The sequence below is a fragment of the Blennius ocellaris genome (genome assembly GCF_963422515.1).
Source record: "Blennius ocellaris genome assembly, chromosome: 14".
In the NCBI taxonomy this organism is placed as follows: domain Eukaryota; kingdom Metazoa; phylum Chordata; class Actinopteri; order Blenniiformes; family Blenniidae; genus Blennius; species Blennius ocellaris.
In genome coordinates this window covers 22,470,022-22,541,155 of record NC_137663.1, presented here as the reverse complement: position 1 = coordinate 22,541,155, position 71,134 = coordinate 22,470,022, and the positions used below count along the sequence as shown (strand labels likewise).

Here is a 71,134-nt window from a genome sequence, read left to right as displayed (position 1 = left end):
GATGCGCATTATTTCTCGTTTTCTATCCTAAATTACGTGAGGAACCAATAATAATGCTGATTTCGGTGTGTGTGTGTGTGTGTGTGTGTGTGTGTGTGTGTGTGTGTGTGTGTGTGTGTGTGTGTGTGTGTGTGTGTGTGTGTGTGTGTGTGTGTGTGTGTGTGTGTGTGTGTGTGTGTGTGTGTGTGAGTCCTCGGTGGAGTATATCACACTTTAGCTGATTAAAAGAAACTTTGTGGATCTCTGTGCCGTGGGGAAGAATGCACCGCTCAAAGCAATATACTGTATGCAGCAGACATTTGTCAAAGAAATGATTCCTTAGAAAACGAGGGTGTCTTTTCTCTGTCTGCCTGTGTGTGTGTGTGTGTGTGTGTGTGTGTGTGTGTGTGTGTGTGTGTGTGTGTGTGTGTGTGTGTGTGTGTGTGTGTTGGGAGTGAGTGGGAGAGAATCTGGCAGATGCACAAAAGCAACTAATAATCAACCATTCATTTTAATTCTTTGCTTCTAATTATCTTTTTTTTTTCCCGCATGTAAATGCGTCACTGTCTGTTAAACTGCATGAAGAAACGAGAAAGGCACAGCTAATGTCATACAATTTCAGTTGGATTTAAAGCTGAATTATTTATGCAGTGGGGGCGGTGCTTCAGTGGGGTCACACGAGGGACACCCACCCATGATTAGGAAATATTGCTACCTGTCATTGTAATAAAGAATAATAGTGTCTTTTTTTTTCTGTCTATGTGGAAATGATCAATGATAGTTTTGCTCTTATTTTGCCCCAATAAACCTGCCCAGTGCTCTGTTGAATATCTCAATATAGGTAATAAAAGAGTAGATATTGAAGAGAATAATACAGCTAAGAGAATATGTCCAACCGGATAAATGTATCGAAAAAAGAAAGGTTTGATTAGCCATAAATAATCAAGATGAAATAACTCCACTATATCAACAATCAGAACGTCTTCACCCACTTGCTTGTTCAGTTCAGTTTATGTCGTCCTCAGAAATTTCAACTGTATATACAAGTATTTCAAACATAAAACGTCTTTCTATAACCATTCGTTACCAAAACTGTCAATTTCTAACATCAACATGTAAATGGTTCCAGTCTCACCCCAATGGCAGAAACACAACCCCTTTCCATTTCTTCCTTGGCTTTTTGGAGTCTCAATATAAATGTTTATTACTTTGAAGTGCCGCTTAAGTTTACCTCTCATACCGCCCTTTGCCCCCACATAAATAATCATAGAGCTCTGCCTGTGTTGTGCAGCAGTAATGTTTCTTGCTTTGTCCGCCACTTTCCTCGCCCGGCTCAGTGACGAGGACAGCCTAAGTGCTCCAGACCTCTCAGACTTTTACAAGATTACAGGGCCCAGAATTGAATCGAGCCATGTGCAGAGGTTGGGGAGGAGTCAGGCAGGCCCGAGGTAATGTCACTGTCGTTGTGATGTTTATTGGGAAGGGCACCGGGAGAACCTCCCTCCCTCCCTCGAAAGATCACACAAACACACACACACACACACATGATCACACAAACATGCACATTTCCCTGTATTGATTTGTCGGGAGGGGGAGAAAGAAAAAAAAAAGAGTTGAGGTCAGCAGGCATATGTCTGAATTCCTTTCTCTCCGTCTCTCACACTCCATTTGTCTCTGTCTGATCCAATACTCTCCGTCCCCCATCAGGGGGCCACGCTTCATCCATATATCTGCGGCTCCCCTCCCCTGACCCGCTCTCACACTCGGCGGTTTCTTTTGTGTCCGTCTCTTTGCCCTTCACTTGACATACATAAATCAATCAGTCAGTCCAATTTCATCCAGAGCGAGGCCTGATGGATTTGCTTCTGCGCCACCGTCCTGATAAAGTAACAGTATCCACTGTGTAATTACGTTGGGAATCAGATGATGTGCTTATGTGACCGTGGATTTCATTTCCCTTCATTTTCAGTCATCATGCGCGGGAAGAGAACAAAAAAAAGAAAAAAAAAAGTGGGACAAGAACAACAGCAACAACAAAAAAAAAGCATCAAAAGAAACAAACATGTCAAATTTAGAGAAACTCGCAGCTCGGCTCTGAAATGGGGTAAACAGGGGTGTTCGTCTTGAAAATGCTTGATTGGTGCTGAGAAATACAAATAAAGCACATTTAACTGTCATCTCAGTATTTATTATACATCTGACTGTTTTCACAGGTAACATCTACTTGTTTTAACTTGGTCAAAAAAACACCAAAGTCTGTTTTCACGGCTCTGAATTACGTTCAGCTGATCAATATTTAATCCAAAACTAAAGTGATTACACCTACTGGTAGGCAGTAGATACAGATGGAGATCATGCGATCAAAGACTACTTTCCCAAAACTCCTGATGTTCGCTTTGGCTTGATATGGCTTGAAAAGTTTTTATTTATTGTGCTTAATTCTTTTTTTTTAATCGTAGTCTGTATTAATATTGAGCTTTATTCCATTAAACCGTTTTCTGCCACTCTCACATGTGTCAATGGAAAGGCCAAATAGCTTTCCTCGGTATAAATCAGTGCAAAACCCAAGTAAAACTGCATATCATTACAATATCGACCGTGCAGCAGCGATATTATCCGCGTCTGTAAGGGAGGGGAAAAGCAGTACTGGATTATTTAATGGTGTGTGATAAGTGGTGCAAGTAATTAAACATAAATGAATGCAAACCAAATGTATGTATTTGATCATTTCCACTTGAAATGCCTTTACTTACAGGAATTAATGCGATTTATGTTGGTTTCAACCGTTGTTAATTGCATAACTATTTTTGGAATATATTGTATTTTGCGGGCCACAAAGAACACAAAAGAGGGGGTGGGGGGTGAAAGTGGGCTGCTTGACACTACTCGTCTATGTTTGCAATAAATGATCACATCTTCCGCTTTGTGCACAGATGCAAAACAAATGAAAGAACTTTTTTTCTTTTAAACCAAAAAACAAATATTCAATCTTTTTTTATTCCTCTAGCCCACACAGTGTGACTGCAGGCTGATTGTATTGGAGAATTTGGCATCACAGTGAGACGATCCCCAGTTCGATTCTGGGCTTCAGGGTGTTTTTGTGCTGTGTACTCTAGCCTGGAGAGGTGCATGAGATAAACTGTTGTTTTTCTAAATAGCTGTGAATGTGAGTGCATGTCTGTGGTTCCGCGTTGGACCTGTGAGGGACTGTCCAGGCTGTAACCCGCCTTCACCCATACTCAACTGTGATTGGCTGCAGCGCCGTGAAACACTAAGTTGGACGCAGCTGTGTACACGACGTCTATGATGTGTTGACTTTCAGTGCTAATAATACTCCATTTACATCATGACTTTTTTTTTTTTTAAGTGAGAACATAAAACTTACGCTTTGTTTTGGGTGTCTGTACTGAAAGCGGGACTTTTTGAAAACAGCTCCCAAGGTGGAACTTTTCGAAAACACTCCGAACTCTGTAGAAACAGAACTTTTCTGAAACGCTGCTACTGTGCATGCACACCGTGGCCTTAATAAATTGATTTTCTGCACATCCAACAGGAGATGGACAATAACAACAACGCTGTCCTCCAGAATGGCACGACTCACAACACGCTACCTATTTTAGGATTCTTATGCTTCTACTTATTTTTTATTATTACAGTACATATTTTTATTACAGTAAATATCTTTCTGCTTATATTTGTATGTTTATATCTGTATTTAAAGAGGAGAAAGGAAGGGCAAATTTATTATGACAATAAAATGATTCAATTCAATTTTACTTTATTTATACAGTGCCAAATACAACACATTCTTTTCAGGCACAAAACTATTCTCCCAGTTCTTTTTCTCCTGGGACTTTGTAGTTTTATAGTTGACAGTCACCCATAATAGTAATCCAGCTCCATAGTCAGTCCACGTAAATGTTTGTGTATCTTCCATTGCAGGTGTTTATGGTTCTCTGCCTACGTGTGTGTGTTCATTACAAAAAATACTAACAGCACCCATTGGTGGCCCAACGTGCTAATTACATTGTTTTCAGCATTTCTGTCATAAATAGACATCATTTTTAAAACGATCGTGACATTTTTCTGAAACGTAAATTCACAAAACGGTGCATTTTTACTTGTGACGTTGTGTAAGAATGTCCCCGGCTCGACTGGTGGTTCTGTGGATCTCAGGCTAATTTGCAACATTAGATTCAACAACATCATGAAATGATTTCCAAGGAGCACAAGACATCATCTGTCAACTATTGATGGAATCACAAATAAACGCCCACCATGCCTCGACCCAGTCACCCACACACTCCCACCACCACCGTTCAAATGTGATTTACATCGGAAGAGTAATCATATGTTGTTTATTTGGACATATTGCCCATAAAATACTCTGAATTCAAGCAAGACATCAGTATTAAACACATTGTTGTTGACGCCATCTGATTTACACATCTAGACACGTCGAGAACATCGAGAGAAATAAAAAATAACAACAAAAGGTGCAAGACATTTGTTGCAAGGCGGTCCCATGACCAGCGAAACATCTCGACTTCTCAGGCTGTGTGACAAGATCTCCGCAGTGATTTTTTTTCCTCCTCCGCTGTGTGACAGATGCGAAACCCTCGCGCCAACTCCACTTGAATTAAACGCAGCATGATCTCAAAAGTGTGAGTGCAGCACCACCTCCTACAGTCACTGAGGCGCGGCGGAGGCGATCCGTTGAACGAGCCGCGCCCGAATCGTAACGCTCACCCTCTCAGATGGAGCTGATAGCTGATCAATAATCGCCAGACTCAATCAATCACTGTCACCCGGCTAACCTCGCTGTGGTTGTTTCAGGCCCCCAGCTGCATCAGCTCCAGGGCTGATTTGTCCTCCAGCGCCTCTGTCATTTGTCTTTAAATTTCCCTTCCATCTGATAGCCCCGCTCTTTTCCGATGCCCTCTCCGAGCGCCCTTGGCCCTTGTCAGTGATTTATACTCGTCTCCGGTCATCACCGAGGACGCCACAAGTCCACGCTCATTTGCACAAAGCAATTTAGCCTCATTTTCATATTTTTCTTGACCGGAATGAAGCCGTTTGTCTCTGGGGACAAGATGATTCCTCACATATACAACATAGTTTAATCACTGAAGTGGATTGTATTTAAGTCGAGACTGAATTCCTCCATTTTTTTTTTTTTTTTACTGGTCAACTTTAATGAAACAATTAGGGCAACTCGTTCAATATATAAATGATATTTCTTGTAATATTTCCCATACATCGAGTATCTTGAGTATCTCGTGACAAACCCTGTGGATGTACAGCACATCACCCTCTCCCCCTTTTTGCACTCCTCAAGACTGCGTTTGTTCTTTTGATTTTTTTTTTTTTTTCATTTTCCCATTTCTCTCTCAACGCTTCCCTCTGCAGGCAATTCACATGTGCAGTGAACTGTGAAGGAAACAATTTGTAGCCCCATTCTCAGACACATCCATGGCCATTTAGACACACAAGCCCACATGCATACAGTGAAGACAAAAAGTCATTGCTATGCATGAGCGGGCCGCGCGTCGATGTCATCGCCGTGCGTTCAAAAGTGCTCTTCAGGCCTCAATTTAGAGCCATCATGGCCGCCGACGTGTGAGACGTGAGGTCCCGGGCAACTTTTTAAAGCAACAGCTCTGAATTATTGCTGCGTCTGTCAGGAATGGTCAAGTCATGTAGCAGCCCCCCCCCCGCCATCTCTTTCCTCCCATTTTCCATTTTCCCCTTTGTGACATTTGGCAGGAAGTTGCAGGATGTTGCTCGTTAACGCTGCGGCGCCAGATCGCAGGAAGACGCATCATTTGGCTGCAATCAAACCATCCCAGTGAGCCCGACATCTGTTATTCGGTGCCGTTCGCTTCATTCACAAATAAACTAACTTTGACTTTTAATGAAGTCACTGCAGGAACTCGCGAGCTTGATGGCAGACCCACAGAGTCATCGACAATCCCCTTAAAAGATCCTCGCGCACCAAGGGGATCAATAATGTAACATTTTGTGGGCTGGCTTGCTGAAGAAAGGTTAATATCTTGATCTGCGAGGACGGAGCTGATTTGTGATTGATTGAAGAAAGCATTCTGTGGAAGATGTGCCTCAGGGCAATATTATCAAAGCAAAAATATATCAATGCTTGCCAAAATAAAAAATAAAAAAAGGGAGGGAGGGGGGAGGTCAGTGTTTCTTCAGAAAGCAAGGAGCATTTTAGTGTCAAATTAAATTTCAATCAATTTCCTAATAAAAAAATTTTCATTTCAGTGATGGCACAATTTAAGGATACGGATGTCTGTTGTTATGAAATTGGTTTTGGAAGAATTTATGGCTTTTTGTGTAATGACACAATGTGAAGAAAACAAATAACACTAGATACTGAGTCATTAAAAGCCGCATCCATTATCATGATTAGTAGAGAAAATGAGACATAATGGAGAATTTGTACCTCGAAGTAACCAGATGTGGGAGAAACACATAAATACTTCCTGCCATTAAGTAGCCACTATTAGACTATATTCAACTATAGAATGTCATGCACACTTAAAGCGTCTGTGAACATACACAAGAAGCTGTTTTACCCTTTTCCAGATCATTTTCCAGTTGATCTATTAAAGCTCCCTCCTGCTCACTTCCTGAACAAAAAGTAGAATGATTCATCTTGCACTGTGTCATTTACCAAGATGTTCTACTCTTTACTGAGCACACCCACAATTTCAAGTCATATTCAAAGTTTTTGATTAACATTTTTGTCATATCTAAATTCAACATTTTAAAAGAGAAAGTCCCTGCTGTTGTATCTTTACATTTTTCTTTACAAAAAAAAATAAAAGTGCTACAGTGTGATTTTTATGTAACTTATTGTATGGAAAATATGCTTTAAATCTAATTGTTATATTAACCTGTATAAAACTAATCCAAGCCGCGGCAGAATTGCCAAAACTCCTCATATTCGTATGTCAAGCCTGAGGAGGAGATAATCACTGCACCACCATGTCGCACAGATTTGATCCAGATGTTGACGATTCTCTGTTTGTGGACCTGATGTGTTGCTCAGAGCCATCAGACACTCTCCGATGTTACAAAACACAAAGATGTACACGGATCAAGGTTACGTGTTGTCCGGTGTGACGAGTCGGCGGCTTGATGGGATCAGTGGATCCAGCTGTGCTCACTGTCACTTCACACGATGGAGGCAGGATCTGAACCCCAACACCTCCTCGGTGTTGGGGCTCTGGTAGGCTCCAGCAGACCTTGTGTGAATCCTCTGGAGCCTTCATCCAGATGGTAGGAGAGCAGAAAGATGGCGAGAGGGGTGATAGGGTCAGACATTATTCTGGAGGCCTTTCTAACCTGTCGGTATTTGTGTCTGTCAGCGATTTTTAGTGTGACAATCCCCTTCAGGGACTTCAGGTTGGCAAGCACTACAGTGATATTGTGTATAGAACGTAAAGACAATTAAAGATAGACAATCTGGTAAAGCCATTTTGATATGCATCCTTGCTCCATTTTTGGTGGCATGAATCACCGGTTTCCATACTGTTTTCTTTCCCCTATTCAAATCTCTGCTTTACTAAAACATTACAATGGAGCCATATGCTGATGGATGCAGAGCTCAAAATGAAAGCGATGTGCAGTTATTCTTGTCTTCTATTCCCTCCAGAAAATATATTATTGTGGTTTTCTTTAACAACCTCAGAGCAGTCAAATCCTCAGGCCTCCCTCCTGATCTCTTTTAGAAAGTCACATAATGTCAGTGGTGAAATCCACAGTTGTTGTTTTTTTTCATTTGGTTTGAGGCAGCTGGCCAGAATAAAGCCAGCTTTTGAGAGGCAACATTTCTAAACTGTAATTCACATCATTGTTACCACACGGACAAAGGTGGATTACTGCAATGGGCTGTATGTGAGGGCGAGTGGGTTCGCTGTCGCTCGTCTCCAGCTGGTGCAAAACGAATTTCATCTTTTAACTGGTAAACTGAAACATGAGCACATTTCACCTGTTTTAGTCTCACTCCACTGGCTGCCTTTTCATTTACCGGTTCTTTTTTTTCTTTCTTTCTTTCTTTCTTTACTCTTAAATCCCTTCATGGTCTTGCCCTTATCTGCCTCTCTGAGCTGCTACGCCCATACAGCTCTGCATGCTCCCTTTAGGTCGTCGCTCATCAAAAACCAGGTTGAAGATCAGAGGGGACGGTGCATTTCATGTCTCAAGCTCCCAGACTGTGGACCAATCTCCCACTGCACATTATAATCTTAAGACCCAATTCTACGTCTTTGCTTTTAATACCGTCTAAGATGCTGATTTTATGTGTAAACTGTGAATTGTAAAGCTTTATTTGCTGTTGTTTTTCAAATTATTTTATACTATCATTTATTTTATGTGCATCACTATGGCTATCTGTGGCTGTTTGAAACAAACCCACGATTGAGAACCACTAACAGAGATTATACAACCATCCACTGAGCCATCCATTTTTTTTTCATACCATATCTGGACAGAAATTATAAAAGCATCACCACACAGATAGCACTGACTCTGAATTTCACATAGAAAAGCTTTTAATTAACTTAGTGATTTACATTGTATTGTGTTTTGTTTTGTATTATTGTGAAGTAATTTGTTTTATGTGATTGTCATGCTTATCTGCAAAAAGTACTATAGGAAATATCATGTGCTTAGCGCTTTACCTATGAATTTCATAAGAAGCGGAGCACGTGATGTTCACAATTCAACTGCTTTGTTTTTTTCTTCCCTGTTTTCCATTTATTTTTGTGTATAAGGGTTGTACTTGTGGGAAGTATTACAGCTAGTCAAGACCACCTAACCTGAGACCGAGTCAAGACCAAGACCATAAAATAAGACATAAAATAAGATACCAGTGCTAATTTAATGACGTCTGGAAGATCTTGATTTTATCTTTCTTTTTCTTTTTTTTATGGTGAACAGATGTGTCAAAATTAATTTCCCAACGAATTTGTTCTTTAATGTTACATGACACAGTATCTCCTCCAGCCCGACAGGGGGCAGATCATCCCGGAGCGCCATTGGGAGGAACAAGGAAGAAGTGACGGAGGCGGAAGAGACGTGGCACATAAACAGAGGAAGCAGCCAGCTGATGAAGCTTCTGGAGACTCGATGACACAATATTACCTGAAACCAGCGGGGATTCATTAAAGTCTGTGTGACAGGTAACGTTGACATGTGTTGATTGGTGGGGGACCTCCTCTTCGGGTCCGGTGGCGAGCCCGCTTACGACAGATAACTTCCAGCTAAGCTAATGGCTAACATGCGTTAGCTCCGGTAAAAGTCAGGATGTGTCGAAACTCACTGACTCTTTGTTAAAAAAAGGACAACAAGCTGACTCGAGAGGCAATTTCCTTTCAATCGTGAACTCAAAAGGTGTATGGTACCAATAATAATATCACCTGGAATCACTTCAACAAACAGTATGCCTACTATAGCTATATATGTATGTAAATCTAGAGAAGGATCTCTTATTCACTTTAATTCGAATCATTGTGTATTCTTATAACAATGACATGCCATCCTGATACTAATAGCTGTATAAAGATGACAAAGGATGAGCTTAATCGCCTAATCAGTATAAGATCTGTTCTTTTTCTTTCAACATGTCAACATAGTAATTTCGGTAGTGTGTAGAGAAATCCTGTTAGTGATTATTAATTATGTACACTGTCACAGTCGAATGTGATCTAGTACAAGAGCCCTGTAGGTGTGTCAATTTTATAATGGACCAAATTGCATTAAAACAAGTGTAACTAATGAATTGGCTTCTAGCGAATAGTTTGTTGAATCTAAAAGTTAAAGAATCAACCTTTCAGACACACCAACACAAACAAAAAGAAAAGAAGCACAAACAGATCAATAAATTCAATCAATTATTGTCCTTCCATCAGTCTTTTAGTCCACTTCAGGGTCATGGGGATCAGTTGTATTATATTTGAAGGATTTATGTAAAACAGCATGAATAGCAATATTAAATGGCGAAAACAACAGTTTCCCCCCTGAATAGTAAGCCTCTAAGTTTAGAAAGATTTGCAGGTTGCAATGCCCTGTTATCAGAATCTAATATCACATTAGTGTCTTGCAATGAACTCTTTCTCCCACCTCTTGTGTAATTGTTGGAGCACCCAAGCGAATATGTATGAGTTTTGCTTAAGTGTGTCATTGGATAAAAACCACAAACACAGATTAATGTTGCATGAAAGAAAACAACAGTTTCCGTTTAACTCTCTCACTGTTAAACGGACCTCCAGTCTGGCTTTAAGGCAACATGGCATTGATTGATTTGTTTGGCGGGAGACAATCCCTATTTACTTTTTCACAACAATTTTTTTCATTTGATGTTTGATCCAAACATTGATCCATGTCTTTGTGGGGGTGCATTGCTATTGTGAAAGAAATCTCTTTCATTCAGATATAAATATTGCCGGTGGTTACTCAGAAACATGTCGTATTGATCAAGAGGGACCCTTTTCTCACCAAATGGATGCAAACTCTGTTGTAATTATGCTCCCTGCTGCATATCAGAACCACCTCTTACTTTAGGAGAACAGCATTCAGTCTTTTTCTTTGATTTGTTCATCTTTGATAGATTATCACATCACTTCACATCATACATAAGCATGGGTGTCCAGGTTGTAAAATAAATTAGTAAATATTAGTAGTGACTTCTGCTTTCCCATCTACACGGTGAATTCTCACGGCCATCTCACAACTAGTTTCAGCTTACTTTCAAACCCTTTCTGATACATTTTTCTCACAATATGAAGTAAATTGTGAAGCTCGCTGCACTTAAATGGTTATAAGTCAACATCGAGTGTCTCTGGGGAAATCTCTAGCTGTCAGGAAATGTAGAAGAGATAAAGTTATGTCAATCTTTGCCTCTTGGCTGCATTAAAGGAAGATTGGCCTCGGGATAAATAGATTGAGCGCAATGCTTTTTATTTGCCGGTAAATAAAGACACTTCACATGTTTGATGCATCTGCCAGCAGTAAACAGCAAGACTGCCTTTAAGTAAAAGATAATGGAGACATTGATTCTCCGTCTGAAGACTTTGGTTTCTGTTCATGGGAGAACTGCGTTTGTGTGTCTCGCCGCGAACACAGTGCAGGCGGCGATGGGTCTCTGCAAGTGTCCGAAGAGAAAAGTGACCAATTTATTCTGCTTCGAGCATCGCGTGAACGTGTGCGAGCATTGCCTCGTCTCCAACCACAACAAGGTGAGTCGTCCGTGAACAACTTGCCGTACGTCCGCGTTGCACCTCGTAGCGTCACGTTAACGTTCTGCGCTTTCGCTTGCAGTGCATCGTGCAGTCGTATCTGCAATGGCTTCAGGACAGCGACTACAATCCCAACTGTTCCCTGTGCAATAATTCACTGGCTTCACAAGACACAGTCCGGCTGGTCTGCTATGGTAAGATGATCGACTCGACTCGGTGTGTGTGTGAATGTAAAATAGTGTTTCTGTGATGTAAAGGTTTTTTGGGGTTTTTTTTTTTCACCCGTCCTTCCACAGATGTGTTTCACTGGTCGTGTCTTAACGACCTGGCCTCTCGGCTGCCGCTCCATACGGCGCCAGCAGGATACCAGTGTCCCACCTGCCAGGGCCCGGTCTTCCCTCCTTCCAACATGGCCAACCTAGTTGCTGATGTGCTAAAAGAGCAGCTGTCGTCCGTTAACTGGGCCAGAGCCGGCTTAGGGCTGCCGCTGGTAAGACTGCCCCTTTTATTATTGTTGTATGGATAGTATTTGAAGTGGAGTTGCACGATGCGCTTATGAGGAGTCGCTGCGCTCCAGGCAGGAGACAAGCACTCATCACTTTAAAGACGGCTGAGCTGACATGGCCAGTTTTAGGTGGGTCGACATTTGGATGTTGGGTGTTTCTGGTTTACTCGGGATGGGAAAAAAAACAAAAAACAAAACGGGTCAAACAAGTCAGACAGCTGCATGCCAACTTAATAAAAGTGTGTCTGTTCAGGCGTTCAGTAAACCCAGGAAGGGCAGAATCGGTAAAGATTTCATCTTTATTTTACAAAGAAATTAACTAATGAAAACAAATTAGAAGGATTGAATAAGCTTTTCTTTTTTTTTTTTTAATTGAGCTTCTGAAATGTGACACCAAGTAAAGCTGTTTGTGGATTTAATAGTCTCAAATAGTGATTGTTTAATCACAGAGAGGGTGAGGTTTAGATGGTAATAAATCAGCGGGACGTGCGATACGCCATAACAAACTAACTGCTCACTGGGTAAATCTTAAAAGTAGTAAAAAGTAGTAGGAAGATGTATTGGCTCATTAAATCCTCTCCAGTATGTTTGCAGACCAATCATAAACTTATAACTTTTATAAACTTAAATCGCCACAAAATAAAGCAAAGAAAGCAAACGGCAAGTAAATAAACTGAGTGTAAAAACATCTAGTGCACATTACATCTTCTTCTTCTCTGTACTCGAAGACCTTTTGTTTGTACCGCATGGTTTGACTTTGCTTGAGCTCCCCGACTGTCGATTGTCGAGATCAGTGAGTTTTAATGTATTTCACTGTAACAGTAGTGGATTAGTGTGATCGCTGTAACCACTGTGGTAGATTATCTTTATGGCAGTTATTCCTGCTGTATAGACTGTCAAAGTATTCTACATTTATCGGTATTGCCCCAAATCTCTGCACAGTAAATCAAATATGTCTGAAGTATTTTCACCACTGTCTTCACCACTGCTGGCCGTCCTCGCATTCTGACAAAGACTCATTCCAACTTCATCTGTTGGTTTGTCTCTGTAATTGAAGCAGTTTACGATCGAGTCACCCATGTCGCACTAAACAACAATTAAACTACCTCACTGATGCAGCAGTTGGCTCTGACAGGCTGCAAGGTGGAGTAGCTAGTTTTTTTCTGGAGCAACCTGTTGGGTTTGAATAGAGAAGTGTTATTTCCCAGCTCCAGTTCTTCATCACAAAGGGAATACTGGAAAAATCGATTGAAAGCAGCACACATTTAATATGCTGAAGGTGAGCGGTGAAGGCAGTCGGTGTTCTCTTTCTCCAAACTGAGAACATCCCGACGCTCGCTTATCATTTCACATTCAGAAACCGGCGCCTCACATGGACGTGATTCGATCATTTCAAACTTTAATTTCTCCACATGCCGAGTCTGTTGTGCAGATGAGTGAGATGACAGGTGTAATGTTCTCCAGTAATCAAATCTGGTGTTTCGCTGACAGATCGAGGAACCCATCGGGGGCCTTGAAGAAACCACAGCGAGCGATGTCACCGATTACCGAGACTGGTCAACGTTCGACGGTAAAGTTGCATCATAAGTGTATTTGCTCATATCTTCTGTTTGGTTGAAGTTATTTCTTAAACTGCCGATGAAAGTCCTTATTGTGCGACACGATTAAGCTTTTTTATTTTGTCTGCAGCACAAGAACAAAGCAACATTTACCCCAGCCACTCCTACAACAGCAGCCTTGGTGCACCGCCCAGCTCCGCCCCACCCGCCACGCAGGACGACTTCAGCGGGAATCATAAAAATGGAGATCCAAATAAACCCGAGCACGCCGTCATCAACTTCACTACTGCCGCCAACTCTGACTCAATCACGATACACACAGGTACAGAAACGCGAAGCCCGCCGTGCGGAGGGTTCAACACACACACCGAATATTAAACGTATGACATCGAAACGTCGTCGTCGTCCCGCAGCGTCGTCGCCGAGGAAGATCTACGACACGCGAGATGTCGCCCACAGCTCCGTCACACAGATTGACTTCGACGACGACAAGTACCGGCGGAGGCCTGCGCTGAGCTGGTTCGCTCGCATTCTCAAGTGAGTATTGCGACACTGCTGCGGGACAAATCGATCAACGAATTAAATAACAACTGAAGGTAGGGGTAATTTGAAATCCTCTTTGCCACTGTTGTTGGCTAAAGCCGGCCCCTTCTCCGGTTGCGAGAATCCTGCAACCTTCGGCTTTTTTCTGTTTTGACATGAATGTAATTTTTTTTTTTTTTTTAATTAGTATTTTATTGTGATTTTCCAAAATTTACAACAGACAATCCTTCACAGTACAGGCACATTTCTCCCAAACTCAATGTCCTTTATGATATCTATACTTGTAACAAAAGGGAATACTCACAATAAACAAAGGAAAATAAACAGATAAGAAAAAGACAAAATATAAAATAAACAAAAATACAAGAAACAGTTGTAGCTTAGAACCAGGGGTAAAAATAAAAAAATGCTTTATATATGTATATATCTGACATGAATGTAATTTAACCACAAAAAAGGTCGTTGTTTTTTTTTTTTTTTGCTTTGTGCTGACATCGGCCCGACAAATTGCGGGTGTCGACATTGTGTTACGCCACTTTTGCTCAAACAAACTGACTTCCATTGATGATGGGAATGATTGACTTCACAGAAAAAAGAAGTTCTTGCCACCATTGCGAAAGTTAGACTCGTGTTTGACAGCGTTATTATCTAAAACGACCGATTAGGTGGTCTGACAGTCGTCCTCTTTGTTTGTGACTCTGCAGGAACCGCTCGGGGGGAAAGCGGTCGTCTCTGTCCTGGAAGCAGCGGGTCTTCATGCTTCTTCTGGTGGGAGTTTTGGGATTCTTTACTCTGATAATCATCATGGCTAAACTCGGACGTGCCTCGGCCGGCTCAGACCCCAATCTAGATCCTCTTCTCAACCCCAACATCCGCGTGGGGAAGAACTGAAAACAAGCGACCATCACTTCTCTCTCTCTTTTTTTTTTTTTTACCTGTGCATTAATACACAACATAACAAGCTGTGCAGACCGAGATGAAACGGGACTCTCCAATACACGCTTAGCCCAGCAGAGGGAGCTGTCGAGTTGAAGAGGCTGCATTTGGTTTCATACATTCACAATCGGGCTGTTGGAAAATGTGAGGACTCTTCACGCGTCTTTTAAAATAGAAAAACCAAGTGAAGCGACACACAAACTCTAAAAGTGACCAAGGATGAGAGCGCGCAGCCACAGGATCCAGTAGTTGCTTGGGTGAAGAGGGGCCGTATTTATATTTGTGATTATTTGTGATCCAGCTTACGTTTGACGATATTTGTTATTAAACCTTTTTTTTTTTTCTTCCTTCTCAAGTTCATCAAAAACTAAATAAACTGTTGAGAAAGGTCATTCTGGTAGAAATGTAGAACATACATTATCTGCTCCTTGCGGTGAAAACATAAATCTATTTATGATTCCAGTGGCACCACACAGTTCTCCTTCAGAGAAGATTTGGTGACCGATAAAACCCCTCACACACACACACACACACACACACACATACTACACAGCTATTTATGACTGTCTGCTTTACTTCTAAAATCGAGTGCTTTGCTTTTAGACTCGTCATACATACTGTATGTACATTTTTGACTGTCCATTAAATGAGAATACTCCTGACATGCAGTATTCTGGTGTGTACACTATCATGAGTCATTTCTGAAGAGCCTCTTGTGTGTGGAGAAGTTTTCATGCAACCTAAAAGTATAGATTGCACGTTTTAGTGGCATGCATGAAACAAACCTTTTCTTTCGTTGCTTGGTTTTCATACAGCGGCTGGAAGCAGGATATTGATGCAGAAACAAGTGAATGAGATCTCACACAATTGACGTACCGACCTCTTTATGGCTCAATGTTCTTGCTACAATGAAGCGGCAACGTTTCAAGATGTGTTCTTGAAAAAGAAAGCTGCTGGAAGCAGGAGGACAAGTATCCACTTGTTCTCTCTACACTGCCTTTTGAAAAACACTACATCTGTTGTATGTCGTAATGACAATGTTTCTATTTCAGCGGAGGTGGTCAAAGTAAAGGTTTCGCAGTGACACTTTTAACTCAGAACGTCTTTGTATAAACATGAAAGCACTTGAATAACTATAAATGTGCACAGATTATCCCTAAATAAACATTTTTATTTACAAATTGGAGTCATTTTCAAAATGACAGCTCTTGGTTTAAAAAATAAAAAAAAGACGAACGTTATGAAAATGACATTCCCTTATAGAAATTATTACAGTTTCTTAAAAGTATAAAAAAAAACAAATCTTGAAGCAAAACTGCTTAGAAATTAGATAAAATTGCTCAAATGCCCTTCCTCTCTGGCCACAAGACTATAACTCCTCTCTGTTAATGGTGTTTGCTGTGTTTTAGTTAATATCATCCATTTACTCTGGAGCACGGCTTAAAGGAATTTCCCTGTGAGATTAAAAAAGTATTCCTGTTCTATTTTAAAATTGAAAAATGCTGGAAAAGAAGGACGAGCCCTCTAAAATCGGGTACAAAAGCAGCTGAAAATCGAATGAAACGTTTCCCATCCTAAATTGTAATTGTAATTTCATAAATGCAACACAAGATAAGTGTTTCAAAAACTTCTATATTCCTGAAACTTTAGAAGCCCCTTTTGCCTCATTGTATAGGTTAAATGTGTTTTGTTTGCTCCAGGTAAATAAAACTTTTGTTCATAAAGTTTGCGAGGCCCTGGATTATTGGCCTCATAACCATCGGGTTCCAGGTTCCAGTCTGGGTGGAACTTGGCCACTGACTTTAAGACGTTTCCACATTTTCCCTGTGCGTGCATTTGCTTTCTTCGGCGTCTTCCCCTTGTCCAAAAACATGATTCCGGTTAACTGATGACACTAAAATGCCCGTAGCTCTGAAAGTGAGTTTCTCTATTTTCCCCCCCGGATGATGGACTGGTGACCTGTACAAGCTGTAATCTGGGATTACTGCATGTGATAAAGCTGGGATTGCAACCCCGAGTTGTACAAATATCTCAAGAGGATGGATGTGGCTGTTCACAATCTGAGGTCGATCTGTTTGAACTGATGTGTTGCTGGAATGGCAAAAGATGCAGTGGCCGGGGCCACTGGGGTTAAAGCAGAGGCAGTTAATCCTTGCGGTGGCTGGTCGACACCCACTAGAGACAAATGTCTCTCGTCCTGTTTTGTTGGCGGAAGTTGATGTGATCCTGATCTGAAGCCTGCTTCTTCAATATGCTATCTGTGGTCTGTGTGCAGCATCCATCTGTGTCATTGTTTTGCAAACTGCTCCCTCTGGTGGTGGATTCTGCTCGCTGTGGAGGAGCTTTGTGAACTCGGTGTCATCTGTTTATTACATCATTGTTGCATGCATAGCTTTTCTCCATAAAGTTATGGGATTTCGAACAGTGCGTCCTCCGTGTTTTACCTCCAGATCGCTGCAGAGAATTACTGTCCTATTGCATAATGCCCAGTTCTGCAACTGCAATTCTAGTCTGGATAAAGATTGTATAGAAGATTAATAAGGACCCATCAATATGCGCCACAATGTTCATGTTGGTACTACATTCGTTTAAGGATTTCAACAATTTCAAAAGTCAGTATAAGTAATTGTTTGGGTTTTTATTAAGTAAAAAAATAAATGAACAGGTGAAAGATCCATATTTAATGATCAGATTTTCCCAAACATGTGACCAGAGATCTCCGGTGGACATAATCTTGATATAATCCCTCTGTATCTTCCTGTAGCAAACGACCATAGACGGACCCTATCACACCCTCACAGTGTTTAGAATATCATGAGAATTGTGAAGCAGGTGTGTTGTCGTAGTTTAGCAAATTCCAGAAATCCTATGTTTGGTACACCGAATCATTCATGTATTCTGTGCTTGTCAACAGTTTGTCACAGTTAGTTTAGAAATAACGAGAAGAAAAGTGGAATTTTCCTGATCAGGCCACTCGTATAATGAAGAGTTACGAGACCCTCGATTCAGTAAATTTATTAGAAGGTGATGTTTTCTATGCTAGAGGGCTAATATAGTGGTGAGCTTGTGTTCAGAGTTGTGTTTTTGCCATTTTAATTGTGCATACATGCTGATATTTTTATGTGCAGATTAATATTTGTGTGTCTGTGATCGGTTGTACACAGATTCCTTTGTGCTTATCATAAATGTACATACATTTCAAGAAAGGTCTATAAAGACTCTGTTTTAACCTCAGCTGGAGTTTCACTAGTGCACTTTGCTCTTCTGCTTCTGCTGAGATCCATCGTTCAGAGGACCAGACACATTTATGTTAAGTTTGAATCAATGAGCGGAATTACATCGCTGCATCAAGGCCCGACAAAACATGGAAATATCGACGAAAGTCTGAAAATCCAAAAGAAACAAACATATAGATTATAAAAGGCACAGATTTATAGACACACAAATCTGAGTACACACTCACAAATCGACTTTCACATATAAAAATTTAATTACATAGCACATCAAAGTCCGATCAATGGATATAAAGAAATCAAGATACATACAACTCTCCATACACACACACACAAGTCATTTTGCGACTACAAATGTCCTATAATGTAGGTTTTCAGTTCTAGTATCTTAGGTGTGATAACAGGTTTGTTATCTTTCTGTAGAAAGTTTGTGTGTTTTTTTCCTGCGTGTGCTCAGGTTTTCTCCGAGTCCTACCGTAGCATGTCTTCCTACTCCAGGGTAGTTCAACGGCAATGCAGTGAAAGAAAAAGCAATGATATGTACGGTGTGCTGCATGATCGCCATGGAATCTGCATTCATTGTGGGCTGTGTGAGCTTGCATAATGTAATCGCTCGTACCAACTGAAGTGCAGATGTCAGAGCCACAGCAGCACAAAATGTGGGGAGTCCTCAAACTTTCCATTGCGTTTTCCAAGCAGTCACAGCAGCATGACTTTGCCATTGATTGTCGGTGGATCTGAGCCACGGCTGCATCGATGCATGGATAGCTGCCGGAGGTGATGAAATTACACATGCTGCGATATTACATTGGGGACGGTTGATCCGCCACTTATATACTCCACAAATCTTCGATTTGCATTGTTTGATAGATTTCTTGACATATGGAGGTGGCTCAAGTCTGGAGTGGTTTAATAATGAAACCTCTCCATGGATCCTGCTTCATAATTGCTTTTGTCACTCAATTGGAGTTCAATGTATCTCTCAGTAACTCTGAGTTATTAGATTGCCCATTGCACTGACATAATAGGGACATCCTGATCAATAACTTGACACTTTGACGCTACACTTTTGTTCCACAGTTTTGCTCTACCAGAGTGACAACAGTCTCAGGTGGAAACCGTATAAACTCCAGTTCTAAAGAGCTTTGGGCAAAGTGTTGAACGTGAACGAAAACAGGAGGCACTTGTAATCCTCACACACACACACATACTTCCTCCCCTGTAGAATCTATAAATCATATCAAGTGTTAAAGGTAAGTATCCTGAAATGGTTGAAATGTCTATATTTTATATAATCAGAGAAGTGAGGAATCCAGTCTCTCACAGTTTTGGGAGAGAAATGTCCATTTTAGTTTTAATCTGCTTCGAGCTGCTTGACATTCTTTGAATTATGATATCAAATAATTATTTAAATGCTTTTTTTTACGCATATTCACTGATACCATTATTACAGATTGGTGAACTCCAGGTTTTTGGTCTGTCTCAACCTTTTTGATGCCTAATTTGTTTTGACAGATTAGTGATATGAGTTCATTTATGCATCCTATATGTTTATTTATTAATAGAATATGGGTTTATGGGAAAGCCAGTCAGTGCATTTTGTTTTATACATGAATCAAGTCAACTTTCTTGAAATTTGGGTTATATTGCTGCACTGAACTATAAACATCTCGGATTGTGTTTTGTGTCTGGTTTGGGCCTTGCACAACTATCATCTCGCTCTCACATAAACAAAACGAGCTCTGAAGTTTTCCGACAATACGGGGAGCATTTTGTGACTATTCTGAAAACACGAGTGATACAAGAAGCCCGTGGGAGACATCTGATACCCACCTACAACCATGCCTCCAGTCATACAGGCTCACTTAACAGAGGAGTTCACCTCTGACATCTTTCCTCTGCTTTCTCTATTTCTGATGTAGCACAGAGAAAAGCACAGATGATCACAATCAGGAAAGAATGCTGGAAGTCAGCATTGGCAGCTCTGATCCAAAATCCAGAGACGGTTACGTATCACTATGAAATCACAGTATTTCATGCCTCATAGCTAATCTGCACATTATCATGTGGGATCAGTACATATTTGTAGAATCTTTTGAATTTGAGATTACGAGCCATCCGCAGTGGTTTGTGTATACTTGTATTACTTATGTATTGCAGCTTGTTTTGCTCATCCTTTGCATTTTATTCACAGTATATGAGGGGCACAGCATTATTGAAGTTCACACATACAAACATTGACAGTTGAGGCTAATAGAGTTCAAAGTATCTGGCCCTTCTGTCATTGGCCAGCACTGGAGCATATATTGACGTGAGTGTAGGCATTTCACATGCACTTGCCAGTTAAATTAGAAGGTCCAGCACGCAGAGAGAGTCATAGTCCTTCAGTGAACGCTGCCGTCGGTGAAAGAACGTGAGTACAGATGTTGACCAGATGGTGGCTATTTGAACTGGTTTGAATTTTTTATTTCCTCTCTGAAATGAGCTGTTTGTAATGTGTTGCTGGTAATTTGAATATAGCAGGACTCCAATAGGCTTCCATCTCTACAAATTAATGATGAAGCTAATTTTAAATGGGATGTATTACTAGTTTCATTGATTTCTCTTAATTCTGTTTTAATAAATGTTATTATGTGGCTAAATTAGAGGAGCTTTTCACTTTCTACAAGAAGCATTTATTCATTATGAACTGTTTTTTTTTTTTATATTAAGAACATAATTATCTTGTTTAAAGCAGTTGAATTATTTTAGAAAAAAAGTCTATTGATATTATAAAATAATCACCAAGACACATTAAAGGCTTAAAGAAGGTCTTTGTCTCTGCAGGTGTTGATATTTTTCCACTTTCCGAGGTCGACTCACAGCTGCAAGCACCGGTTTGATGGAGAAATTGCTCCGATCCATACATCCCCATCAGGACGCCGGAAATGCCAAAGGACAGAAGTCCAAAATGTGTGACCATGAGGAAAAACAACCCAAGCGGGGAAAGACCACTACTTCAAAATCTCAACAAATAAAGCACCAAGACCGAACTCAGGGCCGCCGCCATTCTCATTACCAGAATCAGTCGGATGACAATGATAGTCATGAGTGAGTCTGTTCTTTGTGATCACGAGCTTTGAGTGCCAAAATTTCAACCTTCAAACATGCTGTAATAAGTTTTGTGTTGATATTGTAAAGGATGGATTGAATCAGCAAAGCTTAATCTGTTGGTGATCCAGTTTGACTTTAACACTCATCTCATTTTATTTTCTGTTTTTGTTTTTGTCAGCACCCATTCTACAACAGGGGACAGCATTTTCAGTGACCATCACCACAACCACCGACACCAGCCTGACCTGGATCGTACCTCACAGCCCCATCATTACCCACACAAGCAGAAACACCGCCATGTCTCTCAATCGGACACTTCCTTGATTTCCTCAACTGTCGCTTCTTCATCCTCCTCTTCCTCCTCCTCTTCATCATCATCATCATCCTCTTCTTCTTCCTCCTCTTCTTCCACCTCCCCCTCCTCCTCCTCCTCCTCCTCCTCATTCTCTTCTTCTTCTTCTTCTTCTTCTTCGAGGTCCTCCTCTTCCTCCAGCCTGAGTTCTGAATGCAGCAGTGAGTCTGCGGGCAGACATTCTCTGAAGAAACCCCGACATTCACAGTCCTGTACGGACATTTCTGGAAAACATCAACACTTAGAAGGAGGGGACGACACGGTTCCGTTAATACAAGATAGGGTTCACTCCAGCAGGCCGCTCCCCAAGAAGAAAAAACAGAAAGGCACGTCCTCTCACAGTGCGAGTGCACAGAGAGCCTTGAAAAATCCACAGAGGATTGCGACGGGCTCGGAAAATAATGGAAGCTTCCGCAAAGCGAGATCAATGGAAGCTCTGACGACACGTGTGGAAGGAGACGCGCATGAAGATGAGGATGAGATTGAGCAGGAGAGGAGGAAAAGTGACGCCCGGAAAAATTTAGTGAAAGAAAAAATGAAATTCTCTGCTTTCCTCAATGAGATCACGCGGCAGGTGCTCAGCCCAATGAGACTCACCACTCTCGGAGTGACACATTCCCAAAGACCCAGCAGTCCCGGTCAGGCCTCAGTTAGATCCAGAAAGGCGGAGAGCTGCAGTGGGACGCCCAGGCAGCAGCGAAGTCGCCGTGCCAGCGTTGACTCGATTATCTCAAGCAAGCATTCGCATTCAAGCAGGTATTCCCACTCCACTCAGCTCTCTCACTCCAAGTCTTTCCACCATCACAGCTGCCATTCGCCAAATTCATCCCGCCGTGTTCATCACAGGCCCAAAAGCTGTTCTGATATTCCCTGTGCAAAAAGACGTCCCTCCTGGTCTGAAATTCCCCACCTGTGCTCCCATTCGCCATCTCCTAAGCATGACCACCATCACAGAAGAGACCACCGCATCTCCAGTCACCATCATCACCACCATGAAGACTGCCACAGCCCCAGTCGTCACCACAGACACACCAGTCCCGCCTGTCCACCTAGAGATCATCACTGCACCAGCCATCATAGTAGAGACGACCACCACCATGACCATCATCCTCATCATCATGCACACCCCTACAGCTCAACGTATCCCCGTGGCGAATGCCACAATGCAGTTCACCATCATCGACATGGAAGCTACCATGGGCATAGTCACCACCATCATCATGAAGACCACCATGAGCATGATCACCACCATAAACATGAAGACCACCAGGGCCATCCTCACCACCACCATCATCATGAAGACCACCATGGACATCTCCACCATCATCACCACCACGAAGACCACCATGCCCATGTTCATCACCATCGCCATGCTGATCGCCATAAGCCTACTCATCATCATAAAGACGAACACTCGATCACGCAACAACATGGAGACCAGAAAAATCCCGGCCATCGTCATGAAGACCAGCACATACCAGACCATCATTTCAAAGACCACCATGGTCAAGGCCACCATCACGGAGAGCACCACAGACCAGGTCATCAACATGAAGGTCATCAGACCATACCGCATCATCATAAAGATCACCACAGTCCAGGTCACCATCATGGAGACCACCACAGTCCAGGCCACCATCATGGAGACCACCACAGTCCAGGTCACCATCATGGAGACCACCACAGTCCAGGTCACCATCATGGAGACCACCACAGTCCAGGCCACCATCATGAAGACCACCACAGTCCACATCATCATCATCAAGAAGACCACCACAGCCCTGGTCACCATCATGGAGACCATCACAGTCCAGGTCACCATCATGGAGACAACCACCACAGTCCACACCACCATCATGGAGACCACCACAGTCCAGGCCACCATCATGGAGACCATCACAGTCCTGGTCACCATCATGGAGACCATCACAGTCCTGGTCACCATCATGGAGACCATCACAGCCCTGGTCACCATCATGGAGATGACCACCACAGTCCAGGCCACCATCATGGAGACCATCACAGTCCTGGTCACCATCATGGAGACCATCACAGTCCTGGTCACCATCATGGAGACGACCACCACAGTCCAGGCCACCATCATGGAGACCATCACAGTCCTGGTCACCATCATGGAGACGACCACCACAGTCCAGGCCACCATCATGGAGACCATCACAGTCCTGGTCACCATCATGGAGACCATCACGGTCCAGGCCACCATCATGGAGACCATCACAGTCCTGGTCACCATCATGGAGATGACCACCACAGTCCAGGCCACCATCATGGAGACCATCACAGTCCTGGTCACCATCATGGAGATGACCACCACAGTCCTGGTCACCATCATGGAGACCATCACAGTCCTGGTCACCATCATGGAGACCATCACGGTCAAAGCCATGCTGAAGACCACCATGACCATACTCATCACCATGAGCCTACTCAGCATCATGCCACGCACCACAGTCCAGGCCACGATCGTGAAGACCACCACACCACACCACATCATAATGAAGACCACCATGGTTCTACTCAACATCATGGAGATCACAAAATTCCAAGCCACCATCATGGGGACCACCACAGTTCAGACCATCATGATGAAGACCACCACAAGCCAGGCCATCATCGTAAAGACCCCAACATGTCAGATGATCTCGATGAAAACCACCCCACTGCTGGCCATCATCATGGAGACCCCCACAGTCCAAGCCATGTCCATGGACACCACCATAGTCCAGTCCACCACCATGGACACCACCACAGTGAATCTCATCAGCGTCACCATGGCGACCACCACAGCCCGGGCCACCAGCATCAGCATGGTGATTATTTCAACACAACTCATCAACATGAGCATCAGACATCAGAATCACACCTCCATCAGTCTCACTCCAAAAACAAAGATCTTGACCACGAAGGCCTCGATGAACACAACTGTCATTTGAAGGGACATTCTGCAGGGATCCCACTCTCTCACAGGACCAGGGACACGAGCAGCCCCTCCAGTCAGGATGAGGAGCAGACCAGTTTCACCACCGCAGCATTACATAAAGTATGGCAGCCCTTTTAAGACAATACTCATTAAAAAAAAAAAAATCTTCTGCTTCACTGCTTTTATTAAGAAACAATTGGCAAAGCCATAACTGCTATTGTTTCATGTGCTTCATCGCCAGGTTATGTAACAATGTTCCACTAATTTGTTTGATATTGATCCGGGTGGACAGTAGATTACTCATTACAGAACAATAGATTAGTTATTACGCACACACGAGAGGATAATCAATTTCACATTCTGACCAGATGCTTTTGTATTGAACATGTTATTTTTCTTATTATTCTTTATACCTTATTATTTGGAGCTTTCAAATATATATTGTTTCTCATCAACATGAGTTTCTTTGCCTTTTACCAGGACAAAGCAAACGAGATGGGGCGAATTATGTAAGTATGATCTATGCACATGATATACAAAGATTTTTTTTTTTTACATCAGAAAATGATCGTGAAGACATTTTCTGACAAAAAAAAGGGAACAGATCACACTAAGTTTGTCTCTCTTCTGACATTTTGTGCCGATCAGGGTGCTACAGGAGCAAAATGAGGGTCTGCACCAGAGTCTGCTGAAGACGGCAGTGAGGATGGAGTGCCTCGGAGAGGAATTCATCAGCAGCCAGAAGCTGCTGGAGGCTGAACTTCAGAGGACACGGATGGAGTTCAGCAGCGTCACAGAAAGATTTAAGAGGTGAAAAGTGCACATTTTAGACACTCGTGGCCGAGGACGACCTTCATGTCGGCAACATGTACATATGCAACATTTGTTTTTTTCCGCCTCATTTTAGCCTACAAAATGACCGTTGTTCCACTCAGCAGACCAATAGCCTACTAGAGAAAACACTTCACTCAGTGGTGAGCATATGTTTCAATGTTTTTTGTTTTTTTTTAATAATTTTTACCAGAAAAAAAAGCCTTTTTATACTAAAGTGTTGCTTTCTGTGTCAGTCGCAGAATATGGAAGGAGAACGTGACAGGTTACACCGCCGGATTTCTGAACTCACTGAGCAGCTCTCTCATGCAAAGTTTGGGAACTCAGTGGAAGCATTCAATGTAAGGACTCTTCTTTGCCACTGGGGTTGCATAAGACAAGTCATGACATTATACAGCATTTCAAATGTAATTTGTTTTTTAATAGTTGCATGCTGTGCAATCAGCTGATGACTTTGTGTTTACTCACCGTAGGTCACCTCGGTGCTACGCAAAACCGACTTCCAGTTTCAGTCAGACAGTGCGGCCCATGATGCCATCAATCAGGTCTTTCTGCCCATCGCCCCCCCTCCGGCTCAGTTCATGGACAACCACAGCTATGAGAAGGTCAAACCTTCTGGGCAGGAGCAACCGCTGGGCTCAGTTCCAGAGGAGGAGGAGTCCGACTGGTCAGAGATGGGAGAAGACATTCCACGGTTTATACTGACGGGATCAAACAGGGGGCACGTGTGGAGACACCAGGAAGACGATTTGGATAAAGACGAGTCGGGAGGAGAGGAAAATGACGTCAAACAAATCTCTTCACATCCACTGCAGACACCCAACCTGCAGTTCACCGTCCACAGCGAGTGTAGTTCTTGTCAATCTGGCTTTAAGAATCTCTCCGAAGACATGAAGGATGAGGGAAGTTACAGGATCGCCACGAGTCCGAATCACGGGTCCACCGTCCTGATCCGGTCAGCCAGCCTGGAGGAAATCCCTCTGGCCGGCCATCACATGCAGAAAGAGCTGAGAGGCACCGAGGCCATGATGAACCTCCACCACACCGCCGTGGAAGCGGTCGTGGATTTAGATAACGAGATCATTCATCACTGGAGAACAAGCAGCGACAGAGTCGCAGTTATCGGTGCGTCAGAGTTAGACAGCGGCCTGGCCGGCCTGCAGTCAGCGGAGCGCATCCTCAACCACTTCCTGTGTCATTCGCAGTCCGACGAGGGCGGCGAGCCGAGTGCGGCTGAGGTTCATGGCTGGAGAGGAGAGATTCCAGACAAGGTGTTGAAAGGGGAGAGAACAGAGCTGTGACGGCAACACGAGCGTGTTGTTTTCTCTGCTTTTAAATGGGCTGTGACTTATGGTTTTCAAGATACTTGACCTTTCACTTCAAGCCACAATATTCACTGAAAATGCTTTGATAGCTTCATCACACATATTTCAGACAGCACAGGTTCCTTATAATAAGCGCATTAACCAATTATATATATTAACATTTTTAGAGTGTAGTTGGAGGATCAATAAAATATGTAACATGTACCTTTAAACATCGTCAAAAAACTGTGAATATGTCTTATATATATATATATATATATATATATATATATATGTAGTTATAGTTTCTTTCCTGTTATCTGTCAAGAGAGTATTAAATCTGTAGAATATGTTTTGTTCAGTGATGTTTGTATAATGTTTATTTAAAGCTTATGTTTCCACTTTTAGTTGCTTATAGGCAAATTCTACTCATACAATTCCACGGCACAGTATATATTTACGAATAGAGTTATGCAATAGCTTTGAACATGTGTATATTCATAATACTTGAGTGATACTATATTTTAGGTTATTGCTATAATTACTAACCTAATGAATTAAATGCAATGAACTTTACAAATCCATGTAACACTTTCCCAGCAACATCTAATAAATGATGCACCATTTAAACTTCATTGATTTATTTCTGATCCACCTTTGTTCTGAATTTGCTCAAACAAAAAGAAAACACGAGAACTTGGGGGTTTGTCATAAGATATAATGAATATTATTAAAAAAATGAGTTTCAATGATTTCACTTAATTGCATCGTTAGTAAGTATAAGAAAGAAAAGCAAAAATTTTACCTTGGACAGCAACAATATATAATATGCATATAATGGGATACAATTTATGAATACGTAATAAACTTAATACAAGGTTTTATTAATTTAAATATTGACACTCTATATTTAATTGAAATTTGTGTTGTAAATATAATATTAATTACATCTCACATTCATGTGTATGTATGTACATATGTATATGCTTGATTTGAATGCATAAACTGTATATATGAAACTTGTGCAAAATATATATTGAATGTATATTGTAATAAATAGTAATATAAGTTAAATAATTTTCTTTAGGTGATATTATGTAGTGAACCTTGTTTTGTTGTGACGGGGTTGGTATATTTAAGCTTTTCTTCAACCTCCACCCTTTCGGCTGAAGAATTACACAATTGAGTGTTATTTGTTTTGTATTGTTTTTTGTGAACATGGCTAAAATATATTTCAAATTCGAGTTCTTTATGACACACTTTTTATTGATTATCCAGTTTTTCTGGGTTGAATGCGATTTTTTTTTTTTTTTAAAGATTTAGAACCACAAAACAACAATTTCCAGAAAGAATTGCTTTTGTCCTCGATACATGGGCTTCTCTCTCTCTCTCTCTCTCTCTCTCTCTCTCTCTCTCACTCTCTCGCTCTCTCGCTCTCTCGCTCTCTCTCACTCTCTCACTAATTCATTTATGTGCATTAGTCAAAGCTGCCTTTTCAATGGTTACTGTTGTACTGAGCTCCTGTTTACTGGAGAAAGAGCACCTCATGGGAAATAAGACTTTTTGTTTCAGCTATTTTGTTCCTTCCATTGCTTCATTAATTTATTTGTGGAACCACTGACCTCCAGATTACAGAGCATCTTCTCCTTCCTACTCACTGATGTAACTTCATCTAAGATTCGGATTATAGAGCGTCTTCCTCCCTCCCTTCCTAACCTCCGCTGAACCTAAAAGGTGAATGAGTCTAAAACCCACAGTGCTGACAGCTCTAATATGCTACAGCAACACAACAATAACAAAGCTATGTGCACATAAACAGGCTTAAATGACAGAATCAATCAATCTGTCTGAGTTGCTTTTCTTTGGATTATTTAGTTTTTCCACCCCCCCCCCCAAAAAAAACAAAAAACATCCAAAACATTTTTAAAGAACTAAAAATAATATAATTTTATGTTGATAAAGTGTGATGCAGCAGTGAGAAATCTAGCACATAAAAAAGGCATACTTGATGATCTAGACTTAGAAAAACACAATCTAATCTGAGAAGCAATTTAAATATGAAAAGTGAAGATGATTTGTTCTTGGACAGCGCATGGAGATCCTACTTTGTTTATAATCCTGGGCTATAAATGGGAGTATTTATCAGTTGACCTAAGTGCCATTGGCGCTACGTAAAACTGCTCACAGGATTCTGACCTTTATAAAAACTGGAGGTGACATGATGGCATCTCCTATTTGAGCCTGAAACATTCATACAGTCTGCAGACAGGCCAACATTACGATCAGGACCTGCGAACCAGACGGTTATATTTATCCCTCTCAGCTCCTCACAAGTGTTATCAGATATTCACAACTTAATCTCTCTGCCGCGGCACATTCTGTCAGGGGAAACATTTCATCACTGTGATTAGTCTGCTGTCTTGTGTTGCAAATAATTTTGTTGTGAATGATTTCCTTTTACTCTCCATTCAACAAATAAGGTGAAATATAGAAATCCATCATTTGGCAGAAAATGTATTTGTCCAATTTGTCTATGGAGTTTTTGTACTGTGAGAAGAAACTGGAGAAGATTGTTGCTTTGAATTAATGTGATCAAGTTCAACAAATAATAACTTGTACACTAATCATATTCATCCCCCTGTCAGCTTCAATTTGGTTTGTCATGCGTGTCCCTTCACATGAGTGATGGGTGCTGAGCAGACAGTGGCCTGGATCTGCGGCCCAGTTTAAGAGGATAGGTAGGAATTAGTGGTAAGATGCTCCCGGCGGCCAGGTTTGCCAAATCCAGTGTGCCAAATCCACTGTGTGGCACACTGGAAGGTGCACAGTGGTCGGTGGGGAGAGCTGGACTTTTTTCTGGACCTTTTGGGGAGCCCAAATAAGGTGAAATTTGACTCACTTATATCTTTATAATCTGAGCTGCACCACGCAAACTGTTAAGCTTTTGACGTGTCACTTTTAAAGGATTTTATTCAAAGCTTTCTACGCTAACTTTTTTTTTCCCTTCTTCAATCACAATTCATTTTTGAATACATTTTCACGTTGCTCTGCCTGTTTCCGCTCGGTCTGTTTTCCGAGTTCCGAGTCGTGTTCCACCTCTGCCACTTCCCTGGCGAAGCCTCTGGAGTCCAGCCTCTCACCTGTCGTCCTCTCTCACAGACACAGCACAGCATCCCCCCTCGTCACCTCGTCGCTCTCCTTCCCCTCTTCCCCCGGCCAGCTCGGACCTCCTCGCTGCAACCATGGTGGTGATGAAGATGAAGTTCCCCTTCCAGAAAAGGGTGAAGCTGGCCCAGGGACTGTGGCTCCTCTCCTGGTGTGCCACAGTCGCCGGGGCCACGACCTTCACCCTGGGGTGCGTCCTGAAGACGGAGCTCCGCAGGAGGGCAGAGGTACTCCAAGTCTTCCTTTTATTTATTTTTTTTTAAATTGTGTTCATAATTTCACATTTACAGAAAGAATATCTGATAACTGTGTACTTACTCGGTGGAAATCTGCTAACTTCAAACTGTTTTTTTGTTGTGATAATTACAAACAAAGCAGAATGCAACAATAAGTGACTGTATTCAACATTCTCACATATACACACTACTGAATAAACACTATAGTTTGAGCCAATAAAATTGACAGATGCCTTCTCTTACTATCTCTTTCAAACTATTTACACCAATAATTTGGGCGGAAACATCAAAAAGGACCCAAACTGTCTCGTAAGGATATAATCGGATGGAAATCCACCTTGTTAATTGTAGATCAGCAAGAAGTAAATATACCTGTGACCCACTTTAAATCCTGAGTCATCATTTCATAAACTGAGCTCTGTCACTTTTAATCATCCTAATCCCTCAAGGTTGTCAGGGCAACTTTCCATTTTCAAGAAACCAACATGTCCTGTGCTTAATTATTCGCATTTCATTTTCTGGTGGAAATTATCTGACAGTTTGACCATTTACATCAAATAAAACTTAAAAAATAAATGATCTATGCACAAATGTAGTCATGCTGCATTTCTATGAACCCATATTGCTTTTCATGATGGATTTCTGGTAAAGTGAGTGTAACTACATGTACGATACGAACTTATATCTTCATTGTGATTATTTACAATTCAAAGTTTTTTTTTTAAAACATGTTTCCTATGAGATCATTTTTTTTTTGGACTTATTAAGTAGACGTGCTCAGCTTCTCATTGTGAGATACAGTTTTGGTGATTTCACCTGAGCAACACAGTTAAAGCTCAGCTGTTTTGAACTGGGAGCTTTTCAAATGTTTTGTGATGGACGTCATGTTTAGTTTATTATAATAGTCAGAAAACGTCCCTTTTCACCTCTTTGAGATCTTGATGTTATGCGTGAGGTGTAAAAATGTAAAACTGAAAAACTTAAATTTAACGCCAGGAGAGTTCAATGTGATTATTTTCTACACGTCCAACAACCACGCATTTTGTTTTGAAAGCACTAAAAACTGCTTGAATACTTCAGTATTATGATATTTTCTCCAAATATGATATATCTTTATATATTTATTGAGTGCTTCAATTTTAAAAGCAACACTGTGTAATACTGCAAACAACTGTGACTAATCGCCTTTATACTGTTTTGTGTCTTACTTCTAGGTAATGGACAACTCAGACATACATATTGTGCCCAACACCCTCATGATTGTTGGCCTGGCCTCCTTGGGCATCAACTACTTTGCGTCGAAGATCTGTCAGGACGCGCTGGACGCCGGGAGATTTCCTCGCTGGAAGAACTTCTTGAAGCCCTACTTCGCCGTCTCCTGCTTCTTCACCGTCCTCATGCTGTTGGCGGTCATCATGAGCTACGCGATGAAAGGGAGTCTGGAGTCTTCCCTCAAGGCCGGGCTGAGGAACGGCATCCGCTTCTACAAGGACACCGACACCCCGGGCCGCTGCTTCCAGAAGCAGAACATCGACCGCCTGCAGATGGATTTCCAGTGCTGTGGAAACAACGACTTCAGGGACTGGTTCGAGGTGCAGTGGATCAGCAACCGCTACCTGGATTTCAACTCTAAAGAAGTGAAAGAGTAAGTGGATGGACATTTCACAGTTTCTCTCGGAAATTCATTTCGAAACCCCCCGCGAGTGATTTTCCACTTGTTTTTCTTCAGCCGCATCAAGAGCAACGTGGACGGCCGCTACTTGGTGGATGGAGTCCCGTTCAGCTGTTGTAACCCCAGCTCTCCCAGACCGTGCATCCAGTATCAGCTCACCAACAACTCCGCTCACTATAACTACGACTACCAAACGGAGGAGCTCAACATTTACCTCCACGGCTGCCGAGAGGCCCTGGTCCACTACTACATGGGCCTGATGAACACCATTGGCGCTGGAGTCCTGTCGATCTTCATCTTGCAGGTAGAGCATGAGGTTTTATGTTGATTTCAGACAGAAATGGTGGCGACATGTTGATTTTCGGGAGATGGATAGTCTCTGATCATGAAACGAGACATTGAACATCCTTTACTTTGGTTATCTGATTCTTAAATCTATTAATCTCTCATTCACTTGTTATGTTTCGAGAATACCCATAACTTTACTTTTAGTGGTCCCTGTCTGGAAACCACATTTACCCATCAGGCACCTTCATCACACTCCACCTTCCTCTTTCTCAGGGCTCCGTGCTGGTGAGCTTGCGGTTCCTCCAGACCGCCATGGAGGCCGTGGCAGGGAAGGAGAACACAGAGATCGAGACTGAGGGCTACCTGCTGGAGAAAGGCGTGAAAGAGACCATCATGGAGTACCTCGACCCCTTGCTGAAGTTTCTCCTGATTAAAAACGGCGTGGGGGAGGGAAGTCCTGAAGGAGCAGCCACCACCCCCGCATAAAACCTCGACAAATGAACTTACATGTAAATAATTTTTACACAAAGAGGGCAACTAATGCATGATTTCAATTTAAGAAGTGAACACAAATGATACATTTCTATTAATTTCATAAATTTAGGGTTAGTGATTTTTTTAAAATTTCAGACGACCACGTCTGTTAATGTAAAAATATACATACAATACTCAACTTTTACATTTGATTTTACGTTGGTATATCTCTGACACCCCCAAAAGCACTGCTAAACCCATCCTAACTTCTGTTTTTGAGGTACTTGTCATTATATCTTCATTCACACGAATCATAAATGAGCACTTTTCTTTTGAGGTAATCATTGGTTTTACCTTCCAGGTTATTGATGATATTTTTGTTTACAATCTCATTCCATTGCTTTTGAGTGTGATGCACACTGCATTCTCATAATACTTGGCGGTGTCAGACGTTTAAAAAAATTAAGAAGAAAAAGATTCACCTGGATAAACAGTAACTGATGAGACAGTGTTCAAAACAAAGTTTTGGTCCTTCAAAAACCAAGATATAATGCTGATTGTAGAGTGGCACGAGGCAAAATGCTCAGCTGTGCAACAAGACTATGGCACAAAAGAACTGAGGACTTATTAAAGTTTGAAGTTACAAAACGTCTCTTGGAGTGGAGTCCCTTTTTCTGCCTGGATGTGAACGCAGTGCGGTTCAGGTGCACACTTCATATATGTCCCTCCAAAAACAGGTGCTCCGGGACGCATCTTTCTCCTTGCCTCTCCTCTCCGAGTCAGTGAAAGGAATCGGATTAAGAAGATTGATTAATCGATGTCAGTAATGCAGTGAAAGCCATCAAGTATGTCCTCTGCTGTGACCCCTTTTGATAAAGCTGCTAATCACATTGGTTAATACGCAACCTGCTGCTCCTGCAGTTATACACCTGCATCCGGTGGATGAGCGCTGCAGAGAGAAATGTGCTTCCAAAGATTATTAAACTGAGATAGCATCATAAAAATGCCACCACAGTCCAAAGTGGTGACATTTTCTGATTTAATTAAGTGGACAATGTCAATGTTCTTCAGTTTCTCATGGACTCCTTTATTTCTTTAAACTTTGGTCACTGCACTTTGAAAAACATTCAGTTTTGTCATTGAAAAGTGACATATCAGTGGATAAACAATACTTGCAAATGGCTGCGTGTTAAGAAATGTTTTGATGAACGCTTAGAATAGAGGAGGTACACAGACTGTGCAATGTAATGGTGTATGTGCAATAAATTCTGTTTCCATGAGGGTTTACTGTATTTCTCTCAGCTCAACTAATTATATTATTACTAATATTTTAGCTTTGGCTGTAATCTGTTTTGAGGAGAATAGAAGTTTTCAACGTGTGGGATGAGCTTCCCATGCATGACACCGGGTGGACTTCATGAAAGACTTTGTGGTCAGTGGGAAGATTTTACCCAAGTTTACATTACTAAATTTTGTATAAAATCATATAATTAATTGTTTGAACAGGAGCAGAAACCATATGAAGAGGTAAGGAAGAGCATTCAGCCAAACATTACTACTAAGCTTGTGCAATCTGAGAGTTCTGGGGGCACATTGTTGTTGAAGCGAGAGGGGATTTGTCCTCCCACACTTTGAAAACCCTATTGTGAATAAATATATGTGCAATGACTTGTTACATAAACTCGGGGATGATCAGCTTTTGGAAAGACATGAAAAAGACTAGTTATCTTACTTGAATATTTTAATACTAAATCAATAGTATTAATAGTATCAATGGATGTGCGTTTTTTTATTTTTTATTTTTATTTTAGCTTTGATGTATTAATGCTTCATTGACAAAAGACTTGACTTATTTACTAAAGGAGTTTTCAATAAATACATTTATTAAATTGAAGCATTATTACTTGAGAGATTTTACACAAAGTACATACGTGTAACGGTTTGACAGTCATCATTTTTAAATGGATGGGCTGTATATATTTTTCTCATCTCATTAGAATTTTTTTTTAGCTCATGTTTCTTTAAGAGTCGAAATTCCAGCTGGATCTACGTCAAAATCACGTGATATGTTTACGCGCTCACTGACGTATGAATACTTTTTTCGAGTCGTTTTGGGGATTGGATCTTTTTTATCCAGATGGAAGTGAATCGTCTTCAGTATGAAGGCTAAAACAAATTTTGAATTATTACATCTCAAGAATCTCGTAGTAATAGTTTTGGTATGCATTTATAATTGTTGTATTGAAGAAAGCGTCTTTTGTGACGTTTCGATATCTTCCAGAAAGACTGTCACACCCACGAAAGACGAGTGATTAACAGGACTCGGATCATCCGGCGCCGCACACACGGTAACTGTTGCAGCTGCCCGGAAAGCTAGTCGAGCGCTGGCTAGCTGTAGTCAGGGAGATAACACAGTACTGTTGATCCGCTTTCTTACTCTATTTACTCATTTATCATATCTAGAGGTGCCGTGGCAAGTGGAGGGAAGCGGCCGAGAAGCGACAATTAGGTGAATATGATATATTGTTTCCTTAAGTTGTGGTTTTCTTCTGTGCGACAGTGTATCGGACCGTTGAACAAAACACCGAAAGTTAGCTAACGGGGGAGGAGGGAGCACAAGTGGGCGAATAAATAGTTTCCATCAAGCTGATAAATAATATGTATTTATGTGTCTAAAAATACCCCCAGTGACGTTTGGCGCGAGCAAGATTTCCACTGAGAAGGAGGGGGCAGCTAGCGTCGGCTAATTGAATTGACGTGTTGCCCAGGATAGTGTGTCCGCTGCTTGTTGTGTCTGGACACCTAAAGGACAACAATCTGTGGGAGACGACTCATGACCGCCCCACGGGCCCTGAGACGATTCGGTCTGGTTGTTCCCTGAATAAATACCCTGTCACATTTCCTCACAGTGGCTTTGACAAGCGCCTGAAGTTCAGCAGGGTGAGACCAGGTTTACTCTCAGAAGGTGTGATTGTACAGGATCTTTCCTTCTGGGTCGCATTGAATCCAGAACTACATCAAAACATGACTGAGGAAAGTGTAATGTTCACTTCCTTCTGCTGCTAATGTCTGTTTACTCTTAAAGAGGGTCACTTGGCAGTGGGTAAGCTGCTGTTTGTTTTCATCACTGGTCTGTCTGCCAATTATCATACTAGCTATACATTTTGTTTACAAATATTTTCCAGAGTCTGAGAAGCAGCCAGCATCCCAGGTCCAAAATATATTTTTATGTAGGACTTGATAAACAGTGGATATTCGCAATAATTTGACTCAAACATAATGTATGTCAGTCAACTGATTGTAGACACATTTTTTTGTTTGTTTGTAGACTGTTATGGTTATGCTGCAATGTAAGATTGCTTACTGGTGTCTCTCCATTATTTGATTTGTTTTCCTTATTTTGTGTGACTAGGACTTCTCAGTACACACACAACCTCTTTACGGAAGGGTTTGATTGTTTTGTCTTCTTCTTTCTTCATGTAATCCCACACATATTTCATGTCTGTCTTTTCCTTGAATGTAATTCCTATTATTGCTGGCTATATATGTTTGGTTGCTCTCCTCAGCTGCAGATAACCTGGAACTAGTGTGCTTGATGACTGTGCAACCTTGATCAATACCAGTTTTTCCACACGTCTTGAAACGTTTGTTCTGGATTATGGCTAAACACGTCATTCTTAGTGCAGTCAACAACCTTTAGATTGGACAGATTTGAATGATTTGTTGTTTTTCTCAGTAATGAATCAAGCAGTTAAAGTTGCAAGCTGACAGACTGCATTGTATGTCAATCATCATGATCTTTGTGGGACCTAAGTCACAAATCACCCAGTTCAGGTTAGAACACTTCCATGTTTTGTCTCTCAAAAACAAATAAAAGAAGGACACTAGGCCTAGCTTCACAATAAATAAAAGAATCCTCCCAACTATACTCATCTTGCATCACATGCTACAGAGTACTGTAGAAACGATAGAAATCAGGCTTCCCTATGGATTAACAATAAAGTCCCATATAGGACGTGAATGGAGAACATGTCTGGACAAAGAAAACTTTGATCACCTTAGTGTAGGAGGTTTAAGCACAGTTAAGTATTGCCTGAAGGGAATTACAAACCAGATCTCCCAGTTGCACGTTTAGCATTTATGTGGGAGCTGCAAACCTGGCAACTATCTCTTAAAGGGTAAGTATCATATTCCAGCTCACTCTATTCTGGATGTTTTATTCTCTCCCTCATTAGATTTTACCATCTCATTCTGTCTGTCCAGGATGTTGCTGTGCTCACACCCGCTGATGTGTTGACTGATTCAGCTTTCTTCTTTGTGTTTCAAATTAGAAATGGAAGGAGACGATTACAGTTTTCCTCCAGACTCATCGGACGACCACTCACAAAGAGGAAGCGTTGCTTCCTCTGCAACACTTTCCCGTCGTACGTTTCAACAACCCCTTTCTTTGCCGTGCTCTTTCACTTGGTACCATATAGAGTGACATTGTTTTTGTTTCCCACAGCTCAGGACGTGCTTGTGTACTTGTTTGGAGACAGCGCAGTGCACTTATCCGTGGAGGGGCTGGGCAGCGTGACGGTGCAGGAGCTCGGTCGCAGCGTTCGAGAGGCCCTTCATATCCCTGACTCTGCTCAGGATGCTTTTGCCTTCTGGCTCTCTTCCCCACTGCTCGGTGAGAACATTGCTCATCAAGTGAAACACCACTTGTTTCATAATATGTCTGAACAATATATCATCATTTCTGGCCATCGTGATGTCAAAGTGTCCAATATAGATATTGCAAAGTACTGAATTGTGCTACTCTGTTCATGCTCGGCCAATCGGATGACGCCCTGATGCCTGTTTCTATATAGATCGGAGTGGCTGAGGTCACAAAATCCATGGAGCGAGAGCTTAGCGAATGTCACAATGGCAGGAAGGAGTCAAAATGTGGGCGAGAAAAGTCTGGGAGAAGAGCTACTATTTGCAGTTTCAGCGAGTCTCTAGAGTTTCGAGACAGAAGCTGTGCAGATGAGATCGAAACAGGAACACAAAAGGCATAGTTATTACCAGTCAATTTTGAAGTAAAACCTCAGAAACCAGATCATAACTCATTTGAGTTATTTAACATTAAACCTAGTGGCAACAGACACACGTCAGAGGCACAAAAGCACAAACGTAAAGGAAAAGTGACTATAAAATCTGACGAAAAGGTCAACAATTCCTCTCCTTCTGAATGACTGTGACTGGACATGATGATAAATGAAATGCAGCCCACTTTGAGATTTGCAGAAAAAGAAAGGAAGTATCATTTAGAAGTACATATCCCAGAACAGATCGACATTCACATCATGTACTTGAGTACATGTTTAGTCTAGTCGTTGAAGTGTCATGGCAGTGCAGCATTAGTGACCGAGAAGAAGAAGGCCGGTGAGCAGATGCAGTGAGGGAGGACATGCAGGATTTAAAGAAATTGATGAAACTGACCCCTGAACAGGAAAATGACAAAAGATTATGAAGAACACAGCGTTTTCATTTCTGGATTGGATAGTATTATTGTAATCACAAAGCTGGACATTCTTGCACATCACATGTTTACTTAATCTCCTACAGCCCTGATGCACAAAATAAATAGCACATGTAAATGTATTGCTGTTTTTTTTCTTAGAGCTGCAGCTGAAAGCGAGGCATCAGCCGTACAAGTTGTGCCGACAGTGGCAGGACCTGCTGTATCGCTTCACTGAAGCTTCAGAGGAAGACATTTCACAAGGTGAGAGATTAGCCTGGATGACGCTGAGTTACCGTGCACCGTTAAGACTCCACTTTAGTGCCAATCATTCTTCTGTATTCACTTCTTCCAGGCAAGGCTGTGAAAAGAGAAGCCCGTCTTGGCTTATGTCAAATTACAGCTTAAAAGTGAAATTAAAACATGAAATACAAGGATGGTGTGACTCGAGTATTTATTACGTCAACCGCTGATGAAACCTACAGTTATACAGTTGAGTTAAATAAGGCCGAAATGTGCCTTTGGGTGTGTTTGGAATATTTCCTTATAAAGTCCGACAGTTACGTAAAAGCAATTGCCAGTGTTATGATTATATTTGTGATAACATTGCTGTTGGTTTACTAGGAAATGTCAGATGGCCATTTGTCATTTACAGTGCTGCTGGTGATTTTCAGCATGTATTTCATTCTAACTCTCTGGACACAGACACATTAATTCTTAGTTTCAGTTTTCTGTTATGTTTCAGAATACAGATGCAGCAATACAGTATAATAAGCAAAAAAAATAATTTAAATATGAAAAAAATGGAACGACCCAAGCTACTTCACTGTATCATAGTGAATATTTCCCTGCTAAGAAATATGTAACCTCTTTCTGAATCTTTTTTCATCACTGAAGCAATCCAAAACAAAACAAACATGCATCAGTGAGGCTTTTATTCTCATCCGATGGTGGATTATAATCTAATAAAGCTATGGAATGATTTATGGATGACGGTCAACTGCAAGTCTTTATTAAAACCTTCACAAACAGTTTTTTCTTCCATAATCCTTACCACAGCATTAAAATCAAATACATATAATAAATATCAGTGAAAACACCTTTAATGCCAGAATGTGTTTAATTGATCAAGTGATTGGTCAGACGTCTGATAGAAACAGTATCACATCAGAAGATTAAATACCATTAAAACACTTATCAAATCAGAAATCATTACCAACATTATTCTTGCTGTGACTCAGGTTGAATATTATATATTATATCTATTATATAAGATTATCGTTTTGTAGATTTTGAAAGCCAGGACACATTAGTAAGAAGTTGGAAAGGAGGTGTGAGACGCTGACTCACAGTCTGGCATCATGTTCTTTTCTTTTCTCTATAATTTTGCTTGTGAAACACCCACATTCTTCCAACGGCGTCAAAGACACTGTGACCTGTGGACAACATACTCCCAATTAAACAAAAATGTATCCCAGAGGTCAAGTATAATCACTTAAGATGTTGTGTGTTTTTTTTGCTGTTGTTGTGGAGTCGAGTCCACATAACAAGCAGGACTGAAAGCCCGAACGCGGTGTGTTGGAGGACACTCCAGTTGTCTCTCTCTACCCACATTCATCCACTTTGGACGATGGGACTGAAAAACACAGACACTAATGTATCATCATTGCACTCTGCTTTTTCCTCAGATGAACCGTGTCTCCAGTACCGACGCAACGTGTTTTATCCCAAGTCCAAAGAGCTGCAGGTATTATTAGATCTGCAGGGGCATTCATTAATCCTACAAATGAGTGAATTATGAAGACAGCATAATCCATCACCGGGTATCAAGGGTCCAATGTTTGGAAAGCTGCTGACTCACAAAGCACAGAGTACTTCTCATGAGGACTTTGAAAGTCAGGAGAGAGAGCATTGTTTATAATGAGAGCTTTTTGAAAGTGAGATTCGGTGATTTGCTGGCTTCACAGGGGATCTGCAATCTGGTGAAAGTCCTTTTATAAAAACCCATTATAAAGTGGTTGGCACGCAGCTGCAAATGAAATATATTAAAGAATAGACTGAACATTGTTGATGTTTCAAATACAGTCATTAAATCAAATCCAAGTCAATTGAGCTAGAAAAAATTACTAAAGGCTCATATTTACTCTATAATTATGGCAGTTTTAGACAAAGGAAAAGAAATCATGATGAGAGTATCTTTGTGGTTTAAAATCATCTGGTTTTATGTCAGAAAGGGAGACAGATTGTCGTGGATGGCCTGAGATTTATGGCTGCAGTCTCACTACATTGCACAGCGTGAACGCAGCCATCAGCCGAAGCTGTGAGCAGCCAATAGAAATGCAGCTGAAAATGAGCTTCCCAGTGCTGCATCAAAATAAAAGTTTGTAGATTCCCATGGAGGGGAAATGTCTGGACTACGTCCACATTCTCCGTCTACATCCATACTGAGCTTTTCCCCTTCACATAAATACTACATACCCTGTACAAACTACAGGGTATAAAAAAAACAACAAGATTCCTGATTCTGGATTGTTGGAAAAGAATAATAAAACATATCCTGATCACACTTGGGGTGGAGGTAGGTGATGTACAGTTCAGTTTAAACCAAACTTTGTAAAGTCTCAGTCACAGGTTGTCAACATTTTATAAGATTGCTATAATCTGTGAGTTGTTGGTCGGTTATTGTCACCGTCTGTCTCCTGAGCAGATCGATGACGAGGGAGTGTTGCGGCTCCTTTACGAGGAGGCCCGGAATAACATCCTCGCGGGGCGGTACCCCTGTGACCCCGAGCACTGGAACGGTCTGGGAGCCATGACTGTTGCTCTTGAAGAGGGAACGGCTCTGGACAACCAACAGTTCACCACCTCCGTAAGGTAAGTTTACACAGATGATAATGGTGACGATTCAGGTGTGTCTCATTATCCCCATAGCCTGCTGAATTTAGCTTCCTTGCTAACTGACAGAGGCACCAACCAGTCTGTGAAAACATGTTGTAAATGCATTTCCGAAAACTTTACATTACTCATTTGAATAAATGAGTTAAATGTCATTATGTAATAAATATACACACATACGCTGATATAAAAAATTAATCAGTTGTTTGACATTTCTTTGGAATAGTAACGCTCACTTTTAGATGATAAAAATAAGTCCAGGTTTATCTCTGCACGATCCTCTTCGTCTTTCTGTTTCGTGACTCCAGCAGTGGCTGAAGTGTTCTCGTGACCCCGCCACAGCTAAAAATGGAGAAGTACTTTGTGATTCTGCTGTCCATCATTTTGTGAAGTGTTGAGGGGGGAACAAAAAAAAAACACCAAAAAAAAAAAGCCTCACTGCAGCTTAATGTACCGGAAAAATGTTAGCACTTTAAAAAAAAAAAAACGAGAGCGAGAAAAGAAAGCGCCACCCAGCTCACATGCCTCAATCCAGCTCTGTAAAGGGCATCAGACGGGGAGCAGCTCTTGAGTGCTTCAGCACAATCAGCCACAACATGTCGCAATTTGATGGAAATCCACAGGCGTTTGCGAAAAAAAGGTCAACAGCGTCCTTTTGTGTTAAGAAGGCTTTCGTGTGATCTTTTTTTTTTTTTTTTTTTTTTTAGCTTGATAATACTTATACTGTGTGTTTTCTAATTATTTGTGGGTCTGTGAGACCAGGAATGCACAAAAGGACATTTGTCAGAAGAGCCTCTCGTTTGGGAAATGTGCCTTTTTCTTTTTCTGCAGAATGTTATTTGAACTGCTGCTGAGAGTGAAGTAATAAAAAGTTAAAGATACTTTACAGAGTCTGTGCAGCACTGTGTTATAACACAATACATTTTACTGTAGGTCCTCACTGGCAGACATGACAGGCTGCCTGGTTTACATGTGGTCAGATATTTCTAAAGATACTTTGTACTTGTTAGGTTATACTGTTGTACATGTGTTTGAATGTTATGTTTACGTCATCTATTTAAGCCTGTTTGCATGATAGTACATTATCAATAAATCTGAACTCGACAACATTTTTTTATTGCTTTCTCATAATGTGAAAAACATTCAGGCGTCTGGCATTTAACAAAAAGTTCTACTTGACATGAGACAAACTGTTTAGGGTGTCTGGGAGCAAAGGAAAACAGTGTTTTAAAGCAGTAATTTAGAAAAAGAAAAGAAAGGCGGACACACCTCGTGAATCATGACACTCTGAACCCTAAACGCTTCTGTTTTCTGCAGGGAGAAAAAGCTGTCCTCCTATCTGCCTGCTCACGTGGTCATGGGGAGCGGAGGGCTGTTCTCCACGCTGCGGGGCAAGTCGAGCAGGAACGCCGGGCTGGAGCAGAACCTCCTGGGCGAGTACAGGAAGATCAGCACGTCTGCAGGAAGCTCACCCGAGCCCACACAGCTCCTACACCAGTACCTCAGCACATGTCACACTCTGCCTTACTACGGGTAGGAGCGCGTTTACGCAGCTCGACTCATTATGGACATAGTTGGAAAATCTCTTTTCAGGGTCCGACTGACATCAAATACACAAACAGGTGCGGTTTCTTTTTTGGAGAGATTGACAAGCCGGCCCAGGGGCTCCTGCAGCGGGGGAAACGCAAAGCCGTGAACGTGGGGATCTGCCTAGAAGGAGTGTATGTAATGGATGCGAAAGAGAAGGTGAGCCCTGGATTATCAAGGTCGGTTCTTTATGAGGATGTTTCCATACATTTTCCCTTTTTCTCTATTTTTATTTTAATGCAAGTGAACCAAAATGCATCTGCAAACTAAATGCCACCTTCATATAGATGAATAATAGATAATACTGCTCACCTCCACTGAGTAGGAGGCCTTTTCTCTTTTAAGTCGCTGAATGCAGACAGACTATGCTTTATTCCATGTATTTTTAATTTTATAACTTATACTTTTATGGCTATATGTGATTATGTGTAAATGTGACTATATGTAAGTTTGAGTGTCCTTAGTTATTCTTTTTTTTTTTTTTTTTATTGATGCAGTGCAAAAACAAACAAATTTTCATAGGCTAAATGTACCTGGCTTTAAAACTTTCTGATTAAAATGAAATATACTTGTAGTAAATCAAGATTGTGTTAACCAGTGCTCCACTGTGTGGCTACTATTCCTAATTGGGCATTCGTACCGTACGTATATAAGATGGACAAAACGCAGTTGCTTTAGTCCACACCAGAATTAAACTGCATTTTAGAAGTACGTGTAGCACGTGCTCCGTGTCTCACTGTGTTTGTGTATAAATAACCACCGAGTTCTCCGCAGTGATCTCCTCTTTATTTCCCCGTCCTGCAGCATGTGCTGCTGGGTCTGCGTTTCAGCGAGCTCTCCTGGGACCACAGCTACCCCGAGGAGGAGGGGGACTCGCACATTCTGTGGCTGGAGTTCGACGGGGAGGAGGACGGCACCCCCGTCAACAAGTTGCTGAAAATCTACTCGAAGCAGGTAAGAAAGAAAGCGGTGAAATCAAAAGAAAATCATCTCCCGGGTCTTCGTTGAAGCGTTGCCTTGCCGTCTGAACCCTGAAGTCTTTTCAAGTGTGTTCATTAAGGAGGGAGGATGTACGTGCTCCTCCGGGGAGCCGCACTGCACCTGCTGCTTCAAAAGGTTTTTCACTATGAGGTGCTGCTGTTGTGCTCATTTGATCCTTCGGCGGAGCAACACTTCATACTGTTGTCAAATCCTGGAAAATATCAATAATAGCTTTGTGCTCACATTTTTATGTCCCCCGCTTAACGGCTGCTCGTTGAGCCCGTCTGAGCGGCTGTACGGTGAAGAGGCGTTACATAATGACAGAGGCTGGGAGCATAATCGCACCAGGCTGTAATCCAAAGATGACAATGTGAACCTAATGTACCCAGAGGTTCTCTGAGATGCCATTAAAAAGTACATTATAGTTCACACACAGTTAACAACGGTCAGACCTAATGTTTTTTTTTTTGTCTTTCCCCTCAGGCTGAGCTGATGAGCGGCTTTATTGAGTTCTGCGTGGAGCTGAAGTCTGCGTCCGAAGGGGGAGCTGTGGCCGAGACGGACGGCGACGCGAACCAGTCCCCGCAGCCCGCCGGGCCAGAGGGCAACAAGAAGAACGGACGAGGGGGGCGGCGCGGGATGCTGCACAGGCAAGGGAGTGTCGTGTGCAGCCGAGTCCACTCGCTCAACACCATCAGCTACGTGGACAACGGTGAGTCCCGCCGGTCCCTTACTGTGGCCGTCGGGTCAATCTCTGTGAATTCTGCAGAGGCTGATGAAACGTTTGTCCCGGCATCATCTTGTGCAAAGTAATGATTATCTTCTTTGTCTGTTTTGGGGGGTTTTTTCGTTTCAGGAAAGGAAATCAAACGCTTAAAGCCGAAAAGAGCTGCGTCGTTCTTCTCACGGCAGGCGACTGTACCCACCTACTCGGCTGTGCAAGTGACAGAGAGTTTGGAGCAGGGTTAAAGTCGCTGATGTGCTCGGACCCGTTCCTCTCCAAGACCAAATCTGAACATTTACAGAGATTTAAAAAAAAAAACAACAAACAAAAAAAAAGGAATCGAGACGTTTATCTGCTAATATATGTACATGTAAAGGACCAAGTGAGAGGTATGCAAGTGTGAGCAAGACTATTTATCTTCTGACGTTGTGTATATTAAGAGAGGACAGTAATGTGAAACACAAAGTGATTTATCAGTTATGCTTCCGAGGTTGAATTGAATGGGCTATTCAATAGACGGCCTTGCATCCATGATGGATTTCTTTCATAAGTCTGAGACATGCCTTAGAGAAATCCTCAAACGGTGACTGCTGCATGCACGTCCCGCAGCGACTTTACCACTACGAAGCGAACATGTGACACCTCAAAGCAGTACGAGCACTGCATTACCTCTTTTTACCTTATTGGGGATTTGAACATCGAGAGTGTTGCAATCGGTCCCTGTGTCGTCGCTCCTCCTCGTAAGTGCAGAAGTTGCCACCGCCACCTCCTTCCAGTCAGCATGACAAACAGTTTCAGGGGGCGATGTGAAGGCTCACGCTCTCTGGTCTGCTTTTTCAAAATGCCAGTGCCTTCTTCTCATGAAAAGGGAGGCGACGCCTCTTCAGACCGTTACCGATTGAAGAACGAGATCCGTATGGGCGCACCTTGGCTGTGTTGTGGAGGTTTCTTGTGAGTATGTGAATTTAAGATTTAGACACGGCAACCGTCACGTCGTCATGGAGAGAAAGGAGGCAGCACGTCCCTCTTTGATGAATTTCGTTGCTCTTCATAGTTACAAAAGCCGAATAGTTCAAATGTAATCCAAAAGTTGAAATTTACAGAAGATTTTACTGGATGTCCTAATGAATGCTGCCAGGAGAAGTCCACAATGTTAGGTCTGATTTGGACTCATTAAAGTTGAATTATGACTAAACTGAACAGTCAACCTTGGAATTCCCCTGCCATATTGGTCTATCCTGTTGGCATGTTATATGTGAAGACAATCTTCCAAATTTAGTACCATGTACCAAGACCTGATTAGCAAAAGAATACCGATGCAGCTCTATATGTGTATCTTCCGGCACTAAAACTAATAACTGGCTCGTCAATTTCATTGGCACTTCTTTATTCAGACATAAGTTTGAAGATACAACTGTAATTGACATGTTTTCGATGTCAGCTTGCGATTGTACAGTTTTTAGGATGTTTAATGAAGAGTAAAGTATTGATGGTATAAACTTCCTAGTCTATGAGATAAACCTAATGTCATGCAACATGAATCAACATATCTGGAGGTGACATTTTTAAAGGTGCAGTATATAAGTAATTACACGTTTGTACACAGGGTGGCAGCAGTGAGTCACTATTCCTCTGAACTGCAGCCCTCATCCAATTTCTTGTCTGTTGTGTGAAAATCCGATGCTTCTATTTCTTCTGTTCTTGTACTGAAGGTAAGAAAGACGGTAAAGTGACTCACTGCAATACCTTGTGGGACAAAGTGGGAATGTTCGGCGAGCAGGTTCACTTATTATTGGGGGACTTGCAACGATGGATTGGTCCTCCTTGAGTTTGTTTTAGCATCTTTCTGACTGACAATATAGCATACTGTATCTTTGAGTGGGCAGTGACTCCTCTTTGCATGTGGCCTTGAACAAAACCATTAACCACGCTGCTTGAATCTGCACGTCTGTCCGACATGCTGCAGCCCAGTGTGCTACCTTAACGCCCGACCTGGCCGAGTCTTCTGGGTGTGTCTCTGAACTTTACCCTGATGCCACTAATATATGCAGGTTCTGATTTTGCTGCACAAATCCCACCTCACTTGAACGGCCATGAAAGAGGGTCCTTGTCTCTATAAAACCGCCTTCCACTTGAACGTCTGTCCACCTTTGACATAAGCGTGGAATCGTATTCTCCTCAGCATGCAAACCTGCAGAATGTGCTTACTTTTTCTTTTTTTTACACTTCGGCTTGTATGCCAGCTACTGTCTGTAACCGACCTACGGGAGTCCAGCATATCGTTGCAAACGTACACTATGCATGTCACATTGTAGGATTAGGCATTCCCGCAGTCTGCACATCATATGATGCTGCACTAATGATACTAATACACTTGTTTATAAACCTTTTACATCAGCGGTTTGTCAACTTTTGAGATATTTTTACATTCATTTTTCAGATATTAGTCACTTTGTATACGACGATGAAGAACTAGGTCTACTCAAACCTCTTGTCTCGCAGCCACTGCAGAAACTTAAGTGCCTTTTTGTTTCTTTCACCTTTTTATCAAAAGGAAAGGCCGGTTTGGTGACGCCATGGTTTGTTTTCTAACGTTATTAACAAGATGACAGATTTCATCTTTCCTTGCTGAAGTGAGGATATTGAACGATCGATGAACAGTGTGGCGTGGTTCTTCCCAGTGGTCATTTTTGCCTCCGTTCAAATACACTTTTTTTTTTTTTTTTAAACAGTAAACAGTCCGTTCCTCAGAGATTATCTCTTACTTGGTGATGTGTTTACTCCTCCACTGCTCACTGCCGAACTGTACTGAAGCCATATTCATTTCATCTAACATCTTTCATAATATTGATTTAGAGCATTATAACAGATTCTGTTTTGACACTCACAGTTGTAGATTTGTTTTGAAATCACCCCAACTTATTTCCCGGACCTGTAGTGGAACTTACATGTAATAATAATTGGAAAAAGTGTTGTCTTATTGTCTTATATCACATTTTGTTTGATACCATTTGTGTGCAGGGATGTAAAAGTTGAATAACACTGTTGATATTTAGAAATTCTTTTTGTTAATACTCTTGTAGATACGTTTGTTTTTGTTTATTTTTGCATCTGAGATTTATTTACTCAGTGTAATCACAGTTTTTGAATCAATTACAAAATATTCCACTCTAAAGGCATTGCCCATGATACAGTATGGCTTATTTGTCACATTTTTGAACATTTGACCAATAAAATGAAACCTGTTTTCAATTTGTTCAACTTTGTTTTGAGTAGCTTTCCTCATCATTGATTTCTATTCGTTTGCGTAAGCTTCTTTTGGAGATTTGACATTATTGTTACAATTTGATTTGCACATCATAAAAGATAATCTGATTAAAAAGAATAGAGTCCTCTGGATGAGCTGCAGCTGACTGAGACATTTTTGTTTTTACCAAGACCTATAAACACACCGTTACAATAATCCAGCCTGCTGGAAAATACATGCAGAAATCTTATATTCCTGGAATATTTTACAGCCAATTCCTACAATATTTTACAGATGGTCACTTAATTCAATTGTTTCCGGTGATTTTTAAAATATTTCATTCGTTTCATTAAAAACTACAAAACGGCTCGCGTCGCTCTTGTGACGTAGGTGCGACGACATAACAGCTGATTGGCTCCAAACCCGGAAGCACTGAAGCTTCCAGCAAGTCGCTTGTATCCGGTAGAATATGTCAAATCCCGATTCTTTCTGTGAAAGTGACTGTTATTAATACAAGCTAGTTATTCACTTCTCATCGCGAAACTCGAAGTTTCTGCTTAGGGGCGGTGTTTTCTTGCTGTCCGTCGTGAGCTCGGTCTGCTCGTCTTTGTTTACCGTCTGGCTCGTCTCAGCTGGCCGGAGGACTTCAGTATGGACGGAGAGGCGGACGGCCTGGTGTCGGAGGAGAACGGGAGGAGGCGGAAGGTGCACGGCATGCTGAAGCTCTACTACGGCATGAACGAGGAGGGGAAGGCTGTGGAGCAGCCGGAGTCTCTGGATCCGTGCGACATCAATGGGCCCCATTTCGACCCGGAGGTCTACCTGAACAAGGTGTGGAAACACTGACAGCCACTGATCATCATCATCATCATCATCTGCTCACTGTGTCAAGTCACTTTCGTTCCTCTTTAGCACTGCTATGTGTTAATATGGGACTGCTAACTTTTAGAGTATGGAGCCACTGTCCTAGAAATTGACCAGACCCCTTTTAGGGGATCCTGTATTATAAGTGTCCAGATCCTTATTTATAAATACCGTTGAAACTATGCAAACAGTGCAAGAAGCACTCCTTTCTGCATATTTTTACCACACAACTATTAACAGCATTATACATTGACAGAAACAGTATTGTGTCAGCAGTAGCTCCCAATCTATCCACTGCATGGACAGGTCACCAGTCCACCACAGAGCACACACACACACATTGCAGTTTACTGTCACAATTAACCTCGGATGCATGTTTTTTGAGTGTGAGAGGAAACCCCAAAAAATCCTAGACAAGCAGGAGTTCATTGGGTTAATTGACTTTCACTGAAATCTGAATGATTAACTGTATTGGTCATTAGTATTTGTGTGACCATTGTGTGATTTGTGTCTAAATACAGCTGAGAAGAGAGTGCTCCCTCGCAGAGCTGATGGACCAGGAAACCTGCATGGTGAAACAAATCCGTTCTTTGGACAGCGACATGCAGACGCTGGTGTATGAAAACTACAACAAGTTCATATCCGCTACAGGTGAAGGCAGAAATGTCGACTCTTGTTTCATCAGTTAAACCCGGGAAACTGAACTGTTGTTTGTGTCTTCCTTGTGTCAGACACCATTAGAAAGATGAAGAATGATTTCAAGAAGATGGAAGATGAAATGGACTGCCTGTCTGCAAACATGGAGGCAATCACTGACTTCAGTGCTCGGATCAGTGGAACTCTTCAGGACCAGCATACGCAGATAACAAAACTCTCAGGTGAGACATAAACTGGAACTTAGTTGGGTTTGATGTCTTATCAGTGATTCATGATGTTACTTTTTCTCCCCCCCCCCCCCCCCCCATCATGTCCGGTTCAATATCAGGGGTTCACACTCTGCTAAGGAAGCTGCAATTTCTATTTGAACTTCCTGCGAGGCTAAATAAGTGTCTGGAGCTGCAGGCTTACGCCCAGGCAGTGAGTTCCCACCGCCGCGCCCGCTGCGTCCTGCAGCAGTACAGCCACCTGCCGTCATTTAAGGGGATTCAAGACGACTGCCACGCCATCATGGACGAGCTGGCGCTGGAACTGCGACAGAAGTTTAGGTGAGAATTTGTGTTGCAGTTTAACAGGCGATGACAAAAAATTCTGGATTCATTAAAAAAAAATTCATTAAAAAAAAATGTAAAAGCATGGATTAGGACTTTATAAATATCAGAATGTAATTACATCAGCACAATAAAAAAAAACAATGACAGTCAACAGTAATATTGCTATAAAACATTATTTGTGTGTGTGACAAATATTCAGTTCTAAAAATATAATCTTGAGACGATGCAAAAAATCTTTTCTCTTTCGGTCCTCTCAAATTCAACGTCAACACTTTTAAAAAACAAATCAGAGCAGAAAAACGATTTCCTCTCAGTTCGTCCGCTCTGGTTTACTTTTTTAAACTAACTTTGTCTTTTTGATATCTTTATTAGTATCTATATACATTCCCTATTTACAATTGAAATGGCTTGTTGCAGTTTGTTGAAGAATTATAAGGAGAAATACATTTGTCACATTTATCAATAGTAAATTATCCATAGTGTGCTTTAACTATATTGATATTATCGTATGTTTTTATACTAACATTGAGGCTGTTTTTCACAGGGATGGTGGCACAAGTGCCAAAGACCTATCGGAGTGTGTGGAGCTCCTTCTCCAGTTGGATGAACCAGCAGAAGAGCTCTGTGACAAATTCCTGAGCCATGCTCGGTCACGGCTGGAGTCAGACCTGCAGGGCCTGGAAGCAGAGATAAAACCGTATCCATCCGCCGTGAGAGATAGCTCTGCGCCGAGGCCGTCTTCCGCTGTGGCTGCCGGATCTCCAACCGATTATTCCCCCAACAGCGGCGTCCTTCCGTCTCCCGCCTCCAACACCGACATCCTAGAGTTCATCGACAGAGGCTGCAACGAGTTTGTGAGCAGCTTATGCCTCGTAATTACATCTTATCAAGAACTGTTTATCAACCACGCTCAAACCGGCGAGCTGGCATCCAAAAACATTCCCCAAATGGCCACCGGCAAGCTCCAAGCCTTCGTGGATGATCTGGCTGCCCGCTATTTCTCGCTGGTGGAGCGGAGGATACAGGAGGAGAAGAGCGTTGGCGACAACTCCTTACTGGTGCGCGCGCTTGACCGCTTCCACCGCAGACTTCAGGCCGTGACCAAACTGTTGCCGGGCTCGGACGTGCCCAACAGGGGCACGGAGATTGTGGTGCGGGCAGCGACGGAGCGAGTGAAGCAGTACCTCTCGGCGCTTCAGAGCTTCTACATGGACAGCCTGACGGACGTGAGGCAGGCCCTGGCAACCCCCCGCCTCTCTGTGGCCGCCGCGGCCGGAGGCGGGGCTCACCTCGGGGGGCCGGCCTCCGGTCGAGACGCTCCGAACAGCCTGCCGGAGCTCCTCTCCTCCCTGTCGGCTTCCATTCTCAATCAGATTAAGTCCGTGTTGGCGTCCGTGCATCTCTTCACGGCTAAGGACATTACGTTCTCTAACAAGCCGTACTTTAAGGTGAAGTTTTAATTGTTTTCTTTCAATAATCAACTTTTCTTTTTTCGTCTTAAAAAAAAAAACTAAACCACTGCCGAAACTGCCCCGGTTGTTATTTTAGTCTGGACTCGGTTTGTGACATTCTGTCTTATTGCAAGCCAAATGACAGCTATTTCTGTGTCCTTGAAGGGTGAATTCTGCAGCCAGGGAGTACGCGAGAGTCTGGTAGTGAGCTTCATCAAGTTTGTGTGCCAGTCGTCTCGCCAGTTTTGTGAGAGCGCTGGAGACAAAGGAGGTTCGACTCCCCCAGCGCTGTTATTGCTGCTGTCTCGCCTCTGCCTTGACTATGAAACCTCGACTATTTCCTACATACTCACGCTCACAGATGAACAGTTCCTTGCGCAGGTATTTCACTACACAAATATGTCATGTTGACTCAAGAGACGTTAGACTGATCTGCTTTGTATGTGGATCTTTAAAAAGAGCTACTTTCCCTCTCAAAGGTTTATCTCACTACAAGTTTTCTTCTCTCTAAACGTCCTCAGCATCACAGTCCTGTTACACCCGTCACCTCTTTATGTGCTGAAGCCAGGGAGGCTGCACAGAAACTACTCAACCATTATGTGAAGGTAAGTCCTTCACCCACGTGCTTTATTAACCAGCATCGCACTGAATGCAATATCCTTGATGTTTTATTCATCACCTCTCTTGGTGTATTCTGTCTCTCCCCACAGGTTCAGGGCCTCATTATCTCTCAAATGCTCAGGAAAAGCGTAGAAACTCGAGACTGGGTCAACACTATTGAGCCGAGAAATGTCCGTGCGGTGATGAAGAGGGTCGTGGAGGACACCACCTCCATTGATGTGCAGGTCAGATGTTTTCCATTGAGCGTTGCCTTGACCTCGTGCAATCGGTATGGCTTGTGGATGGCATGTTTGATGAGCCTGCTTGCGCCGCAGGTGGGCCTGTTGTACGAAGAAGGAGTGAGGAAGGCGCACAGCAGCGACTCCAGCAAGAGGACCTTCTCTGTCTACAGCAGCTCCAGGCAGCAGGCCCGCTACGCAGCCAGCTACACTCCGAGGTACCGCAGGGAGACGGGAGACATTCTGCATGTGGTGACTTTAATTCGTGTTCTGGCAACACTCAACAATTGATGTTTGATAACAAAAAGAATCGCTCTCAAGTTGTTAACGTTAACGAACAGAAACGTGCTGCTGATCTGTATCGGAGCTCTCACTTTCACTGCAGGGGGTCAGTTGTTGCAGAGCCCTGTCTCATCCTACCGGCTATCGTTTGTCTTGTAGGCGTAGTTTGAGCTCCTTTTTTCGTCTGTCCAATTGCAGCGCTCCCATGGACACCAATCTGCTGAGCAACATCCACAAGCTGTTTTCTGAGAGGATCGACATCTTCAGCTCGGTAGAGTTCAACAAGGTGAGAGCAGATCTCCGCCTGCTTTCGAATGAAGAAGCATCTCTCACATTTCACCCTGCTGTGTTTCTACCCACTTTTTTTTCAGGTGTCTGTGATGACGGGAATTATAAAAATCAGCTTAAAGACATTCCTCGAGTGCGTCCGCCTGCGCACCTTTGGCCGTTACGGTCTGCAGCAGATCCAGGTGGACTGTCACTACCTGCAGATGTACTTGTGGCGCTTCGTCTCTGACGAGAACCTCGTGCACTTCCTGCTGGATGAGATAGTGGGGAGCTCCGCCCACCGCTGCCTGGATCCCGCCCCGATGGAGCAGAGTGTGATCGAAGTCATCTGCGAGAGAGGTTAATGCGTCGCACAGACGTTTCAGTAAACGGCAGACACTGGAATCATGCAACTAACTCGGATGCTTCTGTTATATTAGGTGCTAAATGTGTTCTCATTCAGTGGAAATATTCTACACGTGTTCATGAATATTCATGAGACATCTGCTAAATCCAAAAGATTAAAAGCAAATTACAACAACAAATTGCTCCTCTGTTACCTTGAGGAATGTGAGTGTGGTCAGTCTGCATTTAGATTCCAGGATCAAGAATGATCCTGACAGATTTAATAATGTATTATTCATTTACAAATCAGAAAGATTATTAATGAAAGACTGAACTTTTGCCTGCATAAAAGGGCTTGCCCTTGAGTTAACACTAAAAACAAAATGGTATATACCCTGTTAAAATCTCATGAGAAATTCTTTGGTGGGACCTTTTTCTCTGACCAATTAGAACGATCTCTAAATGCCTTTTGATTAATTAATCCTTAAGTGAAATTGACTTCAACCTGGGTGATTCTCCTCTTTTTGTGCACGTGTCCATCATTGACTGTGCCTACAGACTTTTGGATTGCTTCTTTGTATTTGTCTGCAATTAAAGTGTATGAATGTTCGCCTCTGAACGCGTGTTCATTTTGTTTCTCAATCCCGTTGAATATTTGTCAGTCCGCATCAATAATACATGACGCTCTCGGCGTGGTTCAGGTGAATTTCACAACATCTGTCACAGTGAACTGTCGCCACCTGGAGAACGCTTCCAATTGGTTGGAGCGTCTTCGCCCCACCCTCTTCTGATGAGCGGTGAGCGACGTGATTGGCTGAGAGACTGTTCCGCGCGTGAAGAACGTGGCCCGGGGGGGCGTGGCCCCGAACAGGCCGTTGGATGCACCAGGGTGAGGAGCTGTGAAGCTGCTTCCCGGTAACAAGCACCAGGCTCCGGCAAAACATCCAGACGAGGCTCCGCTAACACATCCAGACGAGGCTCCGGTAAGACGCTTCTCACTTTGAATAAGAGCTGTTTGCTGTGTAAATTTATCTCGATTGACAAGAGAAGCATCGAGACTCTCCAGTGTGTTTTCAGCTGAAACGGCCTTTAGACTCGAACTTTGTTCAGTCTGACTGATGAAACTGCACTCATATATTCACAATTCCAAATATCTCACAATATGTTCACATACAGCTAAGTTTAAATCTAAACGTCGAGTTATTCATTTTCTCTCTTCAAGCTGTTCAGTTGTTATTACTACCAAATAATCCAGGATTTTCTTTACTATTCTGACCACAACTTTATTTCTTTCTAATCTCTACTGTTTAATGTTTATGTGAAGGTAAGAATCCCATATTTGTACTTTCAGAAGTATTTTTTTCCTCCCACAATCAAAAAACGTGCTTGATTGGTGAACCTAAATGATCAACGAATGTGATGTGAGTGTATGTATTGGTTTGGTTTTCTCCAGGTATTTCTAAGGTCTTTCCAAGGTCATCTCCAGCACACCTGAAGTGGCATCAGTTAATGAAATCTAATCTACTTCTTAAATCTTATATTGCTGCTGAGTGCAGCCTCAAGTTAATCTGTTGTTCACTCCCCTTCATAATTTTGTTTATCCTGCAAATACATTTATTCTCTTCAGGGAAACGTTGTGTTCAATGTGTTTATAAAGTCAACTGACAAAGAGTGTTATGAACTTGTGCTATGACCAGTATTTTTGTATTTTTTGACAAACAAAAACAAAACAATTCAATACAAAACAAATGTCTCTTGACTTGTGAATGGGAGCAGAAAGAAGAATACATGTAGTAATCTGTCCCACATTAAAAACAAAGATGTGGACTAGAATGTCGGGGTTTTCTCTCACGACAACACGATCATACTCCCACTTAATTTCTTTGATTTAAAATAATATGATAGTTATAAATACACTTCTAAGACATGTGTGTCATTTCAGTTCCTGTGTTTGCATTTCTCGATTGTTCCATAAGTTGACGCCTTTGACAGAAATACAGCGCTCCATTAATTTGGTCCTAAATCTTGGTGTTACGAAGCTATCAGTTCCTCTTAAGTTATACTTACCTTCTCTATTTGTAAATCTGTTCTGGACATTGACTGATAAAGTTTCTTTATTGGCTATACAGTATATACAATGTGCAGAATACTATAATCTACTATGTCGTGATTTCGACAATTTTATCTGAATGAATATTGGATTTGTTCAATCTCTGCATTTTTCAGTCAGTAAAAGTTGGAATATTACTCTATATCTTGGCCATCAGTATAAGTAATTCATAATAATACTTAAATACAAGAAAGACCAATTCATCCATCTTCCATACCCCCCGGAAATCCCCTCTGCTTTATAGAGTATTTCAAATGAAGAGTCTTGTCTCTTGAATTTCATTTTCTGACATGATTCAATGTTTTCATTCTTTATTTGATTGTAAATAACATGAACGGGTCGACACACCTGCATTCACAGGAGATTTAAGACTACATTTGAGTCGGTGTTAAATCATCTGTTGGTCTCTGCTGCTCTTACATGACTCTGGTGGAGTGCAAAGTGCAGGAGATAAATACCCAAAGTACTGTAGGATTACCAACAGGCTGTACTTAATTACTTTACACCACTGCATGATTTTGCTTCCATTATGCTGAGCTCAAAATATATTTTATTTCTGTTCTTTCCAAGGTAGGCCTGGAATATAATAATACAATTATTCATTTTATTTCTGTTTTACTCATATATAATACTTAGTGTCTCCAGACTATATCTCTACCAGTCTCTCTGAGTGACTAATACTCATTTTAATCTTTTACTTCAGCTTTACTTCAAGCTGTTTGGTTTAATCATCGTTGTTTATTCGCTCCTCGACTTGTATTTAATCGTGATTGAAATGTTTTGTCCATGTCAGTGTCTTCACAGGAGAGCAATAATGAGTCCAAGCAGTCAAGCGTTGAAACACAAACATGATACAGAGAGGGAGTTCGGAGGAATCCTGGGTGAGTCACGGCCGTGTGTTTTACCCGCCATTCAATTCATTTCAGTTTTCAGTCATTGTCAGCTCTGCTTTGCAAACTGTATTCATAACAGATACATTTTTCTCACTGACATGAGCCTATCGTGAAGCTCTGAAGTATAGCGTATAAAAGCAGATTCTAGAATTGAAAGGAGTCAAATAACAGTTACTCCTCTGTAATATTTATCATACCCAGGCACTCTCCTTGGAGATTCACAAGACTGGGCAAATCCAGTAAAGCCTTTCAGAAGTCATGTTGATTGCTTCGCTGTAGTGAAGATCACTCGCTCCGTGGCACCAGCTCCATCAGGACTGGACTGTTCATTACAGCTCTAATTGAGAATCATCACGTCCTCCAAGGACGGATTTGTCCAAGTAGGCGTGAAGTGAGAGAAATAATCGATTAATGCGCCTGTGTGTGTTTGTGTGTGTGTGTGGTGTAGCGCCGATTCAAAAGAGCATCATCTATTTCCTCTCAGTTGTTTTTGAACCCATTTTGGGCTTTGACAGTTAATCTCTCTGCAGAGTTCATTGCCTGCCACCCTGAAGTGACACACACGATTGTGACGCAGCTAATTTAATTCAACTTAATTGCTTTGCAGCTCTACGGTTATTTGAGACGCTCCTGAACGTCTCCACTGTGAATGTGATGCAGTGTTAAGAGTCTCTGTGGCCGAGCCGCCACTCCCAGTCCCGTCGCCTCACTTTCCTCCGTCTCCATCTCTCAAGGTGCCGTATGCATTCCCGTCTTCCTCCCGCTGACGGTGCTTTTCCTGATCTGCGTGAGTCGGTCTCCTGGAGCCAGCCCGTTCCAGTGGCCGCCTCCCATCCCCTCCACCGAGCAGCTGTGGGACCCCGCCGCCCCCGTGCTGCTGCTGGGGTGGCTCGCTCTGCACGCACTGCTCTATCTGACGCCATTGGGAAAGGTACGCCACCAACCAGACCCGCAGCACTGCATTGTGCAGCAAAAGGTTTCATCAAAATTGGCTTTATATATAGATTGTAGTAATTTTCAGTTGTAATTGTTTAGTTATTATTGTATTATAGTTATTATTGTACCGGTCCCACCCACACATCAAGATAAAATTGGCCTGAACAAAAAAAGTTTGACACCCCTCTATTAAAGTATTATTCTGAACAAATAAGACGGTTTATCACTGTTTTTGTCCATGTGTTGTTGCTGAAATGAATTAAGAGCACCATGAGAAAATGAGAGGTAATGACAAAATACAGCAACACCGACGCTGCCTTCAATTCTTTCCAGTCAGCTGGTGTGAAAATTTGGTTTCTCTAAGATGTTAAATACAAACAGGCAGAAGTTTTAAAAACATAAAAACATTAATAGAGAAAACTATTGATTACACCAGAACTTTTAGAGGCTGCAGGGCGAGTCTGGATGTTAACCTTCATCAGACGAGGAATGCGTCTTCATTGTAAAGGGACATTGTTTGGTTTCCTCCCTTGATCGATGAAGGAACATTTTTCTCTCACACTGATATTGTCGTCAGAGTTTGGCCATTGATTTTACTCCCACGCCTCTCTGCAAAAATACATCTTTTGTGATGGCTTTCTCTCTCTTTTTCTCATTTACTACAAGAAAGCACACTTGTAACGCATAAACAAGTATGTGACTTTCAGCACAACACAATGCTCTTTGATTTCACAACAGGCACGAGTCTGTTGAGCACATTGTCACTCCAGCGGTTGGAAAAGTTACCCTGTAAGATGGGATATCGACCAGTCTTGTGTTGATCATGATGTTTGTCTCACCTCATGATAGTGAAGTGTTTTTTCTTCTTTTAACGGTGTGCATGTGCGTGTGCGTTTACCTGCAGGTCTCTGAGGGATTAGTCCTGAAGGATGGAACTCGCCTCAATTATCCCATCAATGGTAATGTTGCTTAATTACGTTTCGGAAATATTTGAATATAATCTACTGGTACTGCATGTTTTTTTTTGTATTTATTTTCACTTTTTTTACTTCACTCTTTCTGTCATGAAGAAAGTTTTAAATACGACCTGCTGCTCTTGTTACAGTTATGCGTCACTATCAGGGGTGAATGTTGAATAGTGGCTCGTGCTCTATAGCTGTGATCGGCTTGAGCCCCCAAAACCCAGAATTAAATGAAGCGATATTGCAGATAGAAGAAGAGGGATGCTTCAGCATTAGAGCCTGAGCAGTAGTTTCCTTTAGCTGCAACATTTTTCTGTCTTTACAGAGACCTGAGTTTCATTACAACATCATTATTGACTTTTTGTTCTCTTGTACACTGGTGTGCTGACATATACTGCACGCTCGCTGCCACTGATTGGGCTCATGTATGCTACTCTAGTACTGTCATGGTTGATAGTGAGCATGTTTTATTCGCGTCAACAGTAGATTGGGGATTAGGTGGTTTTCGAGGGGTTTTAAAGCTGCGATGGGTGTTCAAGGTCAGTTTTTCTTTACTTTGTTCACAATTGTACCATCAACTATAACAGCATTCTTTACTCTTTGTTTCCTTTTAACGTTCCACAAGCTGCGTTTAGCCTCTCTCTGTTCTGACATTGAGCTGAAGTTCACTCCACCGACACACGTTATCCAACTATTCCAACTTTTGCCGGTTAGTTTCTCCTGCCGACCTCCGTCAGGCTGCGTATCTCTCTCCTCCAGGCTCCACCGTTTAGTTTTGTATGTTTCCGTCCCTCAGGTTTTCATGGCCTCTGCATCACTGGTGTGCTGCTGCTGCTGTTCCTGGGGCTCGGGGCTCCTCTGGGGTATCTGTTTGAGCTACTTTTGCCTCTAGCAGTGTGCGCCATCGCGGTGTCCTTCCTGCTCTCCGTCTACCTCTACATTCGCTCCTTCTGGGCTCCTCCCCATGCTCTCGCTGTGGGGGGCAACACGGGTGAGGAGTTAAAGTTCACCAGCATAAGAAGAATCAGCCTTAAAATACTGTTTTTTAAAACAGCTACTGCATTCGTCGTTTTTATGGCTCGCCTGAAGATTTTGACGTTCCTGTGGGTAAATATCTGAGAGCCGAGCTCTACAGGAGCTCGCAGGCACCGGGCATCCAGTGAACGCTCACTTTGAAGGGAGCTGACCTGCTGGAGCAGCTCCTTTTTTTTGCTCTGCTGTATGTGAAGGCAGAAAGCAGCCAGCGCTGTGATTCAGATTCAGTGGAGATTACTTTTATCACAGTGTGCAAAGACGCTTCAACAATGTGTTGTTTTTACAGCCATGCCATGAAATCACATGCAGGCAGAGCATGATCTGGAGGAAAGAAAGCAAATGAATAGCTAAAAGAAGACATTGTTTCTAGAATTCTGTATTTTGCGATCAAGTGTTAACTAATGAGTGTGTCTTTTCATTATGAGAGGTGTCGACTTGAGTGTTTTGACAAATATCTGCTGATTCAGAAAGTACAGAAATATACTTGCAGTAAAATTGTCTCAATGGGCGGTTTTAAAAAAACATTTTGTTTTTGTTTTTCTGTGTAGGATATCCCCTGTATGACTTCTTCATCGGCCGGGAGCTTAACCCCCGCATTGGAAACTTTGACCTGAAATACTTTTGTGAACTCAGGCCAGGTCTGATTGGCTGGGTGAGTTGACCTGCGAGAATGAACATTGGGTAAAAGTTTAATCATCTGTGCTGCTTTTTTATTATTCAGTGCACAAAGAGGACAGCCACAGGTTTGTTGAAGTGTGAACACTGTTCTGACAAGCAACAAACGGTTTGACGCTATTGAACTGAAGAGTTTTAAACTAAATATAAATGCGATTTTGGCAATTAAAAAAAAGCAACCACCACCATCTGCAAGTGAAATGGCTATTTTTCATATAATTTTTTTGACAGAAACACAAAAAGTGATATTCAAATCATTAAAAATAAATGTAATTTCTCATTACAGCATTTCTAGTTTTCACATTTTTGTTTTGTAAGTTGAATATCGATGCAGGGTTAGCTTAGAAACTTGTTAGGACGTCATTGCTCTTGATGCACATCACCCGTAAACACGCTAGAAAAACCTTCCCCCTCCAGAAACTCAATGTGAGGACGGATTTCTACATTCAAGCTCTGAAAACTAAATGTTGTCCACAGTGAACTCATTACTGTGAGAGAAATGTAGACACAGATTTGAGTGGGAACACTTATATAGCTGTCAGTTCCTCTAAACAAGCACAAAGACATTGATCAAACCTTGTAAATTACAAATCCTCTGACACACATAATTCAAGAGTCTTTCTGTATCTGTATTTTCCACATTGACAGCGGTGTCTACTGTAATTGCCTTTTTTTTTTTTTTTCAAAGCTGACATGTATAAATCTATTGTGACTGATGTGGAAGCATGCAGATGTGTCCACCAAGTTAATTACCAGTGATGGTAAGAGTCTTTTTTGAGGGGACTCTATTCAACCAACAGGTGGCGACGTTGCTCTCCTCTGATCCGACATTAATTTGCAGCCTGATCGCCTGCCAGTCAAACTTTTCTCCCTGAAGACCTGACACAGTGAGAGATTTGTTGGAAGGACAGGAGTGCACGTCGTTTTCTGTGTCTGACTCATCAGACAGAAAAAAGACTATATATACATTTCCCAGTGCGATTTACAAATAAGGGCTACTTCATGTCTGCTTTCACCACTCATAGAAAACAACATTTCACCTGATTTGAAAAAAAAACAAACAAAAAAAAACTGAGCTGTACGTAAAACCTCCACGTAATGAGTCTTTTTCGCTCCTTTGTGTTTACAGTACAAAACAGAGAAACCTTTGCACATCTGAGCATTTTTAAAGCCATGTGCGTAGGAGAGCTCAGAAGAAGCTTCCACCAACTGGCTACAGACAGTGTGTGGGTTATTTTCATTTCCTGCTGAATGCTCAAACCACTTTCTGCGAACATTCAGCATTTCACAATTGATGTCAAAAACAATAGCATGAAAAGGCTACAGCTACTACCGTGCATGAATCAACTGCTCGGTGTAAAGCATCACAACTCCCAATGTTTCTGTCTATGATTCTGCTTTGTATTGAAGAGCTCCAGGACGTTTCCTGCTGTAAAATATGTCTCCATGTGCATTATTGATTCAGATGTTGATGGATCTGTGTTGTCAGATTTGTTAGTGTGCAAAACAATGTTTTGTTTTTATTCAAAGGTAATATCAGGTTGTGCGCATTGATAAATTTGAATTGGTATTCTTCATCAGCAATCTGTAAGTGCACATGAAATCTTGAAGAATCCTAAGAAATTCGATAAAACAAATATTTTTCAGTTTTCCTTTCTCCTATACCAGTGTTGGCAAACGCATTGTAGTTCAGGGGAAATGTGCAGGCCAATTTAATCTGGAGTGGTAAATTGTGCCATAATAACCTTACAATTGAAACTTCAAAGTTTTTCTCTGTCGTGGCACAGAGTATACATAATGAGAAAATATTGCCATTTTTGATCAACCCATCACTCACTACAGAAAATTACTACAATGTGAACATAAAGCCAATTTTTATGAAACCTTCTGGTGTGAAATACAATGAAATGTCTAGAAAAATTCTCCTATGTTGCATTATGTATTTTTTTTACAAACTCAGCCTGACGGCATGTGGCTTTGAGCCTAATGTTTGTTTGCTATAAAAAAAAAGATTAATAAAATTCATAAAAATAAAAGAATTTTAGTGTCAAAGAAGAAAATTGTAGCTTCAATAAACATTAGAAAAATGATGCAAAGTCAGTTGAGTTCACATCTTGCAAAATAAAAATTAGCACGTATGGCAAAACGTGGATAAAAATGCCAAGTCTTGCACTGTGAGGTGGAGAAAACATTTAAACTCACTACCTGAGGACCAAATTGTGACCAAGCATTTGCGCCACATGTAAGTGGCACAAATGGATGGTCAATATGCTTTTTTTTAATACTGTATGGTTGGAGTGATATTCCTCCTCCTGTAACGTGGGAAACAAATAACTTATTTGGGAAATGGCTCAGACTGACTCGGACCACCTGTTTCCCACGCCTGGCTTCACAGAGACATGAATGGCAGCTATTTCTTGACCGAATGCATCAACAAAACATCAAACATCAAAAGAAACAAGGACAAACCTCTGAGCCATTCATTCAAATCAATTATTTTTAGTCTTCAGGCGTCGGCACATTCAATTTAACTCAAACAGGAGCGCCGATTGAAAGTTGAAAGTGTCGAGGCAAAGCCACTTTCAGAAAAAGAAAAAAAAAATGCCCCCAAGTAATTGCAGTTTGTATTGTGTGTTGATAATAATAATTCTAAAACCACGGTTGATAAAAATATTAGAGGAACAGGAAAACAACCATGAATATTTATTATTTTGCTGAATGTCAGCATGAACTTTAGGACAAATTGAGGAGTGTGATTTTGCCATTTCTGACCTTTCTTGGATCAAAGAAATTAATCATTGCAATCACTATGTAATTGGCAGCTTGGTTAATTCATTAATCTTCTATACATGCTTCTTCTGTTTGTTTTGCTGAGAGGGCGGGGCTACCAGCTTACATTAGGTTAGGAGAGTGCAGACAGGTCGCCAGCATACACATCTATGTTATCTTGGCATACGGATGGTGAAACATTGAGTTATTTCTTCCCGGCAGGTGGTCATAAACCTGGGCATGCTGATGAAGGAGGTGGAGCTGCGAGGTTCCCCGTCGCTCGCCATGATCCTGGTCAACAGTTTCCAGCTCCTGTACGTGGCAGACGCTCTGTGGAATGAGGTGAGGACGGCGGCGGCGGCGGCGGCACTCCAGTTTTCTACTCTTAACTGTTTAATCTTTGACGCACTGTGCTGCAACAGGAAGCTGTTCTGACCACCATGGACATCGTGCACGACGGTTTTGGCTTCATGCTGGTGTTCGGCGACCTGGCCTGGGTTCCCTTCACGTACGGTCTGCAGGCGGCCTTCCTGGTCGTGCACCCGCAGGCTCTGACGTCACTCCAGGCTGCACTGATAGTTGCACTGAACGGTGATCATCTTTTTACATCAGGCCGAAAGCTCCTCCGTTTAAAGCTCAGCGTGGCTGAAGCACATTCTCTCTTTGCCCTCAGGTGTTGGATATTACATCTTCAGAAAATCCAACTCGCAGAAGAACCAATTCAGACGAGACCCCGCTCATCCAAGTGTTGCGAGTTAGTCACTTTTTCACACTTTTGTCCCAAACACTGTCACCGCCTCTGATTCAGTACAAATGCACTCAAATATCCTCTTTCACATCTCATTCCCCGTAATGTACCTCAGCTCATGCATTTCCTGCCAGGATCAGAACGGAGATGTAAAGCTGTGATTTGTAAAATTTACTCTGCTTTCTCCGACCGTCCTCGCAGGGCTGGAGACCATCGCCACGGCAACAGGGAAGCGCCTGCTGGTGTCCGGCTGGTGGGGTCTCGTTCGTCATCCCAATTACCTCGGGGACCTCCTCATGGCCCTGGCCTGGTCCCTGCCATGTGGTAAGACACCTTAGGAGCTGGAGCTGGCTCAGCCATGGATGTAATTACATTATGAAATGTGGACACGACTTTACTGTCAGAATATTTATCACATTCAGTCATATTGAAATTTGAAATCACAGTACCTTCACCAAGAGATATTCCCACATCTATGTTGCTATGTATCCCCGGTCTCCCTGTTTGTTAGCAAGTACAGGGGGGGTAAAAGTCAAAAGCCGCCTTTGAGTCAGACACAAATTCATCCTTGCAATAGATTTTAAGATCCAGTTTTTAAAGATCCACAGTAAATCACAGCATGACTCTCACGAAGTTTAAGCTGCTCACATCCAGCTGATTGTGTCTCCTGCTGTTAACCCCTGTCTATCGAGCAAGTGAACAAAATGACTGAAACAGCTTGCGGTACAGCCTCGATGTCCTGCTGTACATACCAGTGAGGCTTGGTGAAACCATCTGTCTGCTAAGTTCATATGTCTAATGATCTGTTAAAAAAGCTCCAGCTTGTAGTTTAATCCCAGGCGTCCTAGGTTGAGTACACACAGTGCGATTCTGACTATCCCAGATGAAAGATGAGCAATCATAATGACATATTTGGTTATTCATGTAGGATATTAATGTGAGCGATTCTCCGATGGCTGTTATCACAGTTAACTACAGACTTCCTGACAGTATCAGACGCAGCAGAAAGTGACGCCAGCGTTGTGCCTAAACAATAGTTTGTGGATTCAGATGAGGATAAAAAGGATGGACCGCATTCAAATTTACCATCTGCTTCCACATCGAGCTGTTTCAAGCATTGTATGCAAATTATACAGGAACAACTGTTTGATTCCTGCCTCCTTTCTTTCATTTAATCCCCGAAGTACTGGTGTCGCACAGGACAACGTTGTTATTGTTTCTGTACTGAGGTACGTTGTAGTGGACTTCAACTGTGATTTGTTGGAGAGCAACATCGTGATGTTGATACTGTCGCACCCACACTTCATAAAATCCATTAATTCAGTGTGGCAGGTAATACATTTATAAGACAGGAGCAGCTGTCCTAATACTTTACCTGCTTTGAGGCTCATTAACGTAATTGTACCTTCATCAGACTGATTCGGTGGATTTTTATGTCAAAAATAAAACACTGTACATTTAGCCGTCAAGTTTTAACTCTTGCAATTTATCTTTATGGTTTCCCAAAGGGCCAACATAAAAGATGATGACACTAATGATCTGATTTGAATGGTAGCTCTATATGACTTGATTCCTACAAATTTGCCATAAGACATTAGACGGATTACATCGAAATTCCAGCCCAGTCATCAGCAAAGGCCCGATATCAGATTTTATTTGGCACAATCTACTCACCTGTGACTTTAATACATAATATTTAAAAGCAGTCATGAGATATTTGGAGAAAGTTTTTCGAATTGTTTAAAATAATGTAATTGGTGGCTTTTTGGCTGATGGAACTTAACATGATCAAATCAGAGAATCACTGAGAAAGTTTGGCCCTCTGCATTAGAGAAAGTGCTTCTTTCACAGTAACTGTTCGCAAACAGAGAAAACGCAACTTTCTGAAAACGATTTTTAAAAAATAGATCAATTAAAAACAGGTTCCAGAGTGGGGGGATTTTAAAACCCCGGCTCGGCTTTGACGTGTGGATGGGCAAAGATGTGCATTTGCATCACAAGAGAAAGAGACATAAGAGAAACTATGACTCTTTTCAGAGTTTCCAGGACGTTGTGTTATTGAATTTTATTTGTTTGGACCAAAAAGGTATTGACATGCGGCTCCCAGTCAGAGCCATTGTGTTCTTTCACATTTCCATCCTCATCTTTTTCAATAATTGCACCTTATTTGCGATTGATGTCTCCACAATGGTGGCAGCCACGGTCTGTTCTTTTTGTTCGTGTGTAAGCTGCCTCATGTCGCTTTTGAAAAGTCACTTTGTGAAATAGTGACTGTCAGACTTTTGTTAAGCTGACACACACTTCTCATTGGTATTCAGCCTGATGTGACTCACTCATGCAGCTGCTTTTGTAACTGAGATTTGCACTTTAGTTTCCGAATTAATTGCTGCTTTAAAAGTCACAAACTGCACCTCCCCCCCCACAAAAAAAAAAAATCTATGATAGAAAATTCTCCTCAGGTAAGAGTTGCTTTAACACACACACATTGGAAAGAAACAAAAGATATTCACACTAAACCACTGAGTGCACTGTGAAGAAATGACCACTGGGATGAAGCAGCTCTGAACATTATGAGCTTAATCAAACACTATTCACTGCAGAGCTTTTGTATTCCACAGACTGAAGAGAAAAATGCACAGCTATGTGCAAAGGAGGGCGGCTCACTTGATTACAGCCTGTTTCATGTAATTCACATCGTGCTGATTGTAAAAAGAGGTCTACGTCTTCTTTTTACAATTCCCCCATTAAACATGCCATTGTGTTTTTAGGTATTTACTCCTGCTTGTTTGCTCTTCATTCTGTAGGTTTCTCACATCTGCTGCCTTACTTCTATGTCATATACTTCACCGTCCTGCTGATTCACCGAGAAGCTCGCGATGAGAGGCAGTGTCGAGCCAAATATGGACTAGCCTGGGACACGTACTGTCGGCGCGTCCCTTTCAGGATCTTCCCTTATATATACTGAAAAGGAAAGAAGACTGGAGAAACGGGGACCATCATTTTACGTCGCACACCTTTCTTGGGACTCTGCAAAGTTCACTCAAACTCAGCAATAAGCTGGAAGGTAAATTCTCTGTGACAGAAAGGAACCAAACCTGTGAACGGTGCTGCTGCTGAGAATCTTTTGACCAGCCTTCAATAACAAGGCCACAGTTCATTTATCGATTGATGGACCAATTCCTACTCATCCCTCACATTCTGACTCTGAAAACCAATAGAAATCTGGTTTACTTAAGTCACTTTAAAGCAGTGGTTGTCAAAGTGTGTGTTGGGTTTCCTTTGGGGGGGGGTGCACCAGAGAGCTTCAGGCTAAAGTTGAATTACAAACATGAAATAGGCTTTAGTGATGCTGAACAGTCATCATAGTTGTAGACTTTATGTAAAGATTCACTTGATCATTTTAGGTTGAAAGCAGCTGACTAGTTTCAGAAGAGTCTGTTTTGTGTTAAAGATGGATCCTCATTACTGTTTACAATAATCCTACAGTCCTATAGTGTGAAACACATCAGGAGACTGCGGCTGGAACGCTTGAGCCGGGGGTCTCTGGTACATTGACAATCTGGATATTGGATCGTCTTGCTGTTTTGACTGCCTGCAAGTTTGGTTTTAACAGCCTCAAACTCCTCGGGCCAGCACAGCCTTCAGCTCAGACCTGAGGAGAATAGCCTTATCACGTTTCAATGAGGTGAAAATTTTGGATTTCAGATCCATCGTCACCATTTTATCGTCTTGTTGAGGAGAGTCTCTGGCCGACGAGGTTCTCAGGCTCACAGCTTTCGGCCCTGAAGTGAAGGATCTTCCAGTGAAGTTCTATTTTTCTCAGATTTTTGGCTTTTGGTGCAGTAATACACAAACTAAACTGGTGTCAAAAGTCAAAATAACAAACATGCAACAAGTTTCCGATGCCTTTTGTGGGTGTCAAATGCTTAAATAAAGCATTTAAACTGGGTTCCAGCAGAGTTCATCAAGATTTCAGCCTATTTCATCCTGGCACACTTTGAAAACCACTGGTTTTAAAAAGTACGATTCAGTGCTCATATGTTGAGAAAAACGTTCTTATTATAGTGAATGAACAGTGTACAGGAACAAAAACAAACATAAATATCAGTGCCTTTTTTTTTTTTTTACAGTGTGTTTTTGTGTCTTTGTTCGATATGAAATAAACAAATTCAAAACAGCAGTGTCTTGACTGCACTTCTGAGACGGTTACTATAATCTGAGTGTTGTTTTTGAATAGAGGATGAATATCTTTGTGTGACATTTGTAGAAAATGCACAGCCTTTATTTGCACAGTTGAACATGCACTACTCCTGCTCATCACATATTTCCAAGACAACTGAAAGCCCAGAGCCATGTCAGCAGAATTATTCACATAGTCATGCAAAGACGGTTGCTAATAGCAGTGTTTACTGTTCAATAACCTTTTTTTTACCAACCTGTTATCATCATCCTGTTTGAATGGATTCTCCCCCTCCAACCTGCAGGACCCAATAGCAGATGTTCTGACAGCCTCCAGGCTCTTTTAACGTCTGTCAGGTGTCGGCTTTGAACGCGCGCTGCCTCAAATTACTCGGGAAGAACAAAAAGTACACGGCGTGTATCTGTACAAGTGGGGCTGCAGAAGAAATGAACTCAGTCGGTGTTGAAGCAAATGTCACCTGCTGGGAGTTTTTGCTTGGGTGCAGGTGACTGGCACAGGTAGAATTACTGTTGAAATGAAGTATCACTCTGACAAGTGCATGGTGTTATTATACGAGAGAAATGTACAAAAAAGAAGACACTTGGCTTGGCTTTCAGATGCTTAATTGATATGCAAATTGTAGCCTTATAATTATATGGATACTATATAAGTATACCTCATCTGCATGGATGGAAAATGTAGGTGTATAATTAGATATTACCGTATCTCTATCTCTGCAATGAAATAATGGTGCTTTTGAGAGGGAAATCAAATGCAACAACAGACAAGACACGAATTTAATAAATTAAAGATATCTTCACTTAAATCAGTAGTTTTAGTGAAGTCTGGGGTGTCTGACCAGCTCATCAGTGCCTGCTGCCTTGTATCAACTTTGCTGTAATTATACTATAGCTCATGAGAGAAATCCTCCTTGTGTGTGTGTTATTACATAAGCTGCTTGTTTATTTATCTTTCTCTTTTTTGCCCCAAAAACAATCCACAACCTTCTTTTCTTTATGAGCAGACGACACCATCCCACCTAAAAAAAAAAAAAAAAAAAGTGTACGCTGTCTGTGGCCTTTTCCATTATAAATCACCCTGTGAGCGCTGTAGACTGGTGTTTCTTATCCACGCAGTGAGGCGTGTGCACACGGATGGCGGAGCACGCTGCTGCAGCAGCTTAATGTTAAACCCATTTACAGTACAGCTGGCCTCTGGCCTCGCCTACACAGGCTATTTTGTGTTGTTTTTCATATGCTAAGTGCCTATTAGGTCCAGGCTTATGCAATACAATGAACATCTCCATGGAATGTAGATTCATGCTGAATTAATATATAAGCTCCCGATTTGCATGCATGTACTGTACATGTTTACGCCCTCATACAGCAGCTGCTGTTGTGGACGTAAAGATTTGACTTGGGTTTAAACTTTTGCGATTTACATATATTATTGACATTACGCCACAATGTTTTTATTATAATGCCATAATGCCATCCAAACTCACCCATCCATCTTGAAGACTGAAATCTGTTCGTTCCGCTCGGACTTCAGTAGTTTTAGAGGCTGGATTTAATTTGTGTGATAACACCTGATCTGTGCAAAACAGGGCTCATTCTCGACATATTAATAGAATGTTATAAAGATCTTTCAAGTGTTAAGCCACCGTGATCGTCTGTATCAGAGTAGTCCATCATCAGGAGCAAAATTAGACAACGTCATGATCATTACTAAGGGATAAAAAAAAACAACCTCCAATTTAAAAACCTCAGGGCCTCATTCATTAAAGATATCCCTTGATTTGAGCATAAAATTGAATCTGAAAATGAGACAGAAATTTCTGATTCAACAAAGCCTATTGCAAGGGATTCGCACTTCTGTCTGTAAATCAACCTCGAAAAGCTGCCGGAATTATTCCACAAGCCTCATTTTTACTCATTTTGCTCAACAAAATCTCTTTATAACTTCAGATTTAAAACAAAAACAAAAAAAAAACATCATGTTTTTTAAGAGCACTGAGTGCACAAGGAGTTAGCATTGTGTTCCAGCTGAAAGTGATGGATATTTATTGAAGCCAGACAGCAGCTGACAGTCAGAGTGAGTCACGCTCGTGGCTCTGTCTGGAGAGACGAACCACGGTCCAAATAAAAACACAAGTGTGAACAGGTTTGACACGTTCTTGGACACAAAAAGGCGCTGTCATAAGAGCACATCTGCTCCACCGTTCTCTGAGCAATCTAATACCTTCTTTTACTGATGTTAACATGGTCCAGCATCTGTGTAAAGCCGTCAATCTGAGGGACTTCAGGTGGCGTCCTGTTTGATACGAACACAAAATCAATTTATGAAGAGATGATGTGGGAACTATTTCAATAGCGAAATGTTTTTTCCACATGTATAGTTTTAAAAACTTCATCAAATTTGTCTCTGTTGTAGTTTCATATTGAGTTCAAGATGAATAATCATTCAAATACATTTTTTTTTTTTTTTAAACATCAGTATCTCTTTATATTCTCTCCTTTCTGAGGTATTACTAATCAAACTTGCTGTGAATGTTGATGTCTGTACCTGTATCAACAGTGACTGGAGCGTCCTAACAGTGTGAGCGTGCCTGTGAAGCCAGATTAACATGAGAGAACCCTGAGTGTCATGCATAACAATGAATGAGCAGTGTGTGTGTGTGTGTGTGTGTGTGTGTGTGTGTGTGTGTGTGTGTGTGTGTGTGTGTGTGTGTGTGTGTGTGTGTGTGTGTGTGTGTGTGTGCGTGCGTGCGTGCGTGCGTGCGTGCGTGCGTGTGTGTGCGTGTGTGTGTGTGCCAATTGTGTATGCCAATCGTGACGTTTCAGACCCATCAGTTGTGGCTAGTTTCCATGGTAACAGCTCTCTGCGAGAACATGGATGTCAGAGAGAGAGAGAAGTGGTGGTGGTGGGGGGGGGGGGGGGGGACTTGAAACAATTATGGTGGTGGAGGGCGCTGAAAAAGGAAGAGCCCAGGATGAAGTGTGAAACAGTGTGAACCGTGGGATGAGGCAGAGCGAGAAACAGGTGTGTGTGTGTGTGTGTGTGTGTGTGTGTGTGTGTGTGTGTGTGTGTGTGTGTGTGTGTGTGTGTGTGTGTGTGTGTGTGTGTGTGTGTGTGTGTGTGTGTGTGTGTGTGCGCGCGCGCGCACGCTCACATATGTATGCACATACATATGTTAATGGTCCTGAAATGTAGGATTATAACCAGAAGTGTGTCTCGTTTCATTTGAATTCAACTTTAGTTTGGTCAATTATTAACGATTCTCCTGAAATCCTACCTGCCACTGCGGTTCACTTCAGACTAACGTGGGCAGGACTTCTGCAGCCTTCAGCAGGCGTCTTTGACAAACTGGCCATCACTTTATGACTTCAATGTAATTTCCCTGTCAGTGAGGCTGTTAGTTTTCACTGCTGCATCCACTGTTAAGTTTTTGGTCTGCGTGTCTGCTTATGAAACAATGCAACCCCCGAGTGAACAAATTTAACAGCAGCTCCTCTATTAAATAGTCGCACATCACTGTTACCACAGCAGTGCATGACATTTATCATTGTGTTTTGTTGACTAGTGTAAAAAGTGTAAATGAAAGAGGCCTGGAAAGAATTGACGTGGTAGATGTGACTTGAGTCGGGATGTTTGGGTTCGGATGAGTTTTGCAGTCTGGCAGTACTGTGAGAAGAGTCATCAAGCTTTCTCGTTTGATTTGTGAAGTGAGTAATAGCTTTTTTTGACAGTGAGACAGAACATGATGTTTTTGAGTCGTTGGTTGTGGGGCAGCGTCCGTGCTGCACCTCTTGCTCGGAGCAAGATGAAGGCCAAGTTGTGTTTTGTTCGTGGGCGTTAAAAGTAAGTTATCATCTCTGGTCGGTCCAAAGATCAGAGATTTTGGTTTAAGGTTTAGACCAGGGCTCTGCAACCCTTACGACCAAATGAGCCACTCTTGTCATTTTTCTGCCAAATCAAATTTACTCGGGAGTCACAAAACACCGTTTAACCTGTAAAATGATGTTGACACAGATTCTAAAGTTCCTTATATGAAGTCGTTTTGAAATACGTACAAAAACAGTATCTTATATTGCATTTATAATGTTTCAATTCCATCATGTTAAATATTTCATTACATTTTCAATTATTTTTGTACCTGATTTGAGCAGTTTTAGCCTTTATTTACAGCATTTTGAAGCAATTTTGACATTATAGAATAGAATAGAATAGAACAGAGGAAAATTCTTTAACGGTGGCTAAAACAAGCACAAAACGCAGC

The 71,134-nt window shown here is 41.8% G+C and overlaps 5 protein-coding genes across 7 annotated transcripts; all 5 read left to right on the top strand.

Moving 5' to 3' along the window:
• The first annotated feature begins 9,066 nt into the window (after positions 1-9,066).
• Positions 9,067-15,432, top strand: zfpl1 (zinc finger protein-like 1). Of its 2 annotated transcripts, none has more exons than XM_080508944.1 (8): positions 9,067-9,182; positions 11,125-11,237; positions 11,320-11,431; positions 11,534-11,727; positions 13,234-13,312; positions 13,432-13,623; positions 13,715-13,838; positions 14,549-15,432. In XM_080508944.1, exons 2-8 carry the CDS (start codon positions 11,136-11,138, stop codon positions 14,733-14,735), a joined length of 990 nt encoding a protein of 329 aa, XP_080365070.1. In that variant the 5' UTR covers positions 9,067-9,182; positions 11,125-11,135; the 3' UTR covers positions 14,736-15,432. The 2 variants fall into 2 exon arrangements, with proteins under 2 accessions (XP_080365070.1, XP_080365071.1); XM_080508945.1 differs by having other exon boundaries at positions 9,088-9,182; positions 11,130-11,237.
• Positions 15,433-29,776: 14,344 nt separating this feature from the next.
• Positions 29,777-32,381, top strand: rom1a (retinal outer segment membrane protein 1a; the record flags this gene model as incomplete). The annotated part of the gene is made up of 4 exons (XM_080509038.1): positions 29,777-29,926; positions 31,150-31,580; positions 31,665-31,911; positions 32,169-32,381. 4 exons carry the CDS (start codon positions 29,777-29,779, stop codon positions 32,379-32,381), a joined length of 1,041 nt encoding a protein of 346 aa, XP_080365164.1.
• A 2,364-nt stretch (positions 32,382-34,745) lies between these two features.
• Positions 34,746-47,302, top strand: frmd8 (FERM domain containing 8). Of its 2 annotated transcripts, none has more exons than XM_080508750.1 (11): positions 34,746-34,878; positions 36,701-36,793; positions 36,874-37,041; positions 38,017-38,118; positions 39,543-39,601; positions 40,562-40,728; positions 42,067-42,282; positions 42,372-42,495; positions 43,141-43,290; positions 43,801-44,029; positions 44,174-47,302. In XM_080508750.1, the coding sequence occupies exons 2-11, from the start codon at positions 36,703-36,705 to the stop codon at positions 44,284-44,286; spliced, it is 1,419 nt and encodes a 472-aa protein (XP_080364876.1). In that variant the 5' UTR covers positions 34,746-34,878; positions 36,701-36,702; the 3' UTR covers positions 44,287-47,302. The 2 variants fall into 2 exon arrangements, with proteins under 2 accessions (XP_080364876.1, XP_080364877.1); XM_080508751.1 differs by lacking the exon at positions 34,746-34,878 and adding an exon at positions 35,194-35,309.
• Positions 47,303-47,864: 562 nt separating this feature from the next.
• On the top strand, positions 47,865-53,130 carry vps51 (VPS51 subunit of GARP complex). The gene is made up of 11 exons (XM_080508748.1): positions 47,865-48,119; positions 48,674-48,803; positions 48,884-49,030; positions 49,138-49,357; positions 49,908-50,811; positions 50,980-51,195; positions 51,336-51,419; positions 51,525-51,659; positions 51,750-51,871; positions 52,134-52,221; positions 52,307-53,130. Exons 1-11 carry the CDS (start codon positions 47,940-47,942, stop codon positions 52,565-52,567), a joined length of 2,487 nt encoding a protein of 828 aa, XP_080364874.1. The 5' UTR covers positions 47,865-47,939; the 3' UTR covers positions 52,568-53,130.
• Positions 53,131-53,440: 310 nt separating this feature from the next.
• tm7sf2 (transmembrane 7 superfamily member 2) lies at positions 53,441-66,700 on the top strand. Its single transcript, XM_080508752.1, has 11 exons — positions 53,441-53,530; positions 55,451-55,538; positions 56,285-56,481; positions 57,391-57,445; positions 58,245-58,439; positions 59,032-59,135; positions 62,150-62,269; positions 62,350-62,518; positions 62,601-62,681; positions 62,877-62,999; positions 65,480-66,700. The coding sequence occupies exons 2-11, from the start codon at positions 55,472-55,474 to the stop codon at positions 65,638-65,640; spliced, it is 1,272 nt and encodes a 423-aa protein (XP_080364878.1). The 5' UTR covers positions 53,441-53,530; positions 55,451-55,471; the 3' UTR covers positions 65,641-66,700.
• Positions 66,701-71,134: the final 4,434 nt, after the last annotated feature.

Coding starts and splice junctions, on each gene's coding strand:
- tm7sf2 (XM_080508752.1), top strand. CDS start 55,472: ATGAGTCCAAGCAGTCAAGCGTTGAAACACAAACATGATACAGAGAGG. Junction 57,446..58,244: donor CCTCAATTATCCCATCAATG/GTAATGTTGCTT, acceptor TCCGTCCCTCAG/GTTTTCATGGCCTCTGCATC. Junction 63,000..65,479: donor GGCCTGGTCCCTGCCATGTG/GTAAGACACCTT, acceptor TTCATTCTGTAG/GTTTCTCACATCTGCTGCCT.
- vps51 (XM_080508748.1), top strand. CDS start 47,940: ATGGACGGAGAGGCGGACGGCCTGGTGTCGGAGGAGAACGGGAGGAGG. Junction 48,120..48,673: donor CGGAGGTCTACCTGAACAAG/GTGTGGAAACAC, acceptor GTCTAAATACAG/CTGAGAAGAGAGTGCTCCCT. Junction 50,812..50,979: donor CTAACAAGCCGTACTTTAAG/GTGAAGTTTTAA, acceptor GTGTCCTTGAAG/GGTGAATTCTGCAGCCAGGG.
- zfpl1 (XM_080508944.1), top strand. CDS start 11,136: ATGGGTCTCTGCAAGTGTCCGAAGAGAAAAGTGACCAATTTATTCTGC. Junction 13,624..13,714: donor CTCAATCACGATACACACAG/GTACAGAAACGC, acceptor GTCGTCCCGCAG/CGTCGTCGCCGAGGAAGATC. Junction 13,839..14,548: donor TGGTTCGCTCGCATTCTCAA/GTGAGTATTGCG, acceptor GTGACTCTGCAG/GAACCGCTCGGGGGGAAAGC.
- frmd8 (XM_080508750.1), top strand. CDS start 36,703: ATGGAAGGAGACGATTACAGTTTTCCTCCAGACTCATCGGACGACCAC. Junction 37,042..38,016: donor GCTCTCTTCCCCACTGCTCG/GTGAGAACATTG, acceptor TTTTTTTCTTAG/AGCTGCAGCTGAAAGCGAGG. Junction 42,496..43,140: donor TAATGGATGCGAAAGAGAAG/GTGAGCCCTGGA, acceptor CCCGTCCTGCAG/CATGTGCTGCTGGGTCTGCG.